This window comes from Anopheles ziemanni, chromosome 2 (assembly GCF_943734765.1).
Source record: "Anopheles ziemanni chromosome 2, idAnoZiCoDA_A2_x.2, whole genome shotgun sequence".
NCBI lineage: Eukaryota > Metazoa > Arthropoda > Insecta > Diptera > Culicidae > Anopheles > Anopheles ziemanni.
In genome coordinates this window covers 39,235,083-39,307,171 of record NC_080705.1, presented here as the reverse complement: position 1 = coordinate 39,307,171, position 72,089 = coordinate 39,235,083, and the positions used below count along the sequence as shown (strand labels likewise).

The 72,089-nt window shown below is 44.9% G+C and overlaps 2 protein-coding genes across 2 annotated transcripts in view; one reads left to right on the top strand and one right to left on the bottom strand.

Annotated features, from left to right (window-relative positions):
- The window catches only part of LOC131293538 (uncharacterized), an 18,541-nt gene extending 16,297 nt beyond the window's left edge, over window positions 1-2,244 (bottom strand). Inside the window, exon 1 of the mRNA XM_058321614.1 lies at window positions 2,112-2,244. Within this exon, the coding sequence (XP_058177597.1) occupies window positions 2,112-2,244 (133 nt within the window). The remainder of the gene's footprint in view (window positions 1-2,111) is intronic.
- Window positions 2,245-16,589: 14,345 nt separating this feature from the next.
- Window positions 16,590-71,269, top strand: LOC131293537 (TSC22 domain family protein 1). The gene is made up of 4 exons (XM_058321613.1): window positions 16,590-19,283; window positions 37,938-39,104; window positions 59,394-59,445; window positions 70,765-71,269. Exons 1-4 carry the CDS (start codon window positions 16,720-16,722, stop codon window positions 71,095-71,097), a joined length of 4,116 nt encoding a protein of 1,371 aa, XP_058177596.1. The 5' UTR covers window positions 16,590-16,719; the 3' UTR covers window positions 71,098-71,269.
- The last annotated feature ends 820 nt before the right edge of the window (window positions 71,270-72,089 follow it).

The following is a 72,089-nucleotide window of genomic DNA, read 5'->3' as shown; positions in this document are numbered from 1 at the left end:
TTTTTCACCACCGGATCACAACCATCGGAGCGGAATGCTGTTCCTGCTGGAGCTGGAGTGGCCGGTTGACTGGTGCCCGGCAAAGAAGTCCGGCCCGAAACATGGCTTACGGACGATACGGAATACGGAACAAGTTGATAAATTCGACTGTCCACTCTCGACGATGGAAACAGGGGGACGGGAGAGGGGGGAGGGGTTTGAATAAGCGTGTGGAGGTAATCGAAAAGAACTTTCCGGTAAAGACACCCGAAGCACTACATGGCTCCGATACATTGGGGCAAATAGCCAATATGCAATTGCAGTTCGGTAGGCTGCCTTGTTGATTATTGTGCATGTCCAGTGAAACTCGAGCGTCAAATCTGAATCCTTATTGAACGCTGCTATGGTTACATGTCTCGTCGGGAAAATTTGTTGCGCTTTACAAATAGCGTACCTTTTTACGGAATAATATAGCGACAAATTGGGAGAAGGGGTTTCGGTTTTGTAACTCCACAAGCAAAAGAGGCCTATTCTGCAAACCGTCAATCATAAAACTACTGTTTGCATAATCAAACCAACCAACCAAATACATTTCACACCAGATCCGCTCCAAGCTACAATGTTATGAAGATACAATGTACAATAAAAGCTACAGCAGTCATATTCTGTAGAATAGGCACTGGTAAAATGTTATGAGGTTTGATATTCAAACAGAGAAGATAAGATAGAAGGCAATCTTTGTTTACCTTACACGGGTAGACCTCACTGCTATTTTTACATTACGCTTAAAGGCAACTAAGTTTTAGAGGAAAAGGTAATTTGATTGGGGGTACAAGGAAATGTAAAAGTAAATTTGCTGTGTTTTGCCGTTTTTCACCTGTTATAGGCTATTTTGAATTTGTGCATAAGTTTCTTCGAAGAGAATGAAATGCTACATAAAGTTTTTAGAAATTCAGTGGCAGGTTCAAACATCGTGAACTGATTCTACAAAGTAGTTCGAAAGTAGTAAATTCGAGTAAATCTCATCTTATCGAACAATTATTGCTATTTGAAATAGCTATTTCATATTGAAAATATTGAATTGTAAATCTGCCCGTAATTGTAATTGATCTTCTCCAATTGCGATGATGTTAGCTATTACACACACACAGTACACACACACATACGCACACAGTTTTAGAATATTTCGACTATAACAATATTACATGAGCACTTTAAGGTATCTACGTACAAATTATTTGAAATGATTTTATGTTAAAAAGTATTTTTAGCACAATATGCCTTGTTGAACTTTTTGTAAATCTATTTTAATTTGTTTTTGTTGGATTCATCTTGATGCTTCCAAATATACTCACACAACGCATGTATTTTGTTTATGATCATGATTTTACTAACTATTTACCTAACACTTTTTTATGTACAATAAACCACAATTTAAAATACTTGCATCTTGAAATGTCCGCTGGGTACATGGGCAGAGGCGGATAAAGGCTTCAAGCAGCTTTAATTTGAAGCCGTTTTAGTGACTCACACACACTATATTCACCATATATTTTTCATTTTAAAATAAAATGTCAATTAATATTTAAAAAAAAACATTTATTTTTTTATTTATCTGCAGTTTACTTCAATGTTATTTTAAACAAATAGTTTTTTATTTCGCTTATTTTATGTGATACCAACAACAATTATCGAAGAGAATCCATGATATCCCTTTTAACAAAAAAGATTAACCAGTTAATAATTCTTTTACTCTAAGAAAATAGCTGTTCACTCGTTTCAGAGCTGGAATTTATTTTTTTATTAATGCTTGATGCTTAAAATGCTTAAAAATGAAAACATAATACAGTTTTAAGCACTATCTCTATGTTTTGATATTTACAGCTTATCTATACATGTCTATTATACTCAAACTATTCTACGAATAGTCCTCTTTCTTATGAAATCAAATCACAAATCTTTTCATTTGAACCCCAACAAAAACGCAAGAAGGCGACGTTTCGTGACGTTTTCTTCAAAACTAAATTCTGATAGTTTAGTTGCATTATCCTCACATTTTCATATTCGTGATTTTAGCGAAACCACAATCCCACGATTCCTTAATCCAACAAACACAATAAATCACTACTTACCACCGTACATCACAAACAGCGTTATCTTCAACATGATCAGGTTCGGGTTGATACCGTGGCGCTGGCAGAACTTCTCCCACCGGGTTGGATCAGTCAGCAGCTCCACGGGGTTGGTGCCATTTTCTTCTGCCATTTTTGGCGGCTTTTCACTGTCGGCGGACGCCATTCGCGCCAACCAACGCCCTGCGCACGTCACTCAAGCACTGAACTTCGCGGGAGTTACCCTCGCGGATCGTCGAACGAGTTCACGCCTTTCTTCCCTAAGTTCCGCGGATAACCACTGTAACACACTGTAAAAATAACAAAAAAGCGAAGGTCAATGCAAATTCCGGTCTATTTGGTTTCACGAAGCAGCCACAATGCGTTTCGAACGGTACGTCCCCGTTCCGCCGAAGGAGAAGCGACTTTAATTTGTAATTTCCGATCCGGATACCGCACTGGACGCGTCTGTTCGATGATGCAAAACGTCTTAACGCGCGAACGTCTTCCACCTACACCGACACTCCCGGCCGCGGCCGTCCATAGACTCCGGACTCCATCACGTACCAGTAATTGAGCGCAGTGTGTTAGTATCACTTTACGCCTAACCGCAGAACATCCCATCCCAACGAAGCGGCTCGATTCCATCTCCCGGACCGCATAACGGCTTAAGGACGGATATAATTAGGCCGGCACCGGCGGTGTGTAGCGTTTGCATCTAGATGCTCTTGAATTTGCATCATAATATTGGGCCGACAGCGAACAAACGGTGGCGCTACGGTGGCTGGGACGGAGGCCGTATTAACCCTAATTTAATGGCTCGATTCAATTAGCCTTGGCCACGGTTAGCGGTGTCCTTACGGGGGGAATAGGATCCTGCTTGTTGCAAAATTCGTTTGGTTTAATATTAAAAACCGTCAATCCTATCTTAACATTGAAGCAACAAAAAAGGGTAAATAAGATCCACAGAACAACCCTTCTTTAGTTTTAGAACTAGACCAAGGTTTCCTCCTAAAACCAATCGACTTTCCAGAAGCCACGAGTACTCAGACACTGTGTTCTAACCAAATACACCATGCTACGGTCGCCCAGAATGGTGGAAATGATGACAAAACAGGCATTGTAATTCGTCGTGGCATTCCTTGTTCCAGTCCAAACCGCATCGTTGGTTACGAACGGTTTCCTAATACAGCCGAGACCTCCACCAGCAGAGCTTACGAGAGCAATTTTTCAATCAAATCTCATTCCCTTCTGCCTTGCTCCGTGGCCGTGACGGACGCAACGAGAAACTCTGGTGTTGAGGTCGATCTTCGTTATGTATTACGCACTCTTGTAGGATGCAAGAAATTTTCCATCAAATATCCGATGACACTGCCACAGTAGAAGTTGTGTTAAAAGTCTTGTTTTTCGAGAGATTTAGAACTAAGTACAACACCAACACCTATTTCAATCCTGCACATTTCAGGAAGTCCAGTCATCCTGGGCGAACTTGATCGAGGAAAAAACTCGTTGGACACATAATCACTCGTTTTGAATTCTGATCACCTGATCACTACTCCCTCAGCTCTTAATGTCACCAACACCTACCGCTAGATTAGATCCTACCCAAGAACTGGAGCACCGAGGACGAACTACTCGCGAACGCGACCGTGGACGAACTGAAAATCTTGCCGTACGGTCGAGATTATACACTTGCGGCGAGTAAAGATCTTCCAGGTAATCTTCCAATCATCCCCACCATAGTCCATCAGTGGCGGGCCATATACTAGCAAGCCAGTACGGGACAACACAGAAATTGACTGTGGTTGTGTTACGGGAACCCAACAGCAAGCCCGAGCTGTGACAACCACGAACCCTGTGACTGTGGTCGACCTGACTGGAGCAATGTCGGCAGCCCTCGCGAGAATAACCGCATCTGTGTTGTGCTCCATTGTGTACCATTGTCGGACGGCCTGGAAGGAACTGCTTTGCCTTGGGTAAGAAGCTTCCGCGCAGTGTTTGTCATCCGATCAAGCTTATCGCACGCTCACCGATTCAAACGCGGGTGGCTCACCCGGTGACCAGGACCCGGGCCGAGGGTAAGTGCCTCGGTCCGGGCATCTCGTCACACCATTTACATCCCAGCCGTAGGCCCACCTTATCGTCGCCTCTGCGCCGACCGGTCGGTCATCGTCGTCGGCGTGATCGTTAGCAACGCTTCCACGGCCTGTTTGTGTGTTTCCCAACGGGAAAAATAGGACAGCAAGCTCCAGGCTGTGCGGGATAACTCGGGACTCAACTGCCAGGGCTAGCTACTCCCGACATAAATTATCATGTAATCCTTGCGTACCACGCTGGTGTTTGATGTTTGATTTGTTATAGAGGCGAGTTATAGCCATTCCAATGCTTTGGAATGATCGTGAAGTTTATTCTTCTTATGGTGTTTGTTAGATACTACCGAGACATTGTGGCTGAAAAACACAGTCAAGAGGACAGATCCGGCATTTGACCTGATTTTCGAATGCTTTTAGAAAATATTTCACAAATAAAGGGATTCGTTTTCTTATTCATTATAATATTACCGACTTTGTTGTATAGTCAAATAGCGTTATAGTATATTGACTATTAACACGTTCCGTACCGCGTCACCCAAATATGGGTGACAGCAGTTCTAGTTCTAAAAAGTTTTTGACCCATAAACAAATGAAAATGCAACATAAAAATTATTGTAATATTTTATATAAATATTTTGGAAAGCTAAGTTTTTGCTTGGCCTTTAAAAACAATCGGTTTAACAAATTTTATAAACAAATTGTCATTAGAAAAATTGTACTAAAAATTGTGCTAAAACGCTTGGTACGCAACGTGTTAATAGCTGCACAAATCTTATGCTGGTAATACCCATTTGGTCTAAACAGACAAGAAAAGAGCCAGAGACACAACTTTATTCAAATAAGGAAAAAATAATAAAAATTTATATTTTTCCCCATAAAGTACATTTTCAATCTGAAATTCCAAAATACACTTTTGGCTGAAAATTCCACAAATTCCCATGAGAACTTTTTTAAGAAACTCCCACCCACAGTCAACAGATTTTCATAGCTATCAGGGTGATGAAAGATTTTCTAAATATCCCTGAAACCCTGAATATTGATTAGCTTTAACCTTTCCAAATGCACAAAAAGCCTCTAGGTTGTTTATCCCACAGAAAGAGACAAAATATTTATCATGCGTTCAAATTTCAAATCCAATAAGTGAAGCTTTAATTTCAACTTCTTACTGTAACCTCAAGCCTTAGGAAAACCCCTAGATTTAATTTAACAGTATCTCATTTTAAGTTTTTACAAAAATATCAACATTATGCTCTCATCACACAAGACTCTTATCCAACGGTCAGGATAGCAACAATTTGTTGTGATTAAAATACCACGTGGAAAGCCGATTTCTCTTTTATTCAAAATCCTGCACTATTTAATGTTTTTGCTGATCATAAATATAAATATGACTCGCTCCTGCATCAAAGTATGAGAATAATATCTTTGCAATCAAATGTTCAACGCCTTGAACGTGTTTCCTGCGTACACATGCAGGAAGCACGTTTATCTTACTGTTTGGATAGAAACTGTGAAAGACAGGTGGGCCATTGTTCTTCTCACTCAAATATCGTAAATTCGGGTTGCTTTATTAGACTACCGTGTTTGATGCGTAATGTGGCGCCGCTTAAAAATAAGTTTATCTGACATGATTTGCAAGCAGGTTGTTATTGTTCCACGTTTCGGCACACACGTGATGGAATGTTTAGCTCACACGATACATATATTTGAATGTTTTTTGAAGCGCATAAAACTCATTCATATGATGTCATCCATTTCCAAGTTAGTCGTAGTGTCCTGCTAATTTGCAGAACAAAGTAAACAGTAATTACTTTTGATATTTGGATATAATTGCTGTGCCATACTTATTTCCAGAAGAATATTCCTTTTCTTCTTCCTCTTCTTCTTCTTCTTCTTGGCGTAACGACCTTGTTGGTCATGCCTGCCCCGTTAAGGGCTTACGAGACTTTTTACCCTATGTGTACGTTGATAGTCAGTCCTCTCGTACAGGGAAGGGTCCGGCCTCGGTTGGGATTCGAACCCACGCCGTCGAGGTGGTATTCCTTTTACGAAATGTTAATGCAAAGCATTTTCTCCCATGAATACGCACATCAATTAATTTCTTCAGGTGAATGTTATCCATAATTAATCAATTCCATTATCCGTTCCCGGATCAATTTTTCTGGACCAACGGTTCATTCGAATCATAAAAAATTCATGCAACAACCACTAGGCATTCAAAATTTGTCGCGAAATGTTTCCAAAACCGATTGAAATGTTTCGAATATTGAATTTTCAACTATTTTTTCCGTTCATTCCGAACGGTTTCCTCCCCTCATTGTCCACAGCTAGACGATCTTTGTCGTAAAATCGTTCTGGTAACCTTCCTATTAGATAATTAATTGGGTAGTTCGTCCTATTTAGCTAATTCGTTAAAGATGCTGCTTGTGGTGTTGGCCGTGTGTTTGTTGTCAGAATTCCCGCAGCGACGCGGTTATGTGCAATAATACTGTAACAGTACTACCCTAAACGATCTTTAGGTATGCGATAGTAATAACCCCTACACGGTGCGACTCCATTTAACCTGCAAAGTGTTAGTGACAAATTTGGCGGAACAGGTGCAACAATTTCGATGTGAAATAGTTACTTCCCAAGATGTGCCAGTGCCCACACAATTAGTCCGAGGAGGAGGATTAGTCGAGTAAAAGCTACACGGTGCTATTCCAGACTGACAAACCCGAGTACAAACCCGGTGATAAGGTGCAGTTCCATGTACTGTTTCTTTTGCCCAATTTGCGACCGGTGCAGCGAGACGTGGCCCCAAGCGTCTTCATCTCCGTCGCCAGGGGCTATCGCATCCAGAAGTATCGAGGCGAGCCTACAGAATGGTGTGTTTGGAGGAAGTTTCCAACTTGCACCACATACATCAATCAGAGATTGGTCAATTAGTGCGCTGATATGTTAAGAGATAACAATAGTTCGTTACTCTCACTCTAGCATTTCTAGACACCATCAGAGTTGCGGTATATATCCTCCCTGTGTTCAAGGTGGAGCTTAACAGTATACCCAAATCATTCCATTGCAACCAGCGAAACATGGAGTTGCGTTTGGCCAAGCGTTACATGGGAGATGCGTACCCCGAGCCAACTACAACGAAGGAAGCTGGCCGGTATCATTTAATGCTCAACGAAACTGCAGTGGTTCAATTCCCGACAAGTAACGATGAAGAGCGCTACGTGTGGTTCGATGTGGAAGTCATCGATAGTCTAACAGGCATCAGCTATAATTTAACAAAAAAAAATTTAAGTGTAAAGCATACTGCACAACATGGACATAATTGGTGATTTAGAAGGTTTTTATCCGGGTTATAAGATACCGGTGAGTTATAAGATACCATCAAGTTTAAGATTTAATGCATTATTGTCAATGTAGTTTCTCCTGCAGCCACATTGGTAATTATAACATTACCATTAATCTGTGAGTATTCGGAGGATCTTTTATATCAGCTACTGCCCAAGCATGGTTTGTACCAAAGGAGAGATTGAATTAAAAAATGCTTCAGGGAAAATATGACAGATAAAGTCCTCGTATACTAAGGGTATTACCGACAAAAGTTGGTAAACAATCGTTCCAGTACTGAATTCTGGAACCGATCACTATATTAGTTTCTCACAGTAAAAAACGTGCACGTCTAGTGTAAAAACGTCATTCGGACCAATTAATCTGCTAGTGCAATGGCGTTTGGAATGGTTGTAGATTGATCCGTTGTTCATTCAACACGAAGAAACAAATCAACACCGAGGTCCACATTGAAATTTTAAATAAGTATGTCCTTTGGTGGATAAAATAACTCTGCGGTCAGTAATAAAAAAGCTGTATTTCAACAAGAAGGCGCTCCGTCCCATACCTCCAAATGTACCCAAAACTTTTTATTTATATGTGGCATGATATCCCCAAGTGGGACAAGGCCTCCCTCCGAGGAGAGTTTTCGGTGACCGAAAGACGGTCTATTATAGATCGGTGGTCAGCCGTTCGTAATACCGGGGGTGCCAGACTCGAGATTCGATCCCACACCTGTACCCAAAACTAGTTGCAGGACAATCTTACGTTCTAATCCCAACCGAGACCGCGCTTCTTCCCTGTACGAGAGGACTGACTATCCACGTATACATAGGGTAAAAGTCTCGTAAGCTCTAAACGGGCAGGCATGACCAACAAGGTCGTTTACACCAAAAAGAAGAAGATGAAGTGCATTCCGAAAGCGTAGGGAGATTATAAAGGCCACAAACTCAATCGAAGATTAACTTGCTTAAATGTTGACAAACATTTCCCAACATTTAGAATAAATAAAAAACACTATATCCTAAAATTTTTGACGATATTTTAAATTTTTCTTTTGCTAAATGGTGCAAACATTATCACGCATACGTTCAGCATACGCATTTTTTTCAGCATACGTTCTTAAGATGTTATTTTTATGCTCAGCTGCCTAAAAAGCACTGCTTTATGAAACATTATAAATCAAAAATTTTGTGTTAGTTTTTAATTTATTTTTGAAAAATGTCTCTTTATTTTGATAACAGTTTTATTTTTTATTATTTTATAAGATAGCCAACAAAATTTCCTTTCTAACAATATTTTATAAACCATCTAAACTAAATTTTCAAAACGAAGCAAATATTTGAATGGAAACGTGATTTCTTCCCTATCTCTGGCTATTGCGCTTTAACGTGGTGAATCGACAGCTCATATAATTAGACCACATATCGTCTCCCAGCTCGGAAGAGTTTGTGCGCATCCGAATTCGCACGTCGTAGCGTGTTGCCGCGTACTTTAGGTCGCGCAGCGGCAACATATATTCCATGTTGTGAAATTCCAAGCCTTCGGTGCTAACATTCTGCCATACGTTGTTACCATATGCGGAAAGCAACTTTACCTCGCTGATGAAATCCCGTTGGAAAAGAGCGTATTTGTACCACTTCCTCCATTTTAAAACGGCACTGTCCGAAGAGATATCGTCCACGAAGCAATTATCATCCATGTATGGAATAACCACATCGAAATGATTGATGACGAAGCTTTGACTCAGCTCGCCCAGTTCGTTTTTTGCGGTCAGAGTAAAATAGTAGTACTCGTTCATAAGCCTGTAGCCATTTTCGATCACACATTCCTTCATATTCGTCTCTTCTTTGTCCTTCAGCGTGCAAGTTGAATTTAGTTTTGCGGGATAAAAATGAAACTCCAGAGCATAATTCACCGTCACCGGATTTACTTCGGGCGTGAACGTGCACACCATTCGGTTCTTCCAGAGTGGAGCGCGACACCTGAAGTCCTTCACTTCCTGCGGCTTGTGCCCGACGAAGACGTCACGGATCCCGATGCCCCAGGTGTCATCCAGCTTGCAAGTGTACGCACTGATACTTGGTTGCGCGTGTTCCACCGTCAATTCAATGGTAGTGGAGTTTATGATCTGCAACAGTTTGGAGACAAGTACCGCAAATAAATTTGTGCAGATTTGTTTAACGAATGTTCGTGCAGAGTTAACTCTTTACCTTCATTTGATAACCTCTGTTCGATCCGCGTGCTTTGGGGGAATGCATATTAAGGGTGCATGGTAATTGAATCGTGTCGTTCACCTCGAGATAAACTGCCGTTTGTGGCAAAATTCCTGATGTAATTAAATAAAAGTACAGATAGGAGAAATAACAAATTGTCTTGAATGAGATCTGTAATTAAAATACTTACGTCCCTGCGCAGATACTTCGCTGACGCAGTATACCGAACATAGCATAGCAAGAAACACTACTAGAGGCATCATTTTCAAATGCTGAAAAAAATCGATGATACAAGATTAATTTTCGATCAATGGTTAGCTTGTGCATATATTAACACTGCCTTGCTCCTTTGTCCAAACAATATCTTTGTCCGAACAAGCTTCCACAGTTTCTTTAACACTTTTGTGCACTTTGGTAAAGATTTAAAAAAAAAGTAAATGTGCGTTATTACTACAGCTAACTTATTGCTCCACATTTGTTATTTTATTTAAAATGCTCTTGTAGTTCATGACGTTTGTTTTGTATGAACACTATTTATTCGCTTGTCTCGGAAATCTGTGTGAAATCTTTGCTCTGGTCAACCGCAATGTATCGGCGTGATGCGGATCAAAGTTGTACATCACTTTCTTTTAGAAATTCTTTAAATTGACGTTTGTTTAGTTCTCTTGCAATTCATTCAATTCACCGAAAACCATTTTGCTATTCAAACAAAAGCTAATACTCATAGATCCAAACTTTCGATGTTTTGCTTCAAAGGGGTCGCGGGCCGGATCCGATGATCCGTATGTTTGACATCCCTGGTCTAGAGGATGGACGTTAATGATGCGTCTCTAGAAGTCCAATCATTGGCCTTGTTGTTTGCTGCTACGTAAACAAGTTCCAATGTCCGCTTAGTGCGTGCATCGTAACATTAGAACTATTTACTCTATGATAATGGAGTAGAAAGCTGTGCAGGCTCTTATCTACATAAAAAAGTGGAATGAGGCAATTCCAAGAAATGATTTCACACATTAATTCCTGGTTATTCTGAAACAATATTTGGCAACCAATTCAACTTCTGCGAAAACCTCATGCAATCGCACTTCGGTCTATGAGCTTTTTCACGAAACGTATAGAAACACTTGGCATTAGGACATATGGAAAATCCGTGATTTAAACCAAGTTGTTCATTGGTTGGTAAATGGTTTGGGTCCTGGTGCAACTAGAGGCCCCACATATCGATCTTTGATAGTGGTCAGCCACCCCCAAACAACTCCTGCACTACCTCCTAGTGGCGCCACAACCGGGATACGAGTAACGTTTGTGAAGATCAGCTTGGGTCGTATGCAACTACGCGCTCATCAATGTACACTCCCTTGATGAAGGAAGGCCCGATGATGAGAAGGCTAATGTAAGTTCTGACCACTCTGAAATTCGGAAGCGCATCTTCACGGGAAATCGTACCTTCCTTATTCTACACAAGTAGCTACCATACGATCAAGTCTCCCGGCAAACTAAACTGACGCACTACCGAACTCTAATATGGCCCGTTGTGTTCTGCGGACATGAGACATGGACCTTTCTGGAAGGAGATCTACGAACACTTGGTGTTTTTGAACGCTACCCAAGCAGAGAGTTTATCGAAAGGGACCCAACAGGCACGCGGAGGAGAGGAGCGCAGCAAGTACGGTGGTTTGACCAGGCCGAGGCGGACTTACGGATGATCGTCGTCCCCGATTAGAGATATGCAGCACAGGCTGTTATAGCGCAAGACTTTGTTCACGGCACTAATCGCAATACAGCTCTAGTCCGTTTATTTATACATAGGTTCATTCGGTTTCTTTAGAAAATTGTATGTTTAATACAAACTACCCTGCGAACAAACCGCAGTCTACCCAGGAAACAAAAGCCACGTAATCAGCCCTAGTCTAAAAAGTCTGATAGACTTCATCGGGATAGCCTTTAAGACTTTCTTGCAAAATATAATGATATGATAATCATTTCATATAGCATTACGGTACTATATTTACTGAGCGCGGCATATAAATATACATAAGCCATACACGCGGCCATATAAATATATATAAGTTAACTTGTCAAGGTGCAAACACCATTAGGAATCAATGTCGTTTGTGAGTTAAACTGATCTATTCGTATAGTTTTTTTTGAAATTGTCGATAATATTAGACAGGGTTTGATAAGCAAGATCCAGCTACATTCTTTGTAAATCAAATAATTTCTTTCATCATTTCGTTGTTGAATCTTATAATTGATCTGTCAAACGTTGTAAGTTATTGAAGTAACTACATGTTTATGATTTTCTTTATCATTCTTGTTATGCAAGAAAATATTGAAAGTAGTTCCAGCTCAAATGTGACCTGCTTTGTGAAATTCTCTAAGAGAACTTTAAGATATTCCTCTCAATCGTATTGGAAGAATATCCCAAGCGCCACAAGCTTTGGGCTGAGACTGGATTTCAATGAGAAACAGCGAGATGATAAAAATCTTATCTCTTGAACTGAACCAACACAGAAATTTCCTAGTCCCATCACCATCAGAAATTTCTCGCCGCCGCACCCATCTGCTGCGGCGACAGCCAATCCGAACTAAAAAATCGAGACTTGTGATTGGCTGATTGGCTTGCCGAACCCGCATGGATACAAACATGTGTGAAGAGCTCAAAGTGCCCAATACGATCCATACTTTCACACGGTAGACCAACTCGCAATAGTCTGAGCCTAATAGCAACTCGCGCTAATATAGCCTATACAAACGCGTACTGCTACGGAGAGAGCGCAGCGTGGATTCTGACGTTTCCACTGGCTAGTTATATATTTCGCGTTTAGCCCACCATACTCAACCAAGAGCGGTGGTCTAACGGTTGGACCCGCTGTGTCAGCTCAAGACATAAGAGTGCAGAAAAAGAGAGAGAGAGGCCCCCTACAGGCCAATCCCATTTTTCCGTTTTTTCGCTGCGGCAACTTCAGACTTGATTCGGCTCGAACTGAATATTCCCTGGTTGTCCCGAAGAGTATCCAGCGAGTACCCACCCGCGTTATATATGACGCGGTGGCCCCTGGGTAAGTTCTAATCAACAAAGAAAATCAGCGATGGAAAACTATCGCCAGTTACATTTTTTCTCTGAATTGATTAATCGGCTTCTTAGTAGCAAAACACATGAGAGTCGGTCCGCTGCTGGATTTAGAATTGCACGTTTCAGCAATATTGATTACTATTAACAATCGATCTGATAGTGTGAAAGGTGCATAATTGTTTATTTAATTTTTCTACTTGGCTGTTTAGGTCATCCGCATAAAATCCTGCACGAAGGACAGAACACAATTTCACACATGTTTCTTTTGTATAGTTCGCAATACCAACGATATGTATAGAGATCGAAAGTGTGAGTGATTTTTACGGTAATTTTCCAAGGTTAATTTATTTGAACTTGTTGATATCTCCATACCTCCCTACCGCTCAAGCAAATTTTAACTGAATGCAATTTATATGCAATTTTAACGTGAAGTGAAGGAAACTAGCAGCAGATAATTCAAGCAAATTCATACGGTTGAGTTTATATGTACAATATGTGGGGGTCCACGAAAGCCGAGCGGTAGCACCGGTTAGAAAATCGGCCCATGAGCGCCGAGGTTCACCACCTAGACGGCGTGGGTTCGAATCCCAAACGAAACCGGACCCTCCCCTGCACGAGAAGACTGACTAAATTATACAATAGAAACATGGCCGTATTGGTTGGAACATTAGTCAGATCTCTAAATGCTAGTAGACGCACTATATTGACTTTAAATCTTTATTTTAATTGTCTGAGTAAATACCACCTTCACACTTCCATCAAATCATAAATTAAACCTGAAATTTTCCGTTTTTACTTGTTTATACGCCTGTTCTAAACTATACCGCGACGACCCGCTTCAAAAGTAGCCCAGTTTCGGAAGAACAATCGCGCTAGCAAAGCGCGACAGAGGAGAGAGAGGGAGTATGTGGAAATACTCGGCGAATTTTTTTTTTGTAATAAACTCGGCGAATTTTTTTTGTGGAATTTTGGCGTAGTAATGCATGTTGTTTGTTTAGCTACGTATTTTATGCACCCCGAGTGAGTTTAGCGCTTCTACATTTCAAATTCACTGAGAAAACAACCTAAAACAAACATCGACGATATTTTGCCCCACCGTATGAAGTATATATTTTTCCTTCATCTCCTACTTGTTAAAGATCAGTTTGTTTACTTGGATCTTTGATGCTTCACAACTCCGTCAGTTGTAAAGCGACGGCTAGACTTAGCGGGAATCGCACGAATATTCCCGCCAGCCAGCGGGAATCACGCTGGACGACGGGAAACTTCATATGAAAAAAACGGATTTCGTTCCCGCTGTGTTTAGAAAATGCGAAACTACGACCTGGCGGGAACGGACGCAGTTGCTTAATTGAAACGTTTTATGAAAAGTTTCATTCGCTTGCTACAACAACGTTGGTATAGGCAACGTATATGGAAGCGGCCGATGTTGTTGGAGAGAAACCAAAATGCGAGTAGTCTTCTACGCAAAATTTTGGAGGAGGAACTCAACAACACCATTCATAAACTTTGATTTGATTCACAATTCCACTTTTACTTGCCGCCAATTTAAATCACGTAAACAAACTAAAACGTAAACAAAGGTTCACCTTGACAGATCGGACGAATTAGCTCGTTCCCGCTGGATATTTTGTCGAAACTGGGCTACTTTTTCCCGTTCCCGCCACCGGGAATTCTCGCCATGTTTAAATAGTGGTTAAGACGATTGGGATGATACATGTGTTTCAAAGATCTTTAGTAGTACGTATGACACAGATCGTCTATCTGTGAACAATGAGGAGAAGAAACCGTTCGGAGTAAACGGAAAAAATGGTAATACAAAATTCGAAACATTTCAAGCAATTTTGGAAACATTTCGCGACAAATTCGCGAGTTTTCACAGCTTTGCCTCTACACATCTTTTGCAGCACATCTTTTGCAATCATCTTGGTCGATGGCGTAGTAGAACTCTGCGCTCACTAGAGGACGCTAGCATAGACCACCAGCATGACGCCCTCTAGTGAGCTTTCTGGGAGGCAAAGCTGTCAATCCTTTCGAATTCGTCATAGATCGAATCCTCGGATCTTCCGATTCTGCCGTCATATGTCAACATGACACTTGGTGTAAAATGGCTGCCGTGTGGAAAATTTCTGCAGTTCCAGTCGATTTCGTCAATATTAAACAAACTTCGCGCAGCGTACAGCGACCCAATCGATTGTGCTGAGCTAGCACTGACCCTTCGCGTGCTGGTTCCGCTGGAATTAGCTACATTCAGTGCGTGAGAGCGGTGGTGGCCCGTGTGAATGATATTATTCAAGTGACCATCGCGATATCGTCGTCGTCGACGAGACAACGACGGCGACGGGAAGGGCAGTGACACGGTCGCGACGGGTGGTGACTACGACGAAGAGGACGACTTCGCGGCGACAAATATAGCAAAGAAGAAAAAAACAGGAAAAGATCAATCTCTCCTCTGCACCAACAACGGTTTCGCTGGATGGAAGCAAGTAGCAGTGCAAAATTGGTAATGGCGTGTTCTTTTTCCACCCGAATCCAGCACGCCAATTGCACTGCGAATGACCTGGCGAGTGTGTGCACCTAGAAGATGGTTAAATGCCCTCGGCTGCACGACGGGGTGTAACATACTCTTCTACTACCAGCTACCATCGCATTGCATTGGTGAAACGGTGTTACCTTCCAGAAGAAAGGGGGGTTGGACATAAAAAGAAAATCTATCGTCAGCGGGCGGACCGTGGAGAAGAAAGTTTGGCATAATTTTGTTCCGCTGCGTTCGTCGTCGTCGTCCCCCTCCCAACCCGCACTCCGGAGGAGGCGAGCTCCGTGGATTGCATGCGCCTTTTGGGGTGTTCGATCGTAATTGTCGACGCATATATAGAGCTGCGAAGGAGAAGGAGAGGAGGATGGTACGTGCGTGTACGTCATTTGACAGTGCATTTGACAGCTGTGTGTGGCCAGGGAATGCACTCCTAGGCAGACGGAGGTCGAAGGATTATTGATCTTCTCGCGGTTTCCTCACTTTTTTGCAATACCATTGTTTAGCTGTCCACCTGTCCTGTGGTTCGTAAAGTGGAGAATCACCAATCACACGCCCAGTCTGCGTACCGGATGGCGCAACGTTTTCATTGTGGTGAAATATTGTGAATGGAAAGAAAAGTGAAGAAAACCCAGCAGCGACAAACCAAAAAGAAAACCGCTTCTGCCAGTGTCATCGATATGTTGGCGTAACGATATGAGTGTAGGTGCGACACCGAAAATGGAAGCAACTCGGTTCTGCTCGGCAAATCCTGTTCCTTCCAAGTGCATACCGCAGCATCCTTTCCGCCGGTGGTAACCTTTCATGTTTCTCCCCACAGTTTTCTTCTAGCGAACAAAGTGGGAAAAGCGAGTGTTAGCGTTCGAGCAATGTGGAATAATCGATCGTGAAGTCGAGACGAAAAAGAAAAGCAGGGAAAAACAAGGCGAAGATTCTCCAGCAGCTGTCAGTCGGGTGGAATGAGAAATAAAAGTGTTTACTTGGATCGAGTTCGCGAATTGTAAAACGGCAGGAGCCCGAGAAGTTTATCGTCGGTGGTACACACAACTCCTTGTCAAAACATCCGATCGACAAAACACGTTTCTGGTCGCCGGAGCCTCGCGAAAGTGAGTGTTGTATTATTTTGTTTCGATTTTTCTACCGTTCCAACGTCGCGCGCAGTGTGAGTGTGCGTTTTTCGGGTGCGTGTGTGCGTGCGGGGTCTTTGTGGGTTGCGGGGAATAGGAAAAATCTCAATCGCAAAGCAAGTGGTGGGGAGGGGTGAAAACAACAACAAAAACAACAGTGTGCAGCAAACGTCAAACGGGCATCGATTCGAGCCAGCTCTCTCTGTTCCGAGAACGAACTTCCGGAAGGAGCGGACGAGCTCCGGAGTGTCGGTCAGAACCGGCAGACTATGGCCGACAACACCGTCTCGAACAGTTTACCAGCGTCACAGCCGCAGCAAAAGGTCACCGGCGGTGGAGGAGGAGGACCGGGAGTGATGCACCACCATCATCACCATCATCATCACCATCACCACAATCATCATAAGTCGATGGAAATGGGCGGCACGGGCAAGATGGGAGCGAGCAAACATCACACGAACGTTATTCACCGGACGACGAGTGAAAGTTTACGTTTGGGCGGAGCGGGTGGAGGCGGAAGCACGGCCGGGAATGGTTCGCCGATGAACAGCGTCGGTAGCGGCGCCGGCGGAGGAGGGATGGTGAGCGGCGCGGGCAATGGGAACAGCATCGCGAGTAATGACACCTCCAGCAGCGGCAGCATCCCGGCATCGTCCTCCTCGGTGAACAGTATTTCTCGTAAGAGCGCCAGCTCGGCGGCTGGCGGTGGTGGTGCTAGCGGTCAGGGTGGAGGAGGAGGTGGGGGTGGAGGCGGCGGAGGCGGCGGTGGGCCACCGAGTGGTGCCGGGAAGACGTCGTCCTTCACGATCACGTCGGTGATCGTCGTCCCGGGCAAGCACAACGCGGATAACGGGGACGATTCGGCGGACGATTTGGACGAGTCACACACGGACGACAACAGCCGGATAACGGACTTCGAGAACGAAACGCCCAGCTTCTCGGAGGACACGTTCAGCAAGGAGGACGTGTTCTTCGGGACGAACGCGATCGGCAGCGTGCCGGTCATTCCGACCAGCTCGCAGTACGGGCTGGCAATCGTGGCCCCGACCGACCGGGCGCACGGCGGTGAAGCGCTGGCCGACGCCATGCACGTCAGCGTCACCGACGGCGGCCTCAACATAATGGGCCACGGCAAGGGTGACATGGGCGACGGGAAGGAGCTGCACCATCGCAACGAGCGGTTTAAGGTGGTCAAGATCGAGAGCACCGAACCGTTCAAACGCGGCCGGTGGGTGTGCATGGACTACCTGGATCACACGCTGAACGCGAAGGAAGGCTCCAATTCCACTGGGCCCGGTGGAGGAATGGCCGTCGAGGGGGCTAACGATGGGACGAACAATAACGCCACCGTCACGCAGGACAGTGGCGTGGGGTTGAATGACAACGCCAGCTATGCCGCGTCGGACGGTGGTCCGCTTCCTTCCGGTGGCGATGTGCCGAACATGGACGGTGGATACCTTCCCAGTACGGCCGGATCTACGGCTTCACCGGCGGTCGTCCCGGCTGGCGGGTCGGTGGCAACCTCGAGCACCACCTCGTCCAACGTGAACAGCGTCGTGCTCGGCATGCTAAACAACGAATCTCCCGGACAGAGTTTAAACCTTCCGCTCGCGGCATCTGCCCAACAGATGGCGCCACCGCAGGCATCGCAGCAGTCGCAGCAACAAACTAGTCACGTTCAGTCCACTGCATCTGGTCAAGGGGGCGGCGGCGGTGGCGTCGGTGGTGCTGGTGGTGCTGGGATACCACACAGTTTACCTCAGTCGCAGCTGCAAAACGCGTTGGCCGGGCAGCAACAACAACAACAGCAGCAGCAGCAGCAGCAGCAATCTCAACCGGCTGCGGCCTACCCGACGCAACAACAGCAAGGACAATCCCAGTACTATCCCCACACGATGACGAATCTGGCCGATCTGAACCAGGGCCCGGTGTCCAGTCCGGCCACGCACCAACACCAGCATGGCGCGACGCTGCCGAGCAACATGCAAATGCATCCGCAACAGCCCAGCAGCAACAACCCGGGCGCCGTTTCTTCCACCACCATTCTTCCACCACTGGCCGCCCCGATCCCGACATCACAGGAGATGAACATCATCATCAACAATCCGACCATCCAATCGAGCTTCCCCTCGCCCCACCAGCAGTTTAAACCGCAGCCCGCCCAGCAGCCCTCGCAGACGAACTCGCCCGGCGTCGTGCCGACATCCCTGCACGACGCCGCCTCCAACAACCCGTCGGCGGAGCCCGTCGTCACAACGCTCGGTCCCACAATCCTGTCGCCTTCCGGCACCGGCTCCGGCAATCCCACTCCGGGTGGCGGCGCCACCGCCGCTTCCCACGATACAGCCGGTTCTGTATCGATCGCTCCGGCCGAGCCGCAGCTGATTAGCTCGTCCCCCTCGGCCACCTCGTCCCCGGTGGGTGCCGGTTCCTCTTCCGCTCAGATGATTCCACAGCAACCGACGCCGTCGGCGTCGTCAGCAGTCCCGGCCGTCACCGGTGCTCCCTCGCCAGCCGTCGGGGGGGAGTCCTCTACTTCGGGCGCTTCCTCGACGACCGGTGCGACTACTGCCACGGCCGGCACCTCGACCGGCACCGGAACGGCCAGCAGCAGCACCGGCAATGCCAATGGCACGAACAACGCAACTGCAAACGGTACGAACGGCGCTACTGCCGGCTCTCCTTCGTCCAGTTCCGGCTCGATCGCAACGGCGACGTCGGCCGGTGGCGAGCAGCTATCGTCCGAAGCGAAACTACTCTCCGCAGTGTCCGGCGTCACCGGCGGCGGCGATGGCGAAGATCCCGACAAGCCCGGCACCGAAGATGGCGAAAGGTAAGTCGCTTCGTTCGTTTAACGCGCGGGACAGAAAGAAAGGAGACCTAGGGCAAAGGGCGAGTGGGTGGTGGGTACCATCCTTGCTCTTACGCTTCCAAAAACCATTCGTTCATGCTTCTTTCGGTTTGTTTCGTTCTGGAATGTTGCGTTTTACTACTATTTTACTACTACTAGTCATGCATCGAACGGGAATGCTGCTTCATTTCATTCCAAGAAACCGCCCATTACGCCTTCTCTTACGACAATGCCCATTCATGACTGGCCCCGCCATTCAGTAACAGTGCGCGAGCACATGCTTCTCGCTGTTTGTGTATGTGTGCGTGTGTCTGTGAATGTTCGGAATAGAATACTACTACGCCATTTCGGTAGCAGTATTGCTGCATTTCGTCCTAGTTTTATTGCAACAACAACAACAACAACTACGCCTTCGCTCTTCCTTTGCCACCTCCCTTTACTTCCCCCGGAGAAAGTACACGACTCACACGACACACGGCGTGGTAAAGTTTCCATCCCGTTCTACGGAACCTCCTAACCTTCACCCATTTGTGTTCATCTTGTAAATATTGTGCCGCACATTTGATTGATATTTTTCAAACAACGATTCGAAACAAACATCTAAATCGTTTCAGCAATCTGTGAGCCATTTGTAACAAAAAAATAAACATGCTACCGAGTTCCTTTTCTACTACACTGCCGTCTAATTACCAATAACCAATAACATGCACTGGACGTGCCTACGTCAATACGAAAACGGTCGGTGGATTTAACGGGTGCGAAATAAATAGGTGGTTTACCGATTGCTTTGATGTTTTATATAACAAGTAACAAATAGGTTGAGGTTCATTTACTTTGCGGTTTTTATTTTGTGAAAAAAAAATTCAGACAGTTTTTTCTATGAACTCGAGACTTAGGACGGACCTTTCTGTATTTATTTCGATAACCTAAAACTGAGTTAAATTTGAATTTAAAAACGTAAACTAATTTGATTACTTTTTGAATCTAACACTTTTTCTGTTGGCTTCAATTTACCCCTTCAGACCGCCTTGCTTTGCTGTTCTAAAACACTTATCAAATGAAATTACTGGACCGTTAAGTGGAGAATGAATCCAAAAAGAGTATTTCATAAACTTTTCTTTACTTCTTTCCACAATCAATGTTTTATTAAAAAACATTAAATCGTCAGTTGACGTTAATTGACTTTCATTTGCAGTACTTTTTTATTGGGATGAGAGCATTACAAATTTTAAAAGCATGCTATCAGACAATTTTATCTGCTACTATTATTACCATTGATCCTTATGCTGTGTGTGTGTGTGTGTGTGTGACGTAGCTTGGGAAAGAAAAAAGTAGAATTATAAAACGTTGACTGTATATATCTTTCTTTTTTCAAGCCACGCGGAATGTAATCTGCATAATTGTTTTAAATTACTAAAAACCCTATAAACCACCAAACTTTTTCGACGCGATGAAACAAATCTCTGTTTCTGATTTAAGTGTGGGTTTATGTTTTGATCGCATCTACTATTCGTAGAGACATATTACATGTATATTATATTTCATGCTTTATGCGTGCAACAGACACAAGATCAATTATGAGGATTAAATTCATGAAGCAACTTTTGCGGACTACTTCCCTTTCAAATTGAAGTTTTCCATGATTCAAAGATCTTGTTTCCGGTTCAATCTTAATGAAAATATTTGAAGCTGTTGCATATATTTTTTAATAGCAAACCCTCGAAAGGAAGTTTTTTAACGATTTTTTTTTTAACTTGATGCGAATCAGTAAACTTGTGGAGGAATGTTGTTCTACAAAATCATTGTGTTTTATATAAAAATAGCCTTTATCAAACAAAGCTTTAAAGCACCAAGCTTGAAATTAAAGTAAACTGATTTACACTCTAAGCACATTTGAAAAAATGTGATCGGAATTAAATTTTATGCCAAAAAATTCATCGTAAAATGAATGGAAAGCTTGTTTTCCGATTTTGTTGTTGCTGCATTGTGCCTAATTCTACGTAAAAAAAAAATCTGAAATTCTGAAATCGATTCCGGTACTCCTCCCGTCTTAAGGTCAGGTGTTTGAACGAAGTATTTACTCGGCAAAGCCCCCTTTTAACTCAAAACATGTCTCTTCACTTCACTTGCGAATGAAGAGGAAAGCTGCCTGTGAGTTTTTTTTCTTCTGTGTGTTTTGTTTTCTTAATTGTACGGATGTTTCTCAAGATTTTGTTTTTGCCTATTTTTTGCTGCTTTGGTGTATGGTTTTGGGGTCGAATGTCACCCGTATTTTAGCGTGCCGCCTTCCTATTGCAAATATTTATTGCACTTTACACGGCAACCCAACTCCGACCACCGATGGAGTGGGAATGGGAAAGCAAAATTCTTCAACGAAGGTCACGGACGCTCCGATGGGTCGGCCGGATGCGTTGTGCAAAACCGAAACTGTACAAGCGAAGAAGAACCCACCACCGCAAGGTGGGCACGAAAGCAACCAACTCAAACATATATCTGTGTGTACTGTGAAATATCCTGGCCTCTGTCGACGGTGTGTTAGGGTTGGGTGCATCGTTTGCCATCGTGCCGTTGGAAGAAGTTGGCTTTTGGAACGAACTCCACAACAAAACATCGACCAGGCTAGTGGTAGTGGCCAGTAATATCCTTCGGAACGTTCGAATCGGAATATCGATCGCTCTCAGAAGGGGGGCAAACCAATGTGTTACACGGCCCACTTCCTTTGGGATAGGTTCAATGAAGTTCCTACGCGGCCGCGGCCTCTTGCGGAGTTGGAGTTGCTGGCAATGACAAAGAAATGTTCACGAGGAGTACGTTGTTTATTATGCGGACCTTTCACAGGGACGAACTTGTGCTTACTTGTTGAATCGATATTTGCGTGCAATGGCAAACCGGGGTTGGAGGATGGGTTCCGTTTTTCGTATCCTCCGTCGAGCTGGATTAATGTTATCCTTTCATTCATGATTTCTTATCCCGTATGAACGCGTGTTAACAGTCCACCGATATTGATCAATCGTTACCGCAAATAATGGCACGATTAATCATGTATTAATTTGATACACAGTGATGCACGAACATTTCGCATACAACTAAAACGTGTTTGCATTGGATTATGATTTCGAGTTTCAAGACCCTAGTCTAAAAACTTTTGTTTCGTTCAACTCACTTTAAAAGATTGTTGTAGCGCCAAAGTAACTCCTAGAGTGAGTAAGTAAGAGTTTAGGCTCTTTACGTGAGGAATTACACACGTATTTGGTTAGTACATGCCAACGCATATTGGTTACAGGCATTATTTAGGCAATTTTTCGTTATTATAACAAACTAATATTTGATAAAACCAGAGATTATGGTTTTCCGCGAAAGCATCTTATCACCAAACAACTAACAGAAAAATCGAAAGCGTGCTATTATTGCACAATTTTTGAAAATTCATGGTACCACTTTTTATGAATTAAACTTATAACATTTTTTTTCAATCCTACCAAAAATATTTATCTGTATTATTCTTTCATTCTTGCGAAGTGTTTATTCTAAACTTGTTACACACTACAGTTCTTATACACTATCAATCAACTCAACTGCGTCAATAATAATTTATTTTTGGTTTTATTCCGTCACAGTAACCGTTCGGTGTTGGTCTTCACGGCATTACTGAAATAGCGTTACAACCGTTGGCCATTTTTGGCCTTAAGAAGCCTTATTTGTGGTCTACTCGCAACTTCTAACAATCTCTTCTAAAATGGAGCTTTTTCAATTTTCTGGCTTTACTACCTAATTAGCTTCATTGCGTCAATAGCGTCTTCGAAAGAGTTAGTAAATTTCGAGACAGTTAGTATTCAATTAACACGTTCACTGTCAAACGTTTTTCGCACACTTTTTTATTTCAATCTTGGTGATAAAATTTGTGTATAAACCAAATAATTAGACTTGTTTTTAAATTAATAACATGTAGACTAAGTTTCCATAATGAATTTCATTGCAAGCTCCGAATTGTCTGTCACTCACTGTGTGGGTCATTGGCAGTCAACGTATTTACTCGTTGATTACCAAGCGTCGTTAGCACACTTTTTCATTTTCATCATTTTGATAAAATTCATTTATAACATTTACGAAACCGACGGTTTTCGAAGGTTAAGCAAAGACTTTGCTTCCCAAAAAAAAATTAGCTTTGGATATTACAATAGTTTTTATGTTGTATTTTTATTTATTTATGAGGCCAAAAACTTTTCAGAACAAATTACAGCTGGCTATAAAAAATGATAGCCAATGGCAGCCAACGTGTTAAATAAAATGGAGAAACGTTCTAATTCTTCAAATCCCTTAGGATTTAGCTAAACTGCGGAATTCTCCTTGGACGTTAATGTGTATTTATTTTGCATAACGTTTGATGTTCGAAGCTAAATGTGCTGTTGTCGTGTCCTTCATTGTGCTGGTAGAACACAAGAGCGTCGATTGCATCTAATCTCGGCGCATGTCGATTCGCAACTGAAATGCCGAATGCATTTTGTCGTGCGCCATTTGAGGCTCCCAAATCTTACCGAAGGTTTATCTGCCTGCTTACATCCTAGTCGTTGCTGGCTTCTCCCACCACTGGTTCTTCTTGTTGGACCGAGCTGACCGCTAGACACACTGCATTGGCACGTGGAGAAGACAACCGTATTCCAGTCCAATCCGTTCTACTTCCTCAAGCATGACGAATGGTGCTGGCGATCGCCACCGCTCGAGCCATACGTGTGTGTGTGTGTGTGTGTGTGAACGTTGCGCATCCTTTCCTACCGGAAGTGTGTGGTGTACTGCCGGGCTCTAGCCTGTGCTACGCATGCCGACACACCTGCCGCAACAGTTCAGTGCGGAGTGGCGTAGACGACGTAGGTGTAGGATATCGCGATATCGCTGAACGACGACGAAACCGCTTGGCTGCGTTTCACGTGCCTCGCCAAAAGAACACGGGGTTGTGGATCTCCAGCCCATCACAGGAGGATCGATCGAGAGTCGAACTGCAGTTGTTGATATTTGCATTAGTGTGTGGCGAGGGAGGACTGTGTTGTTTTAGCGTGCCATACACCACCTCTAAGTGCACCGCGGTGTCTCGGCGGACTTTGAAGGCATAGGCAGGCGCTTTGCTCAGGATACAAATATTTTTTCAAAATTTCATTCCTTCGCTCGCTCTTGTTCTCGCTTCCTTGCTGCATTCTTTTTCCCGCCGCCTATTTGTGGCTGCACATGCTGCCGCGTGTGTGTTGATAGCACCGAGGGAAGGACGGAAGGAAGGAAGGTGGCTGCGAGATTAGGTGGTGCGTTCTTGAGATGTATTTCTTTTGTTTGGCCGGACCGGAGGTTTCGAGTAAACAGAACGCTGCCGTCTCGCGCCCCGTGACGCACACTGTCGAGAACGGTTGGCTTGCCGGTGCGGTGTGCCATTCAATCTGCTTCCAGACTCCGGTCGGCGCGGGCCGTCAGTGACTGACGGCGATCAGTTTCCTCTCGGAGGTTGTGCAGCGTGCTTCGGCCGGGAGCGATCGGTGACAATCAAAGACCCGAGTAGACAAGATAAGACAAGTGTCCAAATTCCCAAAGTCCCGAAGTGGAAAGTGAACGGATACGCGAAGTGAATGTGCAACCAAGCAGTGCTGTGCGGCAAATCGAGCGACATGTTCGGAAACAATCACCTCACCGTCGGGGCGTACTATCATCGGAGCTCCAACTTTTACATTTGGCGCCGGAACTCGATGGTACCAAGATGGTGAGTAACACGCGGTGATCGATTTCAGGAATTGGCAAAAACGGGGCACGACCGTTTTATTAACCTCACATTATCGGTCGCCTCGCATGTGGGATGATACCCCCCCGCACCACACAGTCATTAAGCCAAGTTTTAGCGCATTGGCGCGTTCTACTTGACTGGGCAGCGAGAGGAAAATTATAATTAGAAGCAAACATATAGCGAACGCGCCTTTCGACTGGACAATCGTGTTGTGCGGTTGATTTCCGACTAACGACGGTTATACCAACTGGTTGTGAAAAACCACAACAACTGACACGATCAAGATCGTTTCGGGAAAATGGAAATTGAAAAACTCATTCCAACCAATGGGAAGGTAGCAACAGCATCTAAAAGAATCCCGGGACGTTGTTTGTTTGTGCAGGAAAAATGCAACACAGTAGGAAAAACAACACACCAAGGGCGCGGGCACACACTGACACACACACACATACGGCGCAATGCCAGTTCCTGTTTACTCTATGGCGGCATTATTGTTCGGTACTCCGCTCCGTTTCTCCGTTTTCGTTTGCCTTATAAGCGCCGTGTGTCGTTCCCAAAATGCATCCCAAAAATCCATCAGTTTGTTGATAGAAGAAATCAATCGATCATAATGGAAACGGATTTTTTAAAGGATTTTAATGATTCTGCGAAAATTCGGCCGTTTTCGTCGTTACCTGCTCGTGCCTTTCTGAAATACTGACTACTGAAATATTTGTGAATTGAAAGATCATCAGTGATCGCAGTGGTGGATTTAGCGGTGCGCGGACTGAGCGGCCGCGGAGGTTCCGCAAGCTCGCAAGGGGCCCCGAACCTTCAAGGACCAAGTTCATAAGATTTATACTTTAAAAAAAATGTGTGGATTGGAAAAATGGATAATTTTACTGCATCCTACAAAAATTATTGCTAAGAACCGTAACGAAATAATGAAAGGATGGCCCATAAGGATCATACATAATCAGAGTTGAAGAATATCAAAACAACAGAATTTTGGAACATATCAAGAATAGGATTAAAACAATGCGTTGAAAAACTTAAACTCAATGCAACCAATGCGTTTTTGACATATCCTGTTAGCTATTGCAATACATTTGAAAAAGCTGCATAAAATTTTGAATAAAAATCGTTAATAAAACGAGGTATGTGTTTAAACGAATATTTTATACGGATTTAAATGCGTGAAGTAAAATTATATAATTTTTCTGCTTTAACTATTGAATAAGAATCGTTAGACAAGATTGTTAAAATCAAACTTCGAGGAGTCAGCCAGTAAACTTATTAATTCTAACAATTCCATTGTTTAAAAGCATATAAACAAGACGAAATTTGCTTGTATAATTTTTTACGGTATTTTTTTTTATATGATCGTCGTCGTGGGGCGACCTCTCTGACCCTTTGTTCCCATCCCGCATGTGCACCAATAAGGTAGGGCTAAGATGGGAGGATAAAGAGGGTATTGCGTAGGGGCCCCGTACATTCTACCGCTTAGGATCCCCATGAGTGATCGTGAAAAATACAAATTGACTATTCGAATAATCCGCTGGTCATCCTTCCGCCCGTATTTATGCAATAGGCATTAAAGGTTGTAACTGAATCGATGGACGGGGTTTAAAACTGAACGAATTCAAAAAGGATCATTCGGATGCACTGGCGACGAAAAGATTTTGATAAGTGAATGATCACCGGACTGAGTTACAATCTGCTTTCTTAAAATTATTTACAACGCTATCTGTTCTAGTCAGTTCTAGTCGTGATTCTGGCGACATCTGGGGTCGACTAGGGAAATCTCTCGCTTTGTGGCCATATGTCACGCGGCGCACTTGTAATCTTATCAAGTGCAATAGACACCGCCACCATCGACTTGGCCTTACCGCCCGTTTTGTTGCCTGCCTGCCTTACGACCCCCTCGGACGCGCGAGATCATGTAACGGAATGGACGGGACTCGTCGACGCGCTATTCCACTTCGATGTTGTTTGCTATCGCTCGCAAGATGCCACAAACAGCTCGATGCAAGTAGTAACAGCAGTAGTGGTTGTAGCAGTAGTAGTAGTGCGGCCGGCGGTCCGTGATGAAATACGTGTGAAATAGTGTACATGGACATCCGCGCACTGCACTATTCCCGAAGCCACTCGTGGCGGCACTGGCTCATTAATACCCTTAGGTGAATTGAATCATCAACTCCTCCTGATGCAGCGGTGCCACACGCGTGCTGCAATCACAGGGTGCGCCCCCATACAAGCGGGCAGGAGGACGCTAGATGGGGTCACTTTTGTCACTCCGTGCAAACACGTTCCACCCTTTTGGCGGACGTGAGGGGAATGTAGGGCCAAATTCAGAAGGTGTACCATCGTCAGTTGTTTTTGCAATTTGCTAATTAATTTGGATCTTGCCCGTATTAGCATATCGCTGTCGGTGGAAAACGATGTAGCACAAAGGTGCCGAGTAGAAGAAATGGTGACATGTGAGTTGTTCTTTCGTGTGGATTTAGTTTTTGTACAGTTTAACATTATTCAGCTTTCGTGAGACGGGTAATGATATATCTTTTATTATTATAATGTGACATATACGGTAAAGAAGAAAAACTGGTAAACAAGACACGTGCACGACCCGACTCATTTATGTATCTTTTGCTCCGTCTATGACTGGAGATCCATGATTTGGAAGAGGTGGAATTATTAATGACAAGAATTTAAATTCTGTTTCATTCTGCCTTAATAATTTTGAAGCCAAAATTTAGGACGCTTGTCGTTTAAAGTTTTTATAGAACTAACAGTTCCCTTGTATATAAATACTTAACACGTTCGCTACCAATGACCATATACTGGGTGACAAGCAATCCGGAACGAATCTCATATATTAATACACTAATATAGTCGTAGGCTCTCGTAAAGGTTATATTTTATTCTTACGAAAGCTTGGTCTATCTGTTATTTGTTTAAAAACTAATTTGTATTTGTTTTACATCCGTATTTGTTTCTGTAATCAGTATTTGTTTTACATCCAAATTTAATCAAAAAGGATTACTAAAAAAAATATTCTAAACACGATCGGCGTTGAACGTGTTAATACGCAATAAATAACTACTCTCAATTAAAAAGCAAATCAGTTTTGCAAATTAATCCCACCTCATCGTAGGTGTAATTTATTGCTGATTCGTGTTGAAACATGTTGAAACGGACCAATATTCAATTCTGTAGATTTTGCAGTCTTTCGGTTTGATGTAAAATTGACAATAGTCAGGATTAACACGTTGACTACCATGACTAGCATTTTTGTTAGCCAGCTGTTATTAGTTCTAAAAAGTTTTTGCCCCATAAATTAATGAAAATGCAACTTAAAAACTGTAGTAATATCAACTAACTCGTTGGGAAGCTAAGTCTTTGCTTGGCTTTCGAAAATCATCGGTTTGATAAATGTTATAAATTGTATCGAAAAAGATTGTGCTAAAGAAGTGTCACCCACATTCGGGAGACGTGGCAGTCAAGGTGTTATAAGCGGAGTCTACTTGGTTAGTCTTTTTACAGATGATCATGATCGTATGTCGGAGAAAAAGAACGAAGACAGAAAATGGTGCTGCTGATTTTACTCCTTATCGAAACACCTTCGATTCGTACTGATATCTGACAGTTACTGAATATACTGACGACTTTTCTAGTGCCTTTGAACAAAATAGTTCCTAGCGCCGAGTCACCCTGTGCGCTTGCTCTGGTACTAGCAGTAGTGAGTTCTGATGGAATGTATTTACGCCGCCCGCCCGGCCATCCCGTCACGTCGATCGCCGTCGGTCAGTTTTTGTTTATATTCCTGCCCCGTGGTAATAGTGGTGGCGCGCGAGAGATAGTGTATTATGATGATCTCCGTGCTGCTGGGGGCTGACAATGACGCGCTGATTTGGCTGGTTTGGTTTGTGTTGGCAGCTCGAGAGCGGGCGTCGGCGAGTAGTGTACACTCGTAAAAGTGCACCAGCGTAAATCGCGCCCGCTTCATTCAAACATTTTCCCTACGCCGTGGCTGTCGTGTGTTGTTCTTTGGCGCTTCCCTCGGCGCGTAACGCGAACCTGTTGTACCGAGAGTGCGGACGCGTGTACTCCCCTATCGTCGGTTGGATCGTGGTTTTGATTCCCGTGTGTTTTTGTTCCGGAAACGACGAGAAATCCTTTCTGTGCGCGCACCAGAAAAGGGCGGAATCCGCAGTGTTGTCACTTGTTTATGATCGTCATTCGTGAAGGTTGCCGTCGATCGCCAAAGTGTGCCTTTTCCACCTCCTGGTGATCGGGGACCCGCCCTGGCAGATAGATGAAGATCGCCAGTTCCACCGGCGACGCTGCAACATCCCGTCCTGTCTTTGTGTATCTGCACGGCTGATAGTGCGATAGTCGTGGAGCAGTGATTTGCGCGAATTCCTGATAACACAGGCCAGCGTGTAGGTGGCTCTCGTTTTATGACCAACAGTGTTGGAGAGATTTCCGGGCCACAAACAAATTTCTCCGCACACAACGAACCGTCCGGTCAGCATTCGACCTTCGCGTGAAGTTCTTCCAGCCCTACCTTTTTGCAACAAGCGCGTGTGTCTCGATGTTACTGGCCGACGGGCGGCGGCACGACGGACACTCCTCGGCTCGTGTGTTTAAACAGACCTGCGAAAACATGTCAACACCGCCGGCACGAAGGATAACAATCGGTGGCGTACCGTCGAAGATCGTCAGCATCCCGAGGCGCATTTCGCTAAGGTAATTTACAGCCAGCCCAGAATAACCCGGCGTTGCTGGAGTTCTTCGGTGCGTGCGCCGTTCAGCGAACGGGGTTTTAGGTTGAGTAATCTTCTTTAGGTTAATTTAAACACCCTTACTCATGGAGAGGCACTGCGTTTTGAGCAAAATGCGCCAGAAGCCGTGTTTAACTATGCAAGCGCGCGTGACACATGGGAGATGAATTTGGACGAAGGTGAACCTTCGGGTGAATCACCGGCGAAAGAATGGAAGACCACACTATGGCCCTGTACACTGTTTACGCTCAGTAAAGAGGGAAATTCCACCCGTGGTAACCTCTCGCTAAAAATGAGCGAACCCATCAAAATAGCTATTAATCAGTAGATTAAGTGAAGTTGTTCCCGTGAACGCGTTTTCATATAAGCGCTCTTTTGTAGGGGAACCTGTACCAATATACATCACCATTTTTAATAGCTCGGGCTCAAAATACGTTTTCAATGATACGCAAACTAATCAATGAATGTTAAAAAGTTTCTGCAGAAAGCGATTCTTTCTTCGTATCATCCTTACGTCTCCTTGTGTTTTGTTGAAATTCCAAAATCTAAATTGCCTGTACTGATCGGAGCATAATTTGCAAAGCGAATTTTACCCGCTGTACAACAAGCATATAGACAAATGGTATCAACATATTTTATAGCGTTGCGCATTTAGATAGACGGTATCAAAATATTGAAGCGAAAAGTTATAGTTCAAAAGTAAAAGGTTTTCCAAACATTTTATGAGACGACGACACGATCTGTCAGTTTTCTCGCCGCGTCCTGCCAAACCGTCATACAGAAACAAATTAGGGTTCGCATCGCGTCGTTTTGTATCAGCGGAAACTCCGGGCGCGTTGCTAACGTTTCAAACGTAGATACATTCTTGACGTTGTTTACTTTTTGTATGGGAGTTTGAGGGGTAGCGTCGAGAAAGCTGACAGATCGTGTCGTTATCTCATGATAACCTCAAATGATTGCTTCATCTTCAGGATTATGTTTTTTACGATTTGTGATAACAACTCATTTTCTTTTGTTACAATCTGTAATCTGTTTTACGAAAATTAACTGCGCTATTAATACTTTCGTTCGGAGCTTCATTCGGTAAATTAGACCTTTACTATAACTTCTAGTTTTCTGGTGTGTTTCAATGTATCTAAAATTCATTTTACACATATACACTTTTACATTTTAATTACATTTGAATTCTGGTTCAAGATTCAGAAGGGGTTTGACAGTTAGTAATGAGTGGAACGTCCTGTTATGTACATCGCCTCTACTCATTTATTAGTATTGCGTATACTTGGTTTCATTTTCACTAGACAGGTTCACATTACCCTCACTTTACTCTATAATGGCGAGAGAAATGATCGTTTGCTTCAGAAATACACTTGTTTTGTCTTAATAACCATCACAATAGATATTCGTCAAAGAACATCAAAGCGGGCTTTGAATGATACCTTTGCTCTGCGCCTCTACCCGCGCGACATAACTCTTCCGTCAACCCAACGTGAAGGGGGAAGACTTCAATTTAATTCAATCATCTTTTTCTGTCTTCTCCCGGTTTGCCGGTGTGCTGCCGGCGGCGCTCGACCGTGTGAGAAAGGCTGTGGCGAAACGAAACAGGAAGGCATGAGGAGGGAGGACTTGATTGTCCATCCACTAATTTGCCCGGCCACGGTTGGCCGCGGCTTGATCGCCGTTGAGCTATTGCGGTAGTTGTCACAGTGGTGGTGTTGGCAGGGAGAGAAGGATGCGCGATTTAGTCTTATATATTGGATGATTGGCCGTATCGGGGTAGGAAGCGGGCCCTGGGCGGTTGGCGGGAGTGATAATGGAGAGGCGACCTGACTGCCCGAAGTTGATAACAAGCCGGCTAAAAATAGTGTATAATCCGTTGGTTGGCGTATGCGTCCGCGCCACTTATATTGCACTAACGAGCTGAATGCCGCCGTATGCTACCGTCGGCTTCTAGCGGCCTTCCTGCCGCGTTGTCCCGACCGAAAGGGAGCGAACCTCACTTGGCAGCTTCTGCATCCATCGAACCAAATATAAATCCCCAATCGCAATGCTGCTCTCACCGTTCATCCTTCCGTCGTCGTCGTCAACATGCTCGGCTCTGCAGCGTCTACGCCGTGTGTTGACAAGCGATCACGACCAGAGCGTGCACCGGGGACCCTTTTCCTCGCGATTAGACCCGAGCAACATGTTGTTGTTTCGGGTTTCCTTCCCCCTATCTCGGCGATAGTTATTCACTGACGATGGAACCGGACGCGAGGGTGCAAAGGGCAACGGAGCCCGTCAGAAGGCCGGGATGGGGGGGATGTGTCAGGCATGCTGCTTGTTCTGAAGCCGAGATCGAATGATCATCTGCAGCAGCACGCGAACCGACGATGTTCGACAACAGCGTCATCAGCGCGAGGAGACGCGATTTCCTCAGAGGATCGTCTAGGATCTCGACGTTGCCTGGTAGTGCAGGGTGCGGTCGGTACACTTGCACCCACGAGCTGGGGCGGCGAAGGCCTTCGATCGATCGATTCCCACTACCAATAAGGCAACAACGGAACGCGGGCAAGTGCGCCGTGGACGGATCGCCAGTGGTTTGCAGGGACGCGGACCTGATCGAACGCGAAGTGGTTGTGGCTTGGTGTACACAAATGGAAATGGCACTCGAGAAAAGCGTAGGAAACAAGTAAATCAGAATCGAACTGAAGGTGCGCGGGTTTACTGATTTTTGCTTTGTGCAATATCCAAGTTCGATGCTGTGCGAACCGTGCGGGTGTCGGCATAAGAACATTCTATATTTTGAGACTGAGAAATCTGTCGTCTCACACCGGCTCGGTCGAACCGGAACTAAGAATTCAACAGTTCTAGAGCACGGGAGTTGCCTAATACGTTAGGGCGGCGTTGCATATAGATGTTTGGTGTTGTGCAAAGTTCCTGTTTAAATTAAATACTGTGACGTTTTACACTACACTGCTAAGTGCAAGACGATGCTAAACGTCGCAAATCATGGCACACGTATGGAGCAGATCCAAGCGAAGAAGCAACCTGATCGACCGCGTGGAGGAAGAACAACCAGTTCCGACTACTCGGTAGGTGGCACCGCATCGTGCGATCGTGTCCTTTTCGTTTTCCACTTGACAAAACGGAACGAACCCCTCCTTTCGGTACAGCGTCAATGGGTGAGCGCATGACCGGCCTCACCACCCTGTACTAAAACAATGCGCGATCCATCTCTTGACAGATAAAATGTTGTTTCCGAATTGGCAAACCGACCAGACCGTTCTGGCACCGATTTCAAAATACATATATCGCACCGCAAGAAAAGGGTTGTAGCTGTCTAACGCTAACGCGATAGTGCTAAAATGTATCTTGCAGCACCTTGAACTTGTTTATCTAAACGTGTTGAAAGGGTCTCCTTTTATGCCGCCCTCTGGAGATAGTGCTGTTTTACAAGCCTAAGTGGGTTGTACTCTACATTGTTTCCTTTTTCCATAGCACCAGGAAACAGTATTTATTTTATCCTCCCGAATCGATTTTACCTTATTATTGTACTCTAATTCATCATTTTAAATTTAATCAACGTAACGTGTACCTTAATTATTTATCAAACTATCTGAATTATGGAACATTAGCAAATGTATTTGATGATTAGTTTAAAAAAAAACAAAAAAAACATACAACCGCTTCAACGGCGAAACCGGTTATATATTTAAATCTCAACCGGTTCATCTGAAACGGTTCGGAACGGGACGCGAAGTGTCTTCGCTAGCAGTTGGTTACGGAAAACGCCGTAGTGGCGCTAGCGTCGCAATGGAGAGATTGTGTTTCTCTTCTTGCGAGGGATTTCACAAAAAAAAACGCTTTACATGGTCGAACGACTGTTGAACTGGTTGAACAACAAAGTTTGTGTGTGTTTTTTTATATAACGAATATTAGCATTTATCAATGTTAGCAAACCAAATAATGTCAACAAAAATTCAAATCAGATTGATACTCCATGTTTTAATAGTGAGCAAATTTTGAATTTCAATTTGGAATCTGCAGCCACTGTTCTCAAATAGAATACTCAACACTAAACTGCGTTGGTGCAGTGTTCTGGTATTTATTTCTTTATGTTTATTTAAGTGATGAAGCATTTCATGTTTTTGTTTGTCAAATAGCGCTCGTAAAGTCGTTTAGAAAATCAGTTGACTTTTTCATTAAAAAAAGGTATTGGATCATAACTGTCGAAGTAAATAATTGTGCGCTTGATTGTTTAATCAAAACCGGTCATCGTCATGCGTTTCGTCAGACCCAAGATTAAATCTCATGACAAATACAGCGCTCTCTGGCAAAAATTGTCGCTTGAACATGCAAATGAAGCCAAACCCACTTTGCTACGGGTACTGTGTTTGCTCTCTCTCTCCAGTTTCGTCATCGAGTTTCAGGTGTTTTCTGTAAGTAAAAACTCTTCCAGAAGAGGTTTGGCCGCAAACGTCACCGTCTCGTACACCGATGCCAAACATTTCCGTGGGCCCCGTGTGTCCGAGCAGCGGACGGCCATAACAATGATATCACCGCCACCGTCAATGAGATCACCTGAATCTTTGGTCTTCCGATGGTGTGTTTACTTCGGCACGCCAATACGAAAAAGAAGGAAACCGCAGACAACTGTGCAGCGGAAAAAGGAGTCGGCTTGGCCGAGTGCCAACCACCGGATAGTTTGTTTATAATGTTCGAACGTTCCCGAACGAACAACAACTTGCGGCGGTGATAAATAAAATGACCGAATGTGCCCGGTTCGGTTGTCCACCTATACAAAATGGAGTGAGTGCGTGTTTGGCATGTTTTTAAGACGATCAGCTTAAGCTTTTTCCTTCGGTTGTCTTTCTTCCGACCACTATTTACCGCGAGTGGTTTTGCATTAATGGTGTCGAATTGGGAATGGGCACTACACCAATCTGCTCTTAACGGTGGATGTAAATAGCGACACTCTTTGGTATCTGTTTTCTGCCTTCATCCGAAGGATTGGTTCATTCTACGCTGGAATGACGCTGGAGTGATGCAACCTCCTATCACTTTGCAAACCCAAGGCAATGTGCAACGCGCACTGGACCGTGTTACGCAAAAAGGACGACAGAGTTTCGGCTTAACAAACGATCATCACCGTACCGTCAATCAACTCAGCGCAACGACAACAAACGTCTATGATGTTTCTATCAGAGCATTAATCAGTAATCGCCAGTCTAATAGGCCCTAGTTAGGGCTCTGAAACATTAAACGTTGCCGCTTGGTTCACTGCAGCATGTGCTGCTTGCTGCGCCCGTTGCTACTCATTATCATTTTTACCGACCGGGCTCGATCGGCGGCGGCAAGGTCTCTGCCGTTCACCCGGTTCGGAGATCGGTCCGCAAGAACAGCGGGGCCATACATATGTTGTGCCAGCATTGCATTGTACCTTCGGCGGCCGGTGGCTCATCGTTAAAACTAATTGTAGCAATGAATCTAATGTGCTTGTGTGCAATTTTGCCAAACAACAACAAAGATGGTGGCACAAAAAAAACACACACACACACACAAACGTGTGTACGAAGTCTTCGAACTGCGATTAGGAAATCGACTTCTACCCGCTTCTTCGACAAAAGGGTCCGGGAGGTTTTTCGCATCGCCGAACGTACGCGCGCGCGCTTTTTCACGGTTGGTGTGTGCTAGTAACTGAAATAAATCACCAACGATCGTGACCGATTTGGCCATCCATACACACTGACAGAACTGAGGTTCGCGTGCACGGTAGTAGTTAGCGGGAATTGCCCCGCTTGTTATACAAGCGAAACTGTCGTCTTACACATCACGGAAAATCGTCGGGCCGGGAAGGAGCTGGGAAGAATAATTTTTATTAGTCTATTTAGGATGTTATTGTGCCGAGGAAAAACAATCCCCGCGCAAATGTCAGATTTAATTTCCGTCGTGAACGGAGCGGGGACAGAAAGGCTTATGTACAATGGTGATGTAAGTGACACTGGAAAAATCGATGGCTGGTTTTTCCTCCTTTTTTAATATTTCAGAATTTTTTCATGCATTTTTGCAGCTGTTATCGATCAATTGTTACAGTCACATGTTTTATCGATTGCATCAAAATGCAATTTGTGTTTTTTCCATTTAAACTATCGAATGGATAACTAACAATAACAACAAATCACTATAAAAGTATCGAAAACCTAAGTAGCACATACGGAAGTCTTTTTTTTGACAAAATAATCACGTTTGATTTACTATGCGGTTGTCTAAGGAGCTTTAAGCAAATGGCAAAATGTCCCTTTTATAAAACACCTTATTTTGTTATCCTCTTTAATTTTAGATAATTTATCCACACATTCGATAAAAGACTGCGTGTTCTATTGCAATAAAAATATAGAACGCCATTCTAGAATACAGAAATACTTCTACATATCTAAAGACTGATGTCCACATATCAACGTTGGAACGCTGGTTGCCCACAATAGTTAACCCACACAACATGAAGTCGCAGAAAGTTGTATGAATTTAATCTCAAATCATTCTTCTCAAATCATATTTCGAGTCGGAGTCGCATTATGAATAGACAATGTACGAGCAATATATATTGTTTATTGAATATGGTGCCGATTAAGAATGTAATACGATTTGCTTTATGCATACGTATAAATGATCGAGCAATGTACGGATAATGTATATCGTTAGTCCTATATGATGCCGACTAAGAAACATATACGTTTTGAACAATGTACGGTCAGCGCCTCCACTGTTGTACGTATAGGCATTATTTTAGCATTATCCACGATTCAGTCATATTGAATGGAAGTACGATTATTTCAAGTTGAATTTCGATTTCCATACCATGCAATTAGAGTATCTTTTTCTTAGTGCATATTGAATCTTTAAACTGTGTTTCAAAAAGCGTTTTCTTTATTTTTTATTTGTTAAAACTAGTTTGGTCATTATCAATTGACTAATTAGAAAAGCCATCTCTATGTTCTATGTATTTGACAAAATCCACGAGTTGCAACTCCTGCAATCCGGTAAAGTAGACACCATTTGTAAGGTTCAGTGTTTTAGTTTTATTCTACTTTAATTTTCTACCATAATGGATCCAAATATGTTACGTTACAATGGTGTCCTTAGGAAAACAGTGGTAGAGATACTTCCTAAAGCTTCGTCAAGATACATGAAGGATTTTCTGGTTCAGTCTTCAGAGTCCAACGCATTGCAAACCCAACATCCTTCGAATACATTGTAAACTAGCTTGTTCTCGGAAGGAAAGCAAGGTTCTCGGAAGAATAAAGGTTCGTCTCTAGCAAAGCAAAGGATCGAGTTCAAACAAGTGGATACTCAACTTCCAACATAGGAGGAGGAAACCCAACATTAATGTATAGAAAGTTGCATTACTCGACTCATCGCTTGACAATCTGTCCTCCATCACCATGACATGTGTATGTTGTATGTTGCCAATGCGGGAATGCTCATCACGACGAAACTCTTCTGGATGTTGCTTCCGCCTTCGGAAGAATTGCGCTCATTTTCGTGCTAACTACTAATGCTGCTGGATGATGGTACTAGGATGATACTAGGATGGTACTAAGCGTCCGAGGGGACACTCAGAGGTGTATGTGTGTATGTGTCCATGGAGTCTCATCGCTTTCCATCCATTAATCCGTTGCATCTGGGGCATCTAATAAGCCGCGTTCATATGTGTTCCCGATTGTGCTTGCTTTTCGCCGACAACAACCGAGGACGCTTCTCGCTTCGCTTTCGCGTGGCCTCATCGTGCGTGAACCATCACGGACCACACCACCCCCATTACCCGCCCTCGTGGCGGCTTCCTGCGATCGAAAGGAGGAGTCATGCTCTCATCCGAACCGAAGCAACCACGTTGCATCCATAGTTGCAGTTGCATGTGCCGGAACAGGAGTCGAAAGCACATCCACATCCTACCAAACCCTCCTGCTCCGCAGCCCCCACTTACCCCTCACATCCTCCACGGGGCTTGGGTCGCAAGGCTTGGGGCGCGGTGCTGTGTGCGTGTATGCGTTCGGTGTGCGTGTGGCTGATCGGTGTTGAACTGTTGTTTCCTTTCTCTCTTCTGAACTCGATTGTTTCGTCTGTCTATAGCAACGCGTTGCAGTCGGCGCAACAACCGCCTGCGCTACAACAGCAGTCGCAGTCGCAACAGCAGCCACAGCAACAACAGCAACCACAGCAACCACCACAGCCACAACACCAACACCAACAGACAAACGCCGCAAACGTTCTGCCTACAGGCTTCCTTCGAAATGCTTCCCCCGACCGAAGTATCCTTCCGACACAGACCCCACAGGCCCACAGGCCACCACTCCAGCCACACCCCCAGTATCCCCCGCAGCACTACGTACCGCACCTGCCCCCCTCGGGCGCTCACGCCGAAGGCTCGGAGAAGCTGCCCAAAGCCTACTCGCTGCCCCCTTCGATGGGGGGCGCCGCCAAGGAGTCCCTGCGGAAGGACCTGGCACAGAACCTTCTCGAGCAGCAGGTGGCGGCCAGCAAGCGACAACCGTTCCAGCCCCGAGCGGGCGCTTTCAATGTTGTCGTAAGCGGTAGCAATAGTAACACTACTAGTAGTAACAACAACCCCACCACCGTAACGACCGCACAGCAGGACAGCAATGTCTACACGGACATCGCGCTCGGCAAGAGCATCCAGAATCTGATGAAGCCCACGCCGACGCTGGCCACGGCCGTCTCGAACCGGCTCGCCGGAGCGTCCCTCAATCGCTCGTTCGGAACGCTCGGACCGTGCCGCGAGCTGCCGGAAATGGCCGACACCTTGGCCAGCCCCTCGACGGGCTACTGCCGGGCGGCCACCAACCTGCTCGGTAACTTCACCGGAAGTAACAGCGTGAGCGCCTGCACGGACACCTATCCGCACCGGTGCGTGCAGGATCTGATCAAGGAAGAGCTCGGAGGCATCAACGGCCCGGTGCGCGCCTCCTCGATGGTGGTCGGCGGGGGGTTCCGGCTGAACAAGGCGGGCAGTATGATCAATATGGCGATGGCGGCCGACCTGGAGCTGTACGCCGGCTCCCAGTCCCATCCCGCCTCGGGTCGCTCGAGTCCGGCCTTCATGGCCGGAACCACTCCGGTCGGAAGCCCGCCCCGCTTCGTCAACACACTCGGACCGTCGTATGGTGGTGGTGCTGGCGGTGGTGGTGGTGGTGGTGGTGGTAGTGGCCGTGTCAGCCGTGCCGCATCGCCCTCCCTTCTGCATGCCGGTGGCGCTTCTTCCGGTGGAGAACACTCAAGGTTTGACGTTCGTTCCGTTTTCTGCTTTCTTGTCTCGAAACAACCGGGGTGCCTCCTACTTTCATACTGACATAACCTCAAAAAAGGCATCGTGTAACCGAATGCGCGCTGTTGTTGTGAGGTGCCGCATTGCTAACCCTGGCGCATCCGCTGCTCGGAAGCCACTGTCGTGTTCTCAGCGATCTCTTCATCGATCTTCTCATTCGCAACCAAAGTACGGAAAAGCCAATTCTTCGTCGCATATCGGGATGTCATTTATTTCTACTCCTAATGAGCCCGCCATCATCGGGACTCTCAATAAACTACGTTGCGCCATCGTTTTCTGTGTTGTTGCCACCTGTTCAAGCTACCGATTTGTGTGCGTTTTGTTTTTTTACTAATTTATCGAAACCCCGTACTCCGAATAAGGAACTGAAACTGTTCTGATTTTTTCTTCTCTTCTTGCTCCTTCTTCTTCGCTAGCTTGTTGATGTTTGTTGTTGTTTCTTTGCCGGGGGTTCTTTTCACCGTGTACCTTTTCAAACTCTGTAAACTAACACCTTCACACACGCACATACACACATAGAAAAACGCTCACACAAAACAGGGTCCCTCGCCGGAAAAGAAGGACACTCTTGGGGACATACACACGGGAGTCGAAACTGTTTTATCCTGTTTTATGATCGTTTTGATGAAAAATGTTTGGTTTTGTTTCGGAATGCCATTCGAGGAGCCTCTAGTAGTTGTTATGCCGGTTATGTGCGGGGAAAAGGGGTTTGGAGCTGCCAGGCCAGCGGGAAAAAAGAAAAATCCATTACATAGTAAACACGATGACGTGCGACGTGTCTCATGCACCTCGTCCTCCCTCCCGCCCCTCGGTGGAAAGCCGTTTTTCTAACATCACTCTCTTCTCTCTCGTTGCAGGTCAGTGTTTTTGGTTTTTGGTTTTGTGCCATTGTGTGTCGTAAGCGTCGCAGCGTGCTCGTAACACACTCTCGTAATGCACTCTCGTTTCTATGTACATCCATCCATGTTGCATGTAGGTATTCCGAAATGTAGTAATATGCTGGAAGCGCTTTCGCCGTGCGGTCCCTGACCTAACGGGCGCATATGTCACCGGAGGTAGCGTAAGTTTATCATTACAGACAAACTTTGGCGATACCCCCTGCCCAGGTAGAGCCAAGGGAGGTCATTACGAGGGTACGAGAAGTTTCTCCCCGCCTCGGGTGCCGGATTTAAAATGTCCCCCGGGCGCCCGGCAACGCCAGGTTCGACTTAAAAGTGTGCTCCGCAGCCGATCGCGCGCGGGCTACTCCTAATGCAATTAGCGCTAATCAAATTATCAGCAAAAACAACTTCATGCTAAGTTGGAAAGAAACATCTATGTGGGCCGCTCGGCGGTCGTGCGTGTCCAGCGACACTGAGGAAACAGCCCAAAAGGCACCCGACTGACTCGAACAGACTGTTTGTCGCCACCGGTTTGCCGGTTTGGCGGTTGGTATGTTTTGGCTTTTTCCTTCGCCACCTTTTTGGCGAATAGGATAAAAGGGTTGCTCCGGTTGACTCATGGATGGCGAAACCGACACCGACTTTGGTGCGTGTTCGGTCCGATAGATCTGTTCGCAACGCTTCGCAAACATTTCGTGCGACACGATGCGAAGGTGTGAAGGCGATCGGAAGATGAATAGTTTCGAAAAGGTTTTAATTATTGTGTTTAGCATGGCATGTTGCGAGAGTTGCTTCCTTATTCGCTTCATCCACGTGATCGAGTGTTTGTGTATTTCATTCAACTGGTATCCTGAGGTTGAAGTACTTTACAAACCGATTCCAAGTTCAATAACAAACTATTGCTAGTCTTATTTTGAAAGATGGAAACCTAACAGAATGTTTAGATTTCATTTCGTTCGTGTGTCCAGTATAATTTTAATCCTGCTAGCAGTGTAAATTTAAAGGTAAATGTGCGTTTTGGTTTGAAAAACAAATCGAACCATTATAATTTATCAACTTCTTCATTTAGGGAAGTAACTTCTTCCATCTTCATTTCTATTTCAAGCTTAAAGAACTTTCAGTTATTCTATGTGGATACCGACTTAGTTTATTTTTTTATCTATCAGTGGAAAAAAACTATATTTCCGTTTGAAAGAACTGCATTTATGTTTTATGCAAATGAACTTTGCCTGGACCAACCAAAAAAAAAAGAACTGCTTACGAAAATGTTTGGTTTAGAATTACTTTTTGTTATGCTTTTAACGTAGTTTAATGCTGAATATTGGATAAAATCAATTTTATAAATTTGGAGGGCCAAATATTGCACATCGATGTACCGAAAATTAAAACTATTTCAACCTAATATCAAATCAAGACTAGTTGTAGCGCAAGCATTTCTCTTCTAGCGACTGAATCAGATTACAAATTAAAGCAGTCAATTGACAATTTTAGATTTCGTGTTGTAATTTGTCAACAGACAAGTTATTTTCTGTTGAAAAATAACAAAACCATACAGTCTCCCTTTGAGTTAAGGGAGCGTTTAGTGTTAACCTCTAAGCTGTTTCAAATTGTCCAAAGCATTCGGAATGTTTGGTTTTCCGCAGTTTGAGGCTTTGGACAGTTCTTTGTTTGTTTCAGACTCAGATTCGGTTCGCAACATTCGTTGTGGGCTTTCTATAACTGTAACGTGCAGGGAGAAATAAACAAACATGTTCCACTTTGATTCATTGTGTCACGTGCTAAATAAATCATTAATGTGACAGAACCGACATTTTCGTAGCGTACAAAGTATTTAGCATTTTTCCAAAGAATTACATGATAACTTGATCAAGTAGCACATGGCTTTACACAACGTATTTCGAATTATCATTGCAAATCGATTAACAGGCACATCATCCCACCGTGCGATGTACCCCCCTGCCTGCAGGGAGGGGAATGCCGCGAGGCTGAATGTGATTACAATTAATCAAGTTACATCCAGTTTCAACTGACGCTACGATGACGTCGCTTGGCCTCTTCCAGTGTGTCGGGAGTTTTTCAACTCCCATCCTCCCGATCGCAAGACCGACCGTGTATAGATTTCATGCCATTTCAACTGCAAATCTTACGCAACCCCGCACGGGGAATGCGCTCGTCGAGGCAAAGGTATATCTTAATGACAGCCCGCAAACCAATCATCCTCCGTCCGATGGTGACGGAGGACCGCTGCACCCGACTGGTGTGAGGTTTCACTGTTTCTCACCTCACAGCTGCCAGAACTAATCCGATGCCTCGCGGGGCCCGCCAAAGAGAGCCACAGCTGACGAAGCTGACGCAAACGCCTCGCTGTGCAGCAAACTGCAGCAAACCGCTTGCAACGATTGCACGGCGAGATTGCGATTACCATAGCTCTTGGCTGCTGCTGCCGTCGACGGTCGTGTGCGCGAAAAACAAAACTCTTTCAACCCAGATGATGCTCGGATGATGGAACCGACATTTAGCAACAAATTAGTCGCACACAACTCCGGTCGCGAATAGAAAAAGTTAAGCGAATCGAAACAAATAGGCGAAAAAGGAAACCAGACGGCAAATACGTAAAAGTCCAGACAGGCTCGAACAGTGATGGAAATGAGGCAAAAAGAAGGCGAACGAATGCGCTGCCCCGAAGGCTTATGCAGCGCCTCTGCAGCGCCTAGCGGAGGTGGGTTTCGGACCAAAACCGATCATTTACGCTTATCAGGCCCACTGCTGACAACTGACGGCAGCAACAGCAACACCAGCAGCAACAAGCATCAGTAACAAGCAGTCCTAACCTGATTGACACTCACTTGTCCTTCTGTGGAATGCTTTTGTGTGACGCACGAAATCAAAGGTGGGATTTTGTCTTTTATCGCCATCGGTGTGTCCGATATGTGGGAGGAAATTAAACTGCAGCAAAACATCCGTGTTTCGTGGGATGGAGTGATATGGGCGATGGGGAATCGTTGTTTTTACTGAGGGTTTACGCAGCGAAAATGAGCAGTTTGTTTGATCGAGCAGAGACATTTCAATATAATAATGAATTAACCGAAAACTGTAACAGTTTTTTTTTAGTTTGACATAGCAATCAACGTGTTAAGTAGGGAATCAGGGTACATGAAACACATGAAACAGCGTAGAGTTTACTATTTTGAAATACAGAATCATTTTATCTAAATACACTATGAATTACCAGAAACATCCATGGATTTCACGTGATCTCATTGTCGTTTGATTGGAGCCTTCCTTCTCTTTTAACACCTCAAAGGGTCTTTGGGGATGTTATATGTATGGTTAGGGAAGAAAACATAATAGTCGCATGGAGTACACAAAAAAACTAGTCACAATTAAATTTTATTGTAAATTTACATTCCTATAGTACTTTGAAAAAATATCCCGTCGGCCAGTAAGGCGTCCTTAAGGTACTTGTTGGCCCATAGCCGATTGTTGTGTAGCCTTTATAACCAAATGCTACTCTTTTTGGGCTTTACAAAGTTGGAATAGGTCCTACCTTTAAGAGTTGTGAATGTTTTTTTCGATTGGTTGTAGTTGAAAGAGATAAGCAAGAACAGCGACTTTGTGTATAGCCTTCTCGCTGATTTTCAGCCACGATATGGCGTTTTGTAGTAGTTTAGGGACCCCAAAACATTTTAAATATACTGAAACATACCCAAAACACTTGCGATCGACACGTCTGTTTAACAATGTCCATCATTTTTTATATAGTATAAGACCAGTTGAAGCGACCTTCTAGCCCAAAGAACCGAATGGTTAAGCCGTTTTGCTTCTGCCTGTCGTAATGGCAAATAGGTCCGTGATACCAAAATTTACATTCGAAAAGTTATGAAACTAGTTTTTGATGCATCAAAAGACCAAACGACTAGAGGTGCATAAAAAACCAAAAAACGCCAAAAGATAGTTAAAAAATTGACTAACAAGTAGTCGTTAACGGATTACACAAATCTAAGCTATGGAATTTAAGAAATACCTTTTTTGTTCTGAAGAAATGTTCAGCCTTTTTTGGAGATATTAAAAACGAAAATTGCGTAGCGGTCGAAGTGATCGCTATTTGGAGTAAAACTGACCTACGCCTACTGTGCAACCACCGAGGTGCACCGGCTGAGTTCACTAGGCAACTCCTGCCGGCAAAGAATACCATACCCTTTAATTTGTGCAACCCAAGACAGGGCTGCAACCGTGAGCCCCTTTTTTGCGCAAGAAAAGTTACTTTTTTGTTGCTCCGTTTTTTTTCTCCTATGAAGCAAACCGAGCTCCACTCGGTGTTAAGCTGACCGTTTACAGCAAGCTCTTCGAAGCTACGCGCGGACAAATTAGTCTTGGGGCTCGGACGCCAGCAAAGAAAAGTGTGTCTTTGTGTGCGACTTGTTGGTTCTGTCAGTCTTCGTAGCCGGTTGGTTCGGTCTGGTAGGCAGAAAAAAAACCTATGCAACGCAAACTGGGACGAAAGAATTATCGGCAACGAGAGAGCCGACGAGGAGGGTAGCTAATGAGCTGCAAAATTTGACGAATGTCCTTCGCCGGTAATTGGACCTTTAGCTGCAAAATGGCGAAATCTGCACGCCGACAAGGTTCGCGGCGACGAGTTGTGGCAGAAGACCGACTTCGGTCCGTCGCCGCGGTGTGTTTTGTGAGCTTCCAAATTACCTTCGTTTGCAATTGTGCGTTTGGAGCTCTGTTGTTACATTTCATATTTCCTACGGACAGTTTTACCGTCTGTTACTCATGTTTATTACTTTTATAAACCCTCAGCACGTTTTAACACACGAGTTTTGGATTCACAAGCCGCCTGCTCCAATGCAGGAAACGATTGATAATGAGCTATTAATAACGTTTATCTTATCTCACCGTCACTCACCGGAGTTCTTCCCCGTCGACCAATCGTGAATCGGCTCGCGTGTTGTACGAGCCTTCATCCGAGGAGCCGATGACGTAGGCCTCCCGGTGGAATCGGTGGAAAAATCTCGCCAATCGCACCACATCTCGTCGTCCCGCGTCGACCTAGGTCAGGGGTTTTTCTCGTGGAAATCACGACTCACGACGTTAATTTTCTCGCACTTCACACTTTCTCTCTCGCGTGAGAATCCTTTTCTCCGGCTCGTGAGTCTCGTTTTTCTCTCGCCCGCGGTCCTGCGCATGCCCGCCTGTCAAATCGATAGTGGGAAAAACTAGGCACACCACCACCGCCCCCGCCACCTTCGTTTGAGCCCACAGTTCGGCGACTGAAGCCTTGAGAAATGTGAACCACGATCGAGGGCTAATGGACGCGTTACGCTCTCGTCGTCCTCGCGCGCTGCAGCAACACCGCTGGTTTTTCCACTTCCCACTGCTTTGGTACCAAACATTGAAGCAAACAAACCGAGAAAAACACTAACCTAAGCTGTGCGGAAAACTTTGGAAAAGCGTCACTGGTGCGGTGAGAAGAAGCGCCAACTGTGGAGAATTGCGATTTAATGTGCATGCTGGCAAGGACGTGCGTGAAAATCATGTTGACGTTGCGTTCGGAAAACCCTCCTGCGCCAGTGTTCCGTGTTTAGTTTTCACCAGTTGTGTGCTACAAAATGTACATGGTTTTTGGAGACGTAATGTGCGAAACAACCTAATCACACCACAAGTTAGTCCTGCCGTTGGTTGTGGAAAACTTCCCTTTCCCCCCACCGACGACCGCTTCTGACCGCGCGCTACTAGTGGTGGCCTCGCGTGGCAGGAGTTCATTGACTTTCCACCCCCTAAAACTGGCGCAAACTGGTCGCGTTTTTAACGGCGGTTTTCCTTCTTCCTGCGGCGTGAATTATTACGTGCGTTTTCGCTCATTAGAACGGTTACTGTTCGATCCTCGTTCGAAAGGGACAATTTTCCGGCTGATGTGCTGAGGTGGAAAGTTGCTGGAAGAACGACGACGATGATCCTTTATTGGATGGGCAAAGGAAATGTACGGTTCAATCGAGTAATTTTGGTGTACTTCGAAAAGTACAAATGAACGCGTTAACGTGACCATTCGCGGTGGTCCAAACAATGGACAGACTGTAGACATTGTATTTGCATGAACATAGTTCAACACGTCACTGCCAGTGTGGTTCCTGTTTGGCGCGCATTTGTATTGCCTGACCCAACATTTCCCACGGTACGTTATGCCCACATACTCTTACCGATTTACAACGTTACTACCGTTCGCCGTTTTGGTTGATGAAAATCCAAATATCGTAGAAGCAACAAACTAAAGTAGAATTCAACACCAATTTAGAATTCTATGCTTGCCTTAAAGGGGTTTTAAACGATTGCAACTTTCACTTACAAAAAAAACTGTCAACCATTAATTTCACTCAAGTGAAACCAAACTTATCTTGTCTAAACCCAAAATAAAAAAGCAAATTTAAGTTGCTTAACTAAAATTTCACTTAACGTAGCCAGGCTAAAACATTATTTCAGGTAATGAAATTTACTGCTCTTTCTATTTATTGGACTAACAGCTTTAGAAGGAGTCAACAGTATAAAATCATTTAAAATGATCGTTCAACACAATGAACACAATCCTTTATGTGATTTAAGTTCACTCGCATGATTCACAAATGCTAAATGAGTATTATTATCAATTTTAGAGATGAAATAATCTAGCACATTTACAATTCTGCATAGTTTGTTTACCGGCTCATCATTTCCGGTTGACAGTTAGCGTTAATTTGCTGTGAGTCGTGTATATGCGTGATGAGATTGGAAACTTTCAGTTCCCTGAAATGAAGACGAATGAAATTTTCTGATGAATGAAAGTTGGTGTCATCTATCTGTACTTTTAGTCCTAGAAATCTCGCTAACATGGTGAAATAGTATAACTTTTTTAGACGTATGCTCAAAGCTAGCTCCATTAAATATTTGGTCATTTTATTTTCTTTTTCATTCGATGTTGTAATAGCTCAATCAATTCTTGGAATGTAACGCACTAGTAGCGATAAAACTTATTGCATTTTCTTATATTTCATTATCTCTTTTTCTATTTTTGCTGTTAGCAATTGGTATGTCAACGAAAAAAGATATAGCTTTAATTCATTTTATCTTTTAATTTGGCCTTATTCTTATGTTTGTGTAGTTACGATAATAGTAAGATTTATTGCAAATTCCTCTTTTTAGAAAGCAATCTAAAATTCATGATCTTTGATAGATACTTAAAATCAATCTGAAAATTAAGTTGCCAAGTAACAAAAACACGTTAAATAGCATCGTTTCTTGCGGGGAAAGTTGTTCCATATTATGATCGAGTATGTTTTATAATTTATTTTCACCTTTCTTTATTGATTGACAATTTTGCCCCATACTTTCGTTTTGTTTGACTGTTTATCCAATTAAAGGACTAATCTTAGTCTGCAAAATATGTGACTAATCAACGATTTTATAACGCTTTAAACAGTGTTATGTTTTGTTTAATTTCACTGCAACCAAAGTTGTTTGTTACGTAGTTCGTTTGTAAAACATGGCTTTTAGCTGTATTGTACGTTTCAGGTGACACATAATAGTATGAAGAAAAGGAATGTAGCCAACTCTCCTGCTTATCTTGCGTGCAAATTCCCCGCTCGATGTATTCGCTAGGTTGTTCTTCCACTCTAATCTACAATTTAAATAAGTACGTCTGGTCAAGCACAACGGTTTCTTGTACTTATCCACGAGGCACTCGAAACCCCGAAACGACGGATGCTTCAAGCTCAAGAGCAGCCTCAGGTTCGTTAACAGTTAGGAGTGAAGGGAGGCAAACGTGGTAAAAGTTGGTTTCGAATTAGGTATTCGGTGGATTTTTTTATTCCCTCCCGCTTCCCTTGCTCGATCCGTCTCTCTTGGGCGAGGAGGAGGAGAAGGAGGAGGTGGCAAGCTTTTTGTTAAACAAAAATCGCACCAGGAAAAACGGCTAAATACCCCCGTGTGCGCACCTTATACGGATCTAATCGGTACGAACTGATCGAGCCCGTGGCTCCGGTTTGCACACACACACACGGACGCACAATCGAACGTGACCGCCAGACTGGTGATCATGCCCGACGGGTATGGGGAGGAGGGGATGCGTACCTAGTGGTGGATGTGTACGCACTTTTTCCTCCCCTGCCGATCGCAACCGATCGCGAGACGAGAAGATGAAGATTAATGGTAGTGCGGTGGCGGTGGCGGAAGTAGCCGAGAGGAGGAAGATGTGGTGGTAGGAAAAGCGAATGCAGGAGAGCCGTGTAACATCAGATTTAGGTCAGCAGCGAACGAAGACGACGATGACGGCGCGGTGGCAGCTGTTTTTTTTTTTTTGTTTCCTTCGGTTTTTGTTTTCTTCCGTCGTCTTCCTCAAGACGTCGCACCCTCTCTCTACCACGGGGCAGCCTCCCACCGCCCGGGTTCCCCATCGGAATCCATTACTGCACTCTGCTGCTCTGCGCAACTTTTTGCCCCGAACGAATGGCCGTTCCTTTTTCTTCGCTTCGTTTTCTCTTCTCGAGCACACAATCCCGAAGATCATCAAGCCGGCATTTTACGTTTTTTACGCTCGACGCCTCGGTGTGCGTATCTGCACACTGCCATGGTGCTGGGAGGGAGAGGGGGTGTTGTTTGAAACTTTTACTTGCTTTTTCCCGTATGAGCTAATATAGCAACATATCGGGGCCGGTTCGTAACGTGTAGTGCGTAGAGAGAACCTCCTCTCGACGCCGCGCGCTTAAGTTGCGCCACACGATCCGTGGTGTTTGTAAATGTGCCTCCATTTCTTCATCTCTCTTGCTCTCTACTTCGCTCATGCAAAATGGCTCTCGTTGCGCTTCGCACACACCGGGACTTATCCTTGGCGAAGGTTTTCACGTCGTTCTTTCGTTCGCCGCCAAACGTCAAACCGGCGAGACTTTTAACTGCTCGATCGAGACGACTTCGCGGCTAGAAAGAAGAAACATAACATTAAAGAAAAAAAAAACAGCCCCAAATACAACACTCGACTTATGCAAAGAACTGACCGCCAGAAAACAGAGACAGACAGCAACACAGCAAACACACCGACACACACACACCCGGGGCCAGATGGTTGATTCGAGTTTTGCTACCATATTTCAATGTCCCCCCGTCCTTGGGAGTTGAAAATAAACGTGGCACACCGGTTTGTTTCGGCATCGGGGCTGGCTTTTTCGGCTTTTTAATAGCAGAAATAAACCTCCTTTTCGGTGAAGTTTGTTTGTTCTGTTGTGCCTTTTCCTTATTTTCCCACTGCCAAAAGTGGTTTTCGATCCGGATTTTTCTGGCTCCGGCGGCGAACTGAGCGCGATCGTGAAACGTCCGTTTTAGCCTTTCGCGAGCAAAGTTAAACGGGGTTAAGATACTTTTTATGTGTGTTAATTCAAAGAATGGCTATGTGGTGGGCAACTTCTTAGCGTCAGGACGTTTAACGTTGTAGGTGTAGTGCGCAAGGCCACCTTACATTATTTAAAACTCCAGCGTACAAATTGCAACACTGGAAATGGAACGGAAAAGTTACCAACCACGTGTGTGCCATTTCTTAGCCATCGCGGTGAGTGTCGCTTTGCAAACCTAACCTTATTCTGCCGTCCCTTCCACTCCTTTCCAAGGGCCACCGTACCTCCCTCGTGCCACTGCAGCGGTGGTCCCATGCGCCAAACCGACAGCCGGCCATGTTTTTCTTCGTTGCTTCTCCATCGCACCATGCCACGGTTGTGTATGTGTGTGTGTACGTGTGGTTTGTGCTGCACTGGCTGGCGCGTTTCTCCACCGTGTTGTGGAGAAGAGTGTGTTGCAATTTCTTCCACGATAAGCTACCGCATAGCGAGCATAGCAAGAATGGCAGCATAATTCATGGGGGTTACACCACCCAAGTTTATGAGTTTTTTCAGGGAGGAAATGGGGTGGATGGGGGAGCCATACAGCTATGTTTGTTTATGTTTTCTTGAGCTCTCGTGCACCAGAAGCAGTGGCCAGAACACGCACACACCGAGGAGCACGAATAGTGGCAGACATGAAAAGTACGTCGCAACCGACGAGAGAGACAGAGAGAGAAAGAGACAGAGAGAGAGAGAGTAAATTCGGGGGAGAATTATCTTACCCCAAGGAGAAAGATGCATTTTATGCTGGCAGGTTTTTGGCGGTGAGCATATAAAAGCGGCCGACTTTTTCGTCGGCCGCGCAACCAAGAGAGATTCGTGGGATTTAAATCTCGTTCGTTCAAAGAGCGCGCACAGATGATTTAAATGCCGATAAAAAAATCGGCCTTTTTACAACACATCCAGCCGACGGACGAGAACTTTTACTTTCCAACTGGCGACATGGCAGAAAAGGAGCAAAAACCATGGAGAATGGGCCGGCTGATGCTGTGGGGGACGCTTTATCGTTGATGGTTTCTGTGTGCGTTTCAAGGACATCGACGGTTTCGTTGTGTGAACTGCAGCTTTTCATTAACTTGTGCGTTGTTCGCATTGTTTGGTACAAGGGCTGTATCTGTATTTTAAATGTTTAGAAGACACTTTTTTCGTCTTCTCACCAGCACTTGAACCTATCTCAACACATTTTCGCTCAAGAACTTTTTGGTGCATGACGCGCCTCCGTCCTTCCTGGCACTCTCTTCCATTTCTTTTGAGTTTTATCTAAACATTTTTCATTCGAGGGAGTCCCGTGGTGAGCCTGAAAGATGCGTGTCTCCCATGTTAATTAGCCTTCCCAGAGAAGTGCTTATCTTCACTTTTGGTTTGCCCAACGGGTGATAAAATAAACACAACCTTCACAATCCCAAACAGCTATTGACGCTATTGGCACTTTCTCTCGTTCTCCACCTTTCTTGCCTTTTCGCTAGTAAGAAGAAATAAAAATCCCTCCCAAACACATTTCGCAGAGTTCTTGAGGGCGAGAGATGGAACATGGGATGAAGACAACAACACAGAAAACACCGAAGGATATTCGCTCTCGTGACTTAATTCGTTCGCTCGTGAGCAAAAGACCCACTCCACCACGGCAGGTTATGTCGGGGGGGGTTTCGGTTGGGTTTTTCGTTGGGGGAAAAGTTACCCTGGGTGTGTGGAAAAACGGTGGGATTTTCGGTCCGCCCGAGCGGCCCGAGCAAAGATGGCGAAAGAGAGAAGCAACAACACGCCACCATCAACGGCGCGGGCGCTCCAAGTACGCGGCTCCCCCCCGAAGCGAAGAGAGAAAGAGAGAGAGAGAGGGGAGGGAAAAAGACGGAAGAAAAACGAGAGACAGAGAGAAGGAGGGAGAGTTGCTGGTTGGCTCGAAAATAACTGCATCGTGAGCCGCACATTCCCGTAGTAAAGTGCGGACTTTTGAATAACTAGCATCATGTCGTCGACGGCTCCGTCTCGGTGTTCGCTGTTGCTCCCACGGCCTGGAGTCAAGAAGCTGCCCAGTGCCTAGGCCCCACTTTCCGCTTCCCCACGCAGGTCTAACAACCTAAAAAAAAAAACCCGTGCCGTGTGCTAAGTGGGCAGAAGAAAGACCGATTCACCAATTCACGAAAAAGTTCTCGTGTCAATTGCTTGGGAAAAGAAACTCGAAAGGAAAGTTCTCGCTCGTCGTGACGGCGTAGTTTGTTCGTTTCGCCCAAGACCTGTCCCAAACAAAACCTGCCAAAGGCGGTGGCGGTCAGCAAGATCGCATCGTTGACGACGAAAAAGCGTTGCGTTTCTCGTTCTCGTGTCGAAGGGGGCAAAATAAAGCAAGAAAAACTCTAGTCGGTCGGTTGTTCGAAGGGTTTTGAAAAATGTGATCAACACTCTCGCTTGCGTACAGCGTCGTCGGAGTCGCCTGTGCGTGTGTGCGTGTGGGTGTGTGTGTGTGTGTACTTTTCTTAATCCGAAGGATACGTCCACTTTTCTGTTAGTGCTCTCAATCCAAGCCCCCCAAACCAGGGCCAAAGTGATTGTGTTTGCTTTCGCTGCCTTTTGGGGCTAAAAGAACTCGCCAAACAGCACCAGGAAAGATATATTGTGTGCAACGCAACGACGCCACCTCGTCCGTCCTGTGCGTGTGTTGTGTTCGGCGGCTCGAAGTGTCCAATGTTTGTGGCCAATTTGGCAGTTTGGTGGGCTGCGATCGACAATCAGAGCCAGTAGCGGGTTCTCTCGTGTCCCGTTGACGGCCATCCATTTTTCCTCTTCTTCCCACACCCTTCCGTCGACTGCGCGACCCAGTGTCTCGGTGTGTCGGTTTGTGTCCCGTCGTTTCCCGGGACAACTCACCCAAACAACCGACCCCCTGGTGCATCGAAGGAAAAACACGCCGCTGCACCAATCATCCATTTTCGCGATCGTGACTGTTCCCCCGACGACAAGACGGCGAAGTGTACGGCTCTGCATCAGCCTTGAGTTGGTGGATTGTGCATATCCGGAGATTGCGGCTCGTTGACGGTGTCTGTGTGTTTGGGCAGCCCAAAAATTAACCCAACCGCGATCCCTTTTTTTCCACCCCGAGTGCAAGAAGCAATTTTCCAACCTGCCCTGGCTCGGCCATTTTGGTTTCGGTATTATTGATTCCTCCTCGCTGTCGCCGTTGCCTCGCGGAAGCTGCCTTCGTGCATCGGCGGGGTGCCATCGTCGCGTGCTGGTGTGCGTTTACTTGCCCCAAGGCCCTGCCCATTCCCTCTCGCACCCTTCTTGGTGTGTTCGTACGGGAGGAAGAACCAACCGTAGTTTAATGCAAGTGGGGTTCATCCACCAGATGTGTGAGGTGCAGGCATTTGCAAAGGCACCAGGCAAGCTTCTCGCCGCGCACGAGGAAGTGTAGAAGTGTGGAAAACTTAATTTCACCACAGGAAAGGAAGAAAGTAATTTCCCGTGCGAACCAAAAGGATCTTCCAACGCGGAGAAGAAAACCCGAGAGAACAACGACTGACACGAGTGGCAGTAAAATAGTAGAGAGAAAGATCGTGATGTGCGTTATTGGCTTTGGAAGCGAAAATGTGATTTCAATTTCGTGTGTTTAGTGACGAAATTGTTTCGTTTTACAAAGGTTTCCTAAGGGCAATTTGTTTTTCCCAGAGCTCGGTGTCTTGGTTTTATATTTCGCCCGTCCTCGGTCCGTTTTATTTGTTGGGGCCACCAAAGGAGAAGAGTGTGAGTGCGTGTGTGTGTGTGTACATTATTAATGTGTGCATTGACGGGAAGGAAAATTTGGGTGAAAAGAAAATCCGACTGCACAACAGAAAGGCTACGTCAACACCACCGAGCGAAACATTCTTCTGCGGTCGTCGATTCCATTGCGGAAAAGTAAAAGGATAAAACGTTTGGTCGAAGAACGAGAAGGAGCACCGATTTTCCACACCCCCAGCAGTACAACCCAGCGCAGCGAAAATGAAAAGCGACATAATGGCAATGCACCAGTACTCCGTGTCCGGCAAGAAGGACATCCTGCGGGAGGTCGTAATCAAGTACATCGATCACTTCTACCCAAAGTAAGTGGAAAAGGCTCCGGTTCGGTTCGCCCACCCGGTGCACACCACCCGGTTTGTCTTGTCGCGATTTCTTTCCCCCGAACCAATGCGACTCCGGACTCCGAACGAAAGCTGCTCTCTGCAATATTGATGAACATTTGGTTTGCTCCACATCACGGCGCGTTCAACCCTTCGTTCGAGAACGATTTCCCGTCCAAGATGGCGCTGGAAATGGGTGCTCCTCCCTCCCCACGGCCCTATGGGTGTATAGTTGGATTGTGGACGTGGCATAATATGTTTTCTTTTCAACCGCTTCGGGCTCCAACCTTCGCGAATGACAGTGAGAGTTTTAAGAAAAGGCAGCAAATGAAAAGTGAAAACTGCTACCGTCGCCGCCGTCCATCAATCCGTGCCTGGAAATGGTACAAAAGACCCCCTTCCGTTCCCGTTCTCACACCTTCCGCCCCCCGTTTCGGCCAACGAAGGCTGCGGCCCAAAATGTCCGGCCTCAGAATTGGAGGCGGCATGCTGTGGGGGGTTGGGGTAAAATCAGCGCACGGCAGCAAAGATGGAAGCGACTTGCGCAATATGTACTGTCTGGCTGTCGGTCTAATGGCGTACGACTATGTGTGTGTGTTTGTGTGTGTGCTTCTATGTTTGCCACCTTTTCGCGTCTCACTTTCTGGAGAGACCTCAGGAGCAGGAGCGGCCGCCACCAACGCCATTTGCAAATGGTGCGAAACTCCCTCTCGCCCTCCCTTTGCCCTCCTTGACATCCGTCGAACTAAGAAGGCCACCACACGGGAAGGCGCTGAAAAACTAATAATCATCCTCGCGTCGCGCGTTCACGGGGTGGGAGAGACTTGATTGATGCCTTTCGAGACAGAAATCCCTCATGCCCCGTTCCGTTGGGGGTTTACCGATCGCCATACGAGGGGGATTGCCAGGGGAGGAGCCGGCCCGGTCGGTTCAGTTCAACCTTTAGGCCGGCGAGCCCTTGGAATGCCAGAATGAGTCGCACGTTGTTGTTTGCATAGACTGCGGCACAGATATAATCATAATCATCTGGCACACATTACGATTTCCTTTTCATTGGCCCATGATAGTCGAAGGCAAATATGAAACGGTGATATAATAGGACATATTTCTTTGCAACCTTTGATGGAGAATAGTTTCATTAAGTGTGCTTGAATGAAATATATGAAACTCAATTTTTTTTTTAAATATGTATAACACACGTGTGACACATATGTATAACACAAAAATTTGCGCACCTGATATAAAGTGGGAGTGGAGGGAAAATAGTTGTTTGTGACAATGTGCAACGGTTGTTAATAAGATTTCGATGTACACACTACCTCTATTCTGTTTCTACTACTAAACTAAGCATTAGGGAAGCTTAGTCTATTCGTTGTTGGTTTAAAAACAAGTCTAAGCTTATGATTTATGAACAAATTGCATCAAAAACGATTGTATCAAAAAAAATTAAAAAATGCTTAGCAGTCAGTCAAGCCATTTCTGATAAAATGTTTGTAAAATCTATTAAACCGATGATTTTTGAAATTAACATAGAAACAAAGACAAAAATTTCCAAAGAATTAGCTTTTATAATTACTTTAGCTTTTAGTTGCTTTTCTATTGACTTTTGGAGCAAACACTTTTTTACAACTAATCACAGCTGGTTATCAAAAATGATAACTATAGCGGTCAATGTGTTAAATAACGTATACTTTGAATACATTTATCGTTTTCCGTTCAGTTTTTCAGACAAAATAATTAAGTTAGTTATCAGTCATTCGATCTCTTGACGAAATGAACCCTCTTCTTCTCTAATGTTATTTACAAATCGAAAATGGAAAAATACTCTATCGTTCGAGACAAAATAACGTTTAATGATTTCAAAATGACAATCTGGTAATAACCACAACCGTCGTTATCTAAAGAAATTCTTAACACGTTGTTGACAGAGGGGGATGGCGTGGCTTTACGTTGTGACGGCAAGACGAACATGTTCGTAGCAACACCACACACGGTAGGCAAAGATAAGAGCAACTCGATCCACGCATACTTTGATTGCGGTGACTGGATCATATTTCTCCCAGAAAGCGTCTGTCAACAAAGTGTTAAGAAAACAGCTAGATTTAAAGTTTAAAACTTTTCAAACCTCAACAAAATTAAACATGATTGTAGAGATACTGAAATTATACTACATACTCAAAACATTGAAAATTTTCTGCTGTCTGCGTGCAAATAGGTTGACAAAATATTAAATTTCTTCTTCTTGGCGTAACGACCTCTTGGTCTTGCCTGCCCGTTAAGGGCTTACGAGACTTGTTTCCCTGTTGTACGTGGATAGTCAGTCCTCTCGTACAGGGGAAGGTCCGGTCTCGGTTGGAATTCAAATTAACTATTGATTCGTTTACGTTCTGACAAGATTCTTCTTCTTGGCGTAACGACCTTGTTGGTCATGCCTGCCTGTAAGGGCTTACGAGACTTGTTTCCCTGTTGTACGTGGATAGTCACTCCTCTCGTACAGGAGAGGGTCCGGTTTCGGTTGGGATTCGAATTAACTATTGATTCGTTTACGTTCTGACAAGATTACGCATGCGATTATTGGGTAGGTGTGCCAAAATTCTTTTTGACAGATTGACCAGCAGAATAACACGATTACGCAAGCGATTACGCTTCGTTTCCCGTCCCCTTTATAATATTTTTTTCTTCTTCTAATGAATGTGTTTTTCAAACTGAAGTTTTTAAATAATACACCGTAAGAAAAATCTATAATTGATTTATAGTAAAAAACTACATTTGAAACCAAAAACTAATAAATTCTAATTTGGATCAACGCAATTTTGTTCACTTTATATTCAACATTTTTATGTGTCTTAAGTTTTCTTTAGACCACTTTGTTTCATTTACTTACAACCTATATAACACAGATCCAATGAATATTAGTTCTTTATTTCATCATCAAACATTATGCTTTTACATATATATTTTATTGTTTTAATTTTTCCGTTCTCATCGTTGAGAATGATGTAAATTCAACATCACCTACTTCTCAAGGGTGCAAACATGGTCCATGGCAGTAACTTCGGGTAGACTTCGCCGTAAATTATTTCCCCATTTACTGCACACTTAACCCTGAGCGTTTTGGCACAAAGCTTCGAACGATGGTGAAGCGTAGAGTAAAGAAAGAAAAATAATAAAAAGCTGTCTTACTTAACCTTTCTCGTGATGAACTTGCAAACTGGCTGGTGCTTAGTTACGATCCTCGCAAAGGCTCAGCTGCTCAGCCGCGCTGGAAAAGGAGGAAAAATAAGAAAAAGATGCTTTTCCAGCCCTGCACTGGTGAGGTAGCAACGTTTTGCCATCGAAAATCATAACTCAGTTTTGGGGCCCCGTTGTGTTATGTTTGGCGATTATTATTATTTTGGTGGTGTTTCTGTTTTTCGCACGCGCTTTTCCAACCCGCTTTGGTGGAAGTCGCTCGCAGTGTGACGGTGTGTACGGCGTGTGTGCGGGTCTGGTTTTTCCGAAGTGTTATTTAATCCCCACTCGCACAACGGGTGAAAATTGGGCTGCCACAGACGGTGTAGGGTGCGGGGGAGGGAGGGCGGAAGAAAGAAACGTCGGCCTGGTGAGCCAAACAATCGGGTTGAAGTATTAATAAAACCAAACCATAACAAACCGATCGAATCGCGAGTGACGCGAGGACGAGCAAAACAAGATGCCCTCGGTTACACGATCGTGTTGGGTCTTTTTCCGATAAAATAGCGTAATACTCACTCACACATAGTCATGTTGTTTGCACGCGCGGAATCTTTAAAACCATCATCATCTGGGTTTTTTTTCTTTGTTTCGAAGTCCGCCAGTCGATTGTTCGATAATGTTTGCGCGATGCGATACCCGTCGTCTTCCCCACAAGCGCTTGGCGTCCTTTTAGTACTACTCCACTTTTCTCGCCGGCATGCGCAAGGGGTGAATGGCGAGGGGGTGGGGTGTGCGTGGTGATCGATGGACTGCGTGCAGAATTTAAAATTTTAATCACGACGCACGATCCATGGGTTCGACTTCTGGGTTCGCGCGCGTGACGCCTTTTCCTAAGTAGGTTTTCGCATTTCGCATTGCGATTCTCGTACTTTAGCACACGCTTTTCTGCGCCTGAATTAAATAAATTGTTCAGGTTTATGTGCCGTGTGTGTTTTTGTTGTTTTTACAAACATGAGCTGGATTGTTTTCTTCACTTCTTCATTTCGGTACTTTGCTACGACGTAGTCGTCGGCCATTTGTTTTACATCGATCTCGAATGTTAGTTCGACTGCATTACCGATGACCCACCGACGAATGGCGTGAGGGAGTTCTCGTGATCTGCGTGCTCTGCAGGCTTTTAAGTGGCAGGCCATAACGTCCGCATCGACTTGGCGAAACACGCAACAGCAAGGTGTGTGTGTTTAGAATGCGCAAAATGAAAGCCGAATGGGATGAGCATCGCAAACGAAACGGGAACGAAAGTCGCACCGGCGAAAACAAAGACAAGAAGATTTGGAAGATGGTTTAGAATCAGTGTCACACCTTCCCCCCTCCCATCAATCAAACACAAACAAACCTTCCCCCCTCGCTGGTGACGAAGAAAAGACGTATGACGAAACACTTCAATCGACACTCGTGGGGGCATTTGAAGCTTGAGCTGCAGCTCGCTCGAAACTACAGGGAAAAAATAACACTAGACCACCGATGTCATGCTTCTGTTTGGTGTGCGCCGCGAATCGGTGGCGGTTTCTGTGTTGAGCACGTTGCTGACTAATTGGCGAACCCAGCTGTGAGCGCGGACCCGGGCCAGGGAAACATGATTCTTTTGCAGGCCGTGTCAATACTGAAGATGCTTTTTCCTTTCGGGCATATTGGCGTATTGCGTCAGCCAGTCGGCGTTCCACTTTTCAAACATCTGACACCAGATGTGTGTGCACGTCGTCATCGCGGTGTATAGTTTAATGTACTGTACGCGGATTTCCGTCGTACGGTTTGTGTTTCTTTCGTCGACTTCTTGGCGATGACTTAAAGGGTTGTGAGGTCGGTCTTGCCGTTAAGTTTACTCCTTTATTGTAACCGAGATCACTACAGGGTAACAAATTAAGGAGCAAATTTAATTGAATAAACACCCTAAATAGTTTCAGAGTAATTTCGTGAAACATTCAAAGCATTTTATAGTACAACTTTTGTTATAACACATTTTATGTCTTGCTCTTTATATAAAATCTATATTTATTAAAGGGGTTCAAAGCAATATAGCATTGAACGTGCTATAATATGTAAAACTATCTGTATGTTTGAATTACTGACATTTATCCGTCAAAATGATCTGCCAAATTGTCTGGAAATGAGTGTTTCACATTGATGAAGGATAACAGAAGAACTCAGAAAAAAAACCTGACGATAATAGCATATAAGACATAGCGTATTCGTTGTTCTACTCCCTGTTTTGACAAACAATCGCTCATTATTTCATTAACTCATTCGTGTTTCTGCAATAGTAATATCGTAAATATTGGCATAAGTCAATCAACAGATTAAACTCCCCTTCCACCGGAACGGAGTAATAAAACATAAACTTCGATCCGATTCGGACCAATAAAGCAGTCGGGTCTATTCACCTTCAATGATAAACCCATCCGCTTAGCGATTCATCAATCGTAAATTTAATCCATGCCGCCCGATATCATAGTTCCCTCATTCCCTCCACCACCCCTTTCGAACGATAAAGATAAACCATAATTTCATAGCATCATTTGCAAAATTTATTTTTAGAACAACTGGTGCGATACTGGCGCACGACCACAAATCGCACACCCTTTATCGAACTTACCTTTGTATCGTCGATTAACTTATCTTTGTTTTAATTGCAGTGCTTCTGGAACGAGTGCGGTTGCCATCGATAACAAAATCGAGCAAGCAATGGTAAGTGGAGTTTTCCTTTCTATATATATTTCCTCCTCGCTGCCCTTCGTGCAGCTACCTTTGACTGACAAGAAAGTCGCCCCCTTACAACCCTTTTTCCGCCATTTGCCAAAACAAACTCGCGACACGTCACTCCTGGTGTTGTTTGTCCTTCTGTGGAAGAAAAAGATAAGACGCGTCACTAAACATATCGTTTCGCGCATCGGTTATGCAGCGATGTGCTCCTCTCAAATAACACGTAATAATCTGACCGCGGCAAGGTTACACTTTCCGTCGTGCCATAAAATGACTCGGGCTCTATTTTTAGAGCTCCTGCTGGACCGTGGAAGTGTGAAACAAGAGCAGGTAAACGGTGCAGTTTTCTGTTGGCTCATGGGCATTCATTGCAAAACTAATGTTGAACAAACTACACGCCATTCCACATCTAGCGAGGGACAGAACCTTCAGTGACGTGCTTCAAATTTTTCCATTAACCTCGACTGATCCTCCTCGACTTGCCTGCCGAGACGCGAAGCATCACGTGGCAGTGAAACGCGGCACTAAAAGATTCTGTAAACACACTGCTCCGATCGTTGGCTATGATTTGTGTGCGTGTGACAGCCCCAAGCGTCTTGCGAGCTTATCATACGATGGAAGATCGGCTGCAATGTTTACTTGAACCGCTTTTTCTACCCCCGACGCGAGTCCACAACTCCCCTGGCCAGCTTACGACGGGAAACCGCACCTTAGAACCGATTAGGGCTGACTTACAATTGAAGCTTTCTTCTTACCTCTCGCAAGGAACCGGTTATCTGCGGTGGTGATGTCGTGAGAGGGAACCGGCTAAGGAAACAAAACACGTCAGCTTAAACCGTACGCGAAGAAATAAAAATGACTTCGAAAAGGGCAAACAATGCTCGTTTGCGATAAAGAAAGCGTTTGCCGTCGGATTGATGCGTGGTACACCTGGTAAGACATCTTCATCGGGTGGCTTACACCGGATTAGCCACAGTTTGTTGCCCACAGGGTTGTAAATTTATCTTTCAACCGCCGGACGGACAGCTGATGTAAACCAGAGATTTAAAAACGGAAATGCTTGACACGGACGTAGCTTCGGAAATGAACGGACGACAATGAACGCTTGATAAAAACAAAGCGAATATAATAACTCATTTTCTTGTTACATGTATGTATTCACTATTATTTTTAGAAGAAAAATTAGGATTTTTCTTCTAAAAATAAATCTCCAAAGACTTTTCCAAATCAAGAACATTAAATTACGATAATTGTGAATTCTTTTAATCTACCACAACCAATGAGTAACTGCAAAGTTTTGTGTAACAAAAATATCCCCGCTCGAATGGATATGAAACAAAAAAATATAAAAAAACGGCAACATTGTTTAAACCGTACAACCGTCATATGAAAAGTATTAGCAATAGTTTAAATCCCCGAACCAAGTTGACATTGTTCTTCAACGTGGTATGATACTAATCGACAAATGTGCCTGTTTATTGGCAGCTAAAGCATGTGCTTTGTTTGTGAAGTACATTAACCGTATGCTACTTAACGAAACTCACAGTAAACAGAAGTCGTCCAACTGATAACAGTGCGTACTCACGTATACTTCCCACGACAGACACCAGCACGTTGTTGGTTGATCGGGAGTTTGTACAACAGCGTACAAGAAATGTAAGAAACAGCCCTGCAAGCTGATATGGTTGTATGAAACGACAACAACGTCAACAAATCCTACCATGTAGCAAAAATGACCGACGAATAAAACGTGTACGTTGTAGAAAAGTTGTAATGGTTATAAAAAAAATAGATTTGTGTTTTGTTTTCCAAATCACAACATGAAACACTGTTCACACATTTTTCTAAATTGCAACGGCTTTGCAAAGAGTATTTCAAAGTACGCAAAATGCAGTTCTATGGCGTATTAAGTTATGAAGATGATGTAAGTCCGTAAAAGTTAAAATTATATAGAATTTTCTTGGGAAATATTGCATCACAAACAGCAAAACTTCCCAGTTTTGTAGCTCGTGAATCACTCCCTAAAAAGAATACTGACTCATGCACATTGTGCACGTCTATTATCTTTAAGGAATATTTTGTACATTGGTCATTGTTCTTATGTTACCAAAACAGTTTATTCATGTTCAGTTCCTGTCGCTTTGGACTAGGTTTTTTCGGTAACTTTTTTGCAGTCGGACAGACTCATCATATGTGGAATTCATAACAGCTTGTTTATTCCAGAAATGTCCTATAAAATGTTTTAGCTTGTTCTTGTTTTTGTTCTGCTTGACTTTGAATCACCGTTGTACTCCTCATGCGAGCTATCTAATTTGTTATCAGTCTTTTATCACTAAAGCTTGCGTTTTATTTTTGGTTCACATGAGTCGGTACTGTTATCGGCTGCCTAGCATGTGAAACTTTCGAAAAACTGTCCAGCACTCTGCCGCTGCGGGTAGTCTGTATAGGCATATGTACGGGTAGGATTGACTCCACCAAGGAAATCCCCTGGTAGGGATTGTTTTTTTGCTCAATTTTTGCTCGTGCACGTCCAGACTCCGTCCCCCTATGCACTTGCACTTGTGTTTCATCTTTCCTGCCGGCGACGCGGCGCTGCACTTTCTCCGTCGAGCCGGCGAAAGGGATTTGAGGAATAATACGTCGAGTCTGGAACGTGCATGCTTTTTTTTTACTTATGCGAAGAAAAGCAAAGGTAAAATCGCACTTTTGCAAGTAGGTCAATCCAATTAAGGAGTAAGCGTCTGTCGCCATTCCCATTCTGCTCCGTCTCCGGCATGCGTCCGCTATAGCTGGTGTACTGTGGAATAGCCGTGAAACGCACGACGAAACGGTGTATAGTTACAGTTGGCGTTTGAACTGGACGGTCAAGGATTTGCGACGGGCGCTATCGGTTTCGCAATCGCGCATTCGCTCAAGCCGGAACATCGGCAGGGCCCGGGCCGAGAGTGGACCACCGACCGGTTTAACTAAAATTATAACCGGCGCGAAAGTACACTCCCCCTCACCGGCAAAACAGGTTGTTTCGGCTTACCGAAACGATCACTATTGAAAACCAATTTGGAAGAAATCCTTGGAGTTGTACCTTGACTGGTGTAATTCTTATGAGGGGCTTGTTGTAGGTGTTTTGAACTAAAATTCGGGAACAAGCTTGGAAATGTTTTATCAACCCAACTCAACTACTGCTTCAATTGACGATTTTAAGCTTCACGTAAAACTGTGACCCAAAGATCAAGCCATAACTTTGTCTCAAGAAGTTAGACTAACTTTAAGCTAGCCTACAGACAAGGCTAATCTGCGTTATTGAGGTCATGGTTAGTATCTGCGGTGTCGCCCTGTTGCTCGGCAGTTGTCGCGTTTTTGCTGCTAGCAAAATTTACAAAAGATCTCACACATATGAGATTTTGACATAGGCCATCGTGATATTCATATATTTTACCTGTGTTTAGAACATAAACTTCAGAACGATCTATGAGCAATACCAAGATCAGATCAGAACCTCAAGAACCAACATTGTTAGAGCATAGGGTGGACATTCAAGACACGTCTCTTATCGTGGTTTTGTATCTGCGCAAACTTTTGACCGATCACTAGTATCGCTATTTATACCAAACAGTATGGCTTTCCTTGTTTATGTTCACTGTGTTATTTTATTTTGACATAGAATTTTAACAGGTTGTGTCGTGAAAGGTGTTAATAACTATTATAATTTCTCCATATAAATTCAAAGCATTTATAAAGACACAGTAATTATAAGTTTTTAACATGTGACAGACGGTCTATGTACATTCGGTAGCAAAGTTGATCATCTCATATAATTTTCAAGGAAATCCTGAAGATGCAAGTGAGTAGTCGAACATGATTAGATTAGAAGGATAAGAATTACGATTATTTTCAATGCCATAGTTTTATTATTTATAAAGAAAATTGGGTAATTTCACACTGGTCGTTAGCTATAAGTTTTAGTATAACAACTTTAGAACAGATGATCTGATCTCCAATGAAGATCTCTCTCTAGAGCTCGGATCGACCTAATCTGTTTGGCTACCTTGTACCCCATATCGAAGTGCATCTCCACCATTTGATGACCATGTGCAAGAGGCTTTGTTTCCTGCTTTGTTCTGGCGTTGTGTTCGTGTGTGCCCCGTTATCAATACTAATTTTCCCCCTTCGGGGGGGGCAGAATCAATCTCGCACAGTCTTTGACCGTAACTAGATTAAACCATCAAAAGAACCGGAGTCGTGTGTGCCTGGTGACACCGTTGCCTTGCCCTGGCTCTCTCTCTATCTACCCCCGTCACATTCCTTCCCGGAGAGACCAACCCGGACTGTTATTTTCTTCATCTTTCGGTATCACCAGACGCCAACCGGTTCGAACCGGTTTTGCAGGAGGTATTTTGAAGAGATGACCGAAGTCTAGAGCGGGCCGGCCTATCGGTTCCGTCCGGGTGTAGGACACTCAGCACTTTCTGTTTCGCTTATCAGTGGTGTTAACAATGTTTTCGATTGAACTTTTATTACCCCCTTCCCCGAGGTTGTTCGGAGGAGCAATAGCAAGCGATGGAAAGAAGAAGAGCAACGTGTGACGGTGTTGTTGTTTTCATCACCGATGAGCCTTTTCCTCCTGTTTTGCTCCCGCCGGGTGCGTGTCATTCCTATGAAACATTCAAAACAGCTGGAAAGGTTGAGCGTACGAGAGAAATCATGTTGCGTGACGATGGAGGCGCCCGATATCCTTGAAATCGAAAGGTGAACAGCGCATACACTTTAACGGGCCTCGATTGGAGTGTGTCAAAGTCTACACCAGCGTAGAAATTAGAATCGTTTCCCATGAAACGCTAGTCATTTCATGGGGTAAAACAAAACAGGCAGTCGCCCTTTCTCCTTTCATCGCACAAAAGCATTGGTGAATGTGCGCTTGGCTGCGGAAAATGGCCTGCTGGCGGAAAACGAAGAGCGTGCGCGTCGCCATTCGGTCTGGCCCTGCCCGTCCTGCGAGGCGTGACCTTCGAATTCTCCCATTTTAATGATCCGATGTAAATCGCTGCGGTGTGCAGCAGTGGCTCGCTTACTGTGCGACAGAAATGTCATTTTGACGTACGTCCTCACCCTCGCGACCACATTTTCCCGCAAACGTTTCTCCTTTCTCACTGAATGCGTTTGTAAAACACACCTTCCAGTGACGTCTTTCACACCGTCCGTGCCGGTTTGAGAAGTAACCAGGGCAGGGCAGTGAAGGGCTGCGGGTGATGTACGGGGGACATATTTACAATCTGGTCGATTCCGTTGTTTTCTCTTTTCCCGACGATGATAACAAACCGCGCTGCCTATGTTGTCATCGGGGCACCATCTTGATTATTTCCACTGGAAAAGGACAAAGGGGGGCAGGGTGCCGCCCTTCTCGGGGTGGGGAGTAGGGAGGAATGGAGTTGCCGTGTTTGCACTATCACGTCGTGCACTCGTGCATGGCGTGAACGATTAGAAAATGGCCCCCCCCCTGGTAAGGGATGGGAAATGAAAGGAGGTGCCAGAACGGTCGTTCGATGTGGCGATAGTAAAATCAGGAGAGAAAATATTTTAAAAAAGAGAGAAAAGGGGAGTAAAGGGGAGAGAGAGCGACGGAGAGTTGATAAAACAAACTCCTAGAGAGCCAGGTTGTAAGAGAAGAATGGGGCATTTATTTTTATTTCCCGACGTCATATTAAAGCAGAGATTCTCAACCTACCCTTTTTGTGTTGTAAAGTAAATGATTTAAATGACTGTTTTTCAACTCCAGATTTTGAAATCAGCAACTATACTTTCAGTCAGTATTTATTTGTGCAATAAATGTTGTTTTGTTGTTCGAACCCAACATTCGAAACCATTTAGTAAGAGTGAATTTGCGATAATTGTTGGTTTTAATTTGCAAGTTGTTATAAACAATATTTTATTACGCTATTTTATTTTGTTGAAAAAAATACCATTTACATTGCCAACTACCTTCCATTTCTTTCCCATCTTTATTTGATACCTTCATAAATTTGAAAGAAGCTTGAGGATGTCCTTAAACACATCTACTACAGCAATTTTGTTAAGTATACGTCTCACGTAGTGAGGTTAGAATCAATTGTATTTGGTATAAATTAGCGGTTAAAAACAACCTAAATTGAGATTTAGGCTTACTTGTAGGCAAAACTGCAAAACAAAATCGTGACACAACAAGAGGTGAGAATCTCTGGAATGTTGGAGGCTGGTATATTTTACGTTGGTCCTTTCTCTTGCCTTTTTTACTGAAGGGATAGTTCACGGTGGATCGGGGGTTGACATTTTCCACGATCACACCCCCGTTTACCCCGGTGCCACCCGTGCGGCAAACTCGACCGTCAACGTGTTTCCTGCGAGCGGACGTTTTCCAGTTCTCATTCTCTCCTCTCTCTCTCTCTCGCGGTGAGGCATTCGCGCGAGATAGGCCTTCCGCCTTTTGTCCTCCGCTCGCGAGAGAGAACACTCTGTTTTGGGGCAGAAGTTGGTGCGGGGGATGAGGAAGGGACCTGTGTGGAAGCCCGTGTGGCCACGGTTGGTTCACAATAAAGCTGCTCACATCCCGGTACCAGACAGTCAGTCGCCGTTCGGAAGTCCACTGGATCGCTTAACCAGCCTTAGCGCGAGTCCCGACACATACACACACACACATAGAAAAAAAGAGTGTGACACGATTGTTCACTACCAAGTTCAAAACAGACGTTGTCTTTGTTGTTTTTGCCTTTCCTCAAGCGACTGTCCGTGTTAAAACCGGTTCGGTTGGTGAGATAAGGAGGTGGACAACCAAATCCAGCCGAAAACAATTAATCGAAAATATAGCAGCAAAAAAGCAAGAAGAGAGACCAATCTCGCGCACGGGCCACGATAAGAGCGAACCGAATCCCGGCGAAAATACACCACGGTGGTGCGATTATCGAACTGTGATCGTCCTTGAGCACCGAGGAAGCCCTAAACCATGGACAAATCCGGTGATTGGCGTGCCGAGCTGTGTGTGTGTGCTTGATTAAGGCAAGGCCAGACGAGACTGGTCGCGTTTTTTGGTGATAATAGACGTGCTTGGTGAAAAGTTTCTGCCGAAATCGTTCCGAGCACCCTAGATCACGTGATCCGCAGCGAAGCGATAAGGCCCAGGAGGCAAATATTGAACTGCAAAACAAAATCGGGCGAGTTGTACAACCGTGTACAGGACAGTGAGTTTCGCCAGCTCTGTGGCTCAGATTTAAAAGGCACAGGGCTTTGGTTGAAGTGAAGAAAATCGTAAAAGACATAAAGTTACCGAGAGCGGGAGGAGAGTAAAGTTTGCAACAAAGCATCCGAGATCGTGAGGTGAAAAAAATGGAAACCCTTCCGGCGATAAACAACCCGTATCCGGCGCTCGCGACGGTGCTCCGGCAGCAGCAGCCGCCACCGGCACCGACGGCGGCCGAAAACTGGCTGTACGAGATCCGGCAGAAGGGCCAGGACAGCACCTACTACGTGATGGTGCAGAATGTGAAAGTAAGTATGTCCGCTCCACGGTCGTGGTCCGAGTTGGTTCGAGGGGGACACACGTTCACGATGGAACACCGGAACGGTTCTTTTCACCCGCCGTTTGTGTGATTGTGTGGCTTAGGTGTGTGGTTGTTTGTCGGTTCTTTCTCTTGTGCTACCTTTGAAGCATGTGTTCGGCACACGTGAACAACTATCCTGACTGACGTATGTACTGAGGGGTGGTAGGAACATGTTCGATCACTTTTAAAATGGCGACCCTGCGACTAGAATTGCGCATCGCGAGAACCGATCAACGATCAAATCGCTCCCCGTTTCAATTAAGCAGCGGCAAACCGGTGAAGGCAAGCCCCGTAATAATCCTTGCGAGGCAGTTTGTGATTTACGGCCCCCTTGCTGCCATTGTTGCCATCGCGCTCCAACCCTCCTGGAGGTTTGTGTTTTGCTGAGAAGGGTCTCATTAAATTTAAATTGCGCGCCCGCTTACGATTACCACGTTTTTTTTACCCCCGTTAAGCTGCTTTGCTTTCGTTCTGAAACGAAATTAAGTCCAACAACCTTCACCCGGGGCGTGTGTGTGGTCTGTTGTCAGCCGCATGAGTCACCTGGTTGGTTGGTTTGATTGCTCATGATGGAGCGGGAATCAATCGTGCCCTGCGCGCGGAAGGGCCTGTCGAATTGTGCAAACAGTGGCAAACTTTGAACCCCCGTCGAACACACACGACACCGTGCAACGGTTGGGAGGAAAGTGGAGTGTTCTTAAAATAAATTTCCCCGCAAAGCCGGACATTCCGGAGCAAACGCGATCGCGAGAGTGAATGTGTGTTTGTGGACGAAAATGAAATGATTATTTTTTCCTCAATGAACCGGTGAAAAGAACATTTAGTATATCACACATTCCCCAGCGCGCGAACGTGAACACCACACACCTGTCCTGGCGGTTTTCCATGCCTTTCCCCCGTGTAGCAACACGAATCCCTCCGCTCCCAGGCGCCGTTAGTCCTTGAACTCACGATCATGAAGGTCCACGGAAGGGCAATTATTCATGCCAACACACCCGGGAGAACAGCGAACGATGGAATGCGATTCATACTTCCTCGTCCGGTTAGTCGAACTTCCTCTCAGAAAGGGCCCCGATCCTCGGACGAGAAAGACAATTTTTAATTTTCGCACTCCAACATTCCAATGTTTTAAAAATCAATGTGTCAAAATCAATTTACACTCAAGGGGGTAATAATTTTATTACCAGAGGTAAGGGGATGTTCGCTTTTCTTTTACCAGGTACTTAAGAAATTCATTGACATAATTCGCAAATTTAAAAGAATGTTACAGTTTTTTTCACGTCCTGCTACTTTTTGATGTTTCCTGATATCCAATTTAAATTTTTATAAGTATTCTTATTTGTTAGCATGATTGAATTCTAAATTCCATTACCTTTTCATTCTTCCATTGCTTATTCTCGTTTTCCATCATACAACATTGTGTACAATTTAAATTTCAGGACATGGACAAAACCATGGGCAATTTGCAGCTTTTATTTATTAGAGTAAACACTCCAAGGGTGTAAAAATAGTCAGGTTTAAGATATTGGGCTGCACTTTTCAAGTTTCATTCGTCGATAGCTCAACTACCAGCTCTACGATCAGATAGTCATAAAACTATTTGCTCGATGAAAAGTATGACGCGTTTACCAGCAACCTACGCAAAATGGCTGCACAACATGTTTGTCCATTCATTGCAATGCCCGCCGCCACACGCATCTCACATCGATAGTTTCTCTGGGCTCCCCCAGATAGAATTTAAATTGAAACGTTCGCTTCCAGAAACACCGAAAATAAACCCTCCCCAACCGAGAGCCGCATATTGACGATCGCCGTTCTGTGTAGAGAGTTCTCAGCGGCAACGCAGCAGCATCGAACATTTCCCAATCGAGGCCACGACGGATCTTCGTCTTCTTCCTCGAGCCGTGTTCTTGACGACAACGCACGCCACCGTCCCTCGGGCTGTTTGTTTCTTGATGGTGGTGTGGCGCGCTGGAATTGATTTTAATTGAACGGCGATCTCCGATGTCAATGTTACATTTCGCTAGTTTTAAACGCAAGCCGGAGACGTGCCGTGAATGTGCGCCACATTCGGGGAGCAGTGAGTCAAGTGGCAGCGGGGTAATGTTTAAAAATAGAATATGCTGATCTGGTGCGCCTTTTGCGCCTGTTCCGGCAATCGATCGACTCGAAATAGTTCACGCTTTCGGCCCTTTTGCCTCGCCTCCTCACTCTTCTGGATGGAGATTTGTTATTTGTTTGCGAAGACACGGCGATAATTCCGGCCCGAGGCGTAACCGTCCATCTTTGGACGTGGAATATATTGACTCGACGCGAAATATGAAGCAACTGGTCGCGACTTCATTTTGCATTCACTCACAGCCGGCCGGTCGAACGGTGGAGTTTTATCGCCTCATGATCGAGTGGCGATATCAGGAAAATAAAATCATAAAATGTCTTTCTCGTTCTCTCGTCAGTCAAAAGCTGAAGGGGCGTGTTGACGACGATTGCTTATCGTTGACCATATGGGGAGCGTGTTTAAAAACGCGAGCTCCAAAAGCCCGGCCAGCGGCGTACATCATTCCCAGCAAGTAAACGTCCCTTTAGCGAGCTGCTTTATCTTATCTCCTCGCCCTGTTTTCCCTCAGAACTCAACAGCTCCAAGACACGTTTTATGGAGTGTGATGTTGATTTTATTATTTATTTCGCTGCCCTTGATATTCTCGGCCCGGTTGGTTGGTGGTTCGCAGGTTGGCGGAAAAATTCCGAATGGATTTGCGATTTACCCAACCGAGGCGTGCAATTGCACGGTTAAACTGTTACCTTCGCAAGATCACCGAACGTCATCTGCGGTACGCGGATGGGTTTCATTTCGCTTGGCGTCTCGCTTCTTCTGCTCCTTGCCAAAGATGCCAATTAATTACCTTCTTCGCCGCTAAAGTGCACTAAAAATAGCCGTCATTGAGCGCTATGTGCAATTTAGTACATAAACGCACGCACACACACACACTCACACACAAATCAACCGATTCATTTTAGTACCATCAATTAGCATCGACCGACAACAAAGCCAAAGCGCAGCCAACGTGATGTGATTCGTTTCTTTTTCCGGATTGTGACATTCCGTTTTTACTTCTTGGTAATAATCGGAATCGGGATGACGACTTGATGCTGTGGTCATGCTCTTTCCAATGTGTTTGCGAATGGGTGACGTTACTGAAGCAGCTAAGACGTCATTTTTACGTCGTGTGCGATGTTGATGGGACTGGACTGTGAGAGTGCTGAATCAGCAGCTATTGCATCAGGCAATTAGAAAACATTATTCGTTGACATTATGTGTGTTAGGTATTTCCGCTTCCGGACACAATTGTTTTTCCCTTTCGACGATCGAGCAGTAGGATTTTCCGAGTAGAGTTAATCGACGTGGTTGAACCTTACATCGTCGGTTTATCAAAGTATCGAGTTCTCGATCAAGCAGCGTTACTATAGTCAGCCGGAGATAAAATACCTACCTAATCGAATCGCAGAGATTGGCATACGGATCTGCAAGGATTGGTACAGGTCGCCCAGTCAATTGTATAGCAATTAAATCGTAATTAAAAGCGGTAAACTTAACCTCACTTTCTGCAATTGAATTACCCTTTTAGCTGTCTTTTATTTGCAGGGGCGATATTTTCTTGACAATCCACACACCCTCCTCCTATACACCATCCATCGAGTAAATAAATGTTAATTTTCTACTTTCTTTACCTTTTAGGATCTGGTCAAGTCCCATCTTATGTTTGCCGTTCGCGAAGAAGTCGAGGTGCTGAAAGAGCGGATATCTGAGCTGATGGACCGCATTAACCAGCTCGAGTACGAGAACAACATTCTAAAGGCGAACGCATCACAGGAAACGCTGGCACAACTGACGACCGGTGGCAGCAGCGTGGCCGCGGTGGCAGCAGCAGCAGCAGCCCAGCAGCAGGTGTCGACGGCGGCAGCAGCAGCAGCAGCAGCAGCAGCGGCCGCAGCCGCCGCAGCAATCACCGGAGGCACCACCAAAGTTCCACCCTCACCGGCGAATCCTGCCAACGGTTCCGTTTCCTAAGCCTCCAATGTTCCAATGCAAACCGATAGGCGTTAGCACGCGTTGACATAAAGACTACTGTTAGTACAGCTAATACTACAACTACTACTACTATTACTACCACTACTACTACTCACCGCGAGCGGCAGGTAGCCGTGGCTGCTCACCCAGTGCGCCTGGTGAAAACGCACCAAAACACCAGCACCAGCAGCGGCAGGATAACGTTCCTTGTTAAATGTTTTCCAACGACACTCGGCGCTGTCCAGAGAAAAGACGTCGTGTAACTTGCGCTGGTGGTGGTCGATGGTACGACGGTTGAGGCTGCCGACTGCCTGGATACAAGGGTTCTCCCCCGTGGCGGGGAACAAGGTGCGGCCGCTACTCTGCGCGCAAGCAACTTCGATTCCAAGCCCCGTAGTATTAATTGATGCGACACTACAAACACTCACACACCACACTACCGACGTGACGCAGAACGAATGCGCGTGTTTCTGAGCGTGTAAGACGTTTCAAGTGATCCGTGCGACGGGATGCAACCCGGTGTGTGACTGCACTCGACTGCAGTGAACGATAAATGAAGCCAAAAAAAGCATTAACAATCGACGCAATGGAGGACGCGCGGCATCCGAGAAACATATAGAGCACACACCGCTGCTCACAGCGGATCGCGCAAATTGATCAAAGGAATTGCAAACCAGAGCGAAACACGGACCGACGAGGTGTATGTGTGTCATGTTGCCAACGGAGACGCGATGGTAGCGAACGTAACTATATAGATTCAACTTTAAGCCATATAGCGCACCAGGCAGACGGCAGGACGAACTGTAAACTTCAGTGCTGACCTTTTCCGTTTGATAACGCCCTTCCCGATTGCATCGACAAAAACACACGCGTAACAACAGGAGCACCACAGCAACAGATACTTTTGTTCCCCCGAACAGGGGGCCGAGGGTTGTAAACTCAAAAGTAAATACCAAACGATGGCCAACATTATTTTTGGAGGATAAAATATG

Excerpts from the sequence above, each read along its gene's own strand:
- LOC131293537 (XM_058321613.1), top strand. The coding sequence starts at position 16,720 with ATGGCCGACAACACCGTCTCGAACAGTTTACCAGCGTCACAGCCGCAG. Across the intron at positions 19,284-37,937 it reads GGCACCGAAGATGGCGAAAG|CAACGCGTTGCAGTCGGCGC; the intron begins GTAAGTCGCTTC and ends GTCTGTCTATAG. Across the intron at positions 59,446-70,764 it reads ACAAAATCGAGCAAGCAATG|GATCTGGTCAAGTCCCATCT; the intron begins GTAAGTGGAGTT and ends TTTACCTTTTAG.